Consider the following 72089-nt stretch of genomic DNA (forward strand, 5'->3'; position numbering starts at 1 on the left):
CATAAACATGGAAATAACTACACCACTATCTCTATGAACCAGGAAATCTATACACCGCCATCTCTATATCCATGGAAATATCTTCACCGCCATCTACATAAACAAAGAAATATATACACTGACATCTATTTAAACATGGAAATGTCAACACCGCTATCTCTATAAAAATGCAAATATCTACATCGCTATCTGTAAAAACATGGAAATATCAACAAAGTCATCTGTATAAACATGGAAATATCTACAGCACCATCTGTATAAACATGGATATATCTACTCCGCTGACTGTATAAACTTGGAAATATCTACACCGCTATCTCTATAAACATGGAAATATCTACACTGCCATATGTATAAACATGGAAATACCTCCACAGTCATCTGTATGAATATGGAAATATCTACACTGCCATCTGTATAAACATGGAAATATCTACACAGCCGTCTGTATAAACATAGAAATATCTACACCGCTATAGCTACAAACATGGAAATAATTACACCGCTATCCCTATAAAGATGCAAATATCAACACTACTATCTGCATAAACATGGAAATATCTACACCGCTATCTGTATAAACATTTAAATAGCTAAACCTCTATCACTATAAAGATGGAAATACCAACAACGCTATCTCTATAGACATGGAAATATCTATACTGCCATCTCTATAAACATGGAAATATAAACACCGCAATCTCTATAAACTTGGGAATATCTACACTGCCTTCTGCATATACAAGGAAATAACTACACCGACCTCTGCATAAACATGGAAATATCTACACCGCCACCTGTATAAACATTGAAATATCTACACCGCCATCTCTATAAGCCTGGAAATATCTACAAAGCCATCTGTATAAACATGGAAACATATTCACAGTCATCTGTATAAACATGGAAATATCTACACCTCCATCTGTATAAACATGGAAGTATCTTCACTGCCATCTACATACATTTGGAAATATCTAAAAGGTCATGTGTATAAACACGGAAATATCTACACCGCTATCACTATAAACATGGAAATAACTACACCGCCATCTGTAAAAACATGGAAATATCTACACAGACATCGATATAAACATGGAAATATCTACACCACCATCTGTATAAACATGGAAATATCTACACTGCCATCAGTATACACATGGAAACATCTACACAGCCATCTGTAAAACATGGAAATATTTACACAGCTATCTGTATAAATATGGAAATATCTACACCGCTATCGGTAAAAATATGGAAATATCTAAACCGCTATCTCTATAAACTTGGAAATGTGTACTCCGCTATCTGTATAAACATGGAAATATCTAAACCGCTATCTCTATAAACATGGAAACATCTACATCGCTATCTCTATAAACATGGAAACATCCCCACCACTATCTGTATAAACATGGAAATATCTACAACGCTATGTGTATAAACATGGAAATATCTACATTGCTATCTGTATAAACATGGAAATATCTACAACGCTATCTGTGTAAACATGGAAATATCTACACAGCTATCTGTGTAAACATGGAAATATCCACACTGCTATCTGTGTAAAGATGGAAATTCTACACCACAATCTGTGCAAAGACGAAATATCTTCACTGCTATTTGTGTAAACATGGAAATATCTACACGGCTCTCTCTATACACATGGAAATATCTACACCGTCATCTGAATAAACATGGAAATTTCTACATTGATATCTGCATAAACCGGGAAATATCTACTCAGCCATCTCTATAAACATGGAAATAGCCACAGCGCTATCTGCATAAACATGGAAGTATCTACACCGGTATATGTATAAATATGGAAATAACTACACTGCTATCTCTATAAACATGGAAATATCTACAGCGCTATCTGTATAAACATGGAAATAAATACACTGCTATCTCTACAAACATGGAAATATCTACAACGTCATCTGTATAAACGTGGAAATATCTACACAGTCATCTGTATAAACATGGAAATATCTACACAGCTTTCCGTATAAATATGGAAATATCAACACCGCTATCTGTCAATTCATGGAAATATCTAAAACGCTATCTCTATAAACATGGAAATATCTACACTGCTACCTGTATAAACATGGAAATATCTACACCACGATCTGTATAATCATGGAAATATCTACACCGCCATCTGTATAAACATAGAAATATCTACACTGCCATCTGTAGAAAGATGGAAATATCTTCACCACCATCTGTATAAACATAGAAATATCTACACCGCTATTTATATAAACATGGATATACCTACACCACTATCTGTATAAATATGTAAATATCTACACAGCTATCTGTAAACATGGAAATATCTACACCGCTATCTGTATAAGCTTGGAAATATGTTCACCGCTATCTGGATACATATGGAAATATCAACACCGCCAACTCTATAAACATGGAAATGTCTAAACCGCTATCTGTATAAACATGGAAATATCTACATGGCTATCTGTTTATACATGATAATATCTACACCACCATCTGTATAAACATGGAAATATCTACACAGTCATCTATATAAACATGGAAACATCTACAACATTATCTGTAGAAACATGGAAATATCTACACTGCCATCTGTATAAACATGGAAATATCTTCACAGCCATCTCTATAAATCTGGAAATATCTACAACGCTATCAGTATAAACATGGAAATAACCACAACTCTGTCTGTTAAAACATGGAAATATCTACACCGCCATCTGAGAAAACATGGAAATATCTACACAGTCATCTGTATAAACATGGAAATATCTACACCTTCATCTTTATAAACATGGAAATATCTACACCGCCATCAGTATGAACTTGGAAATCTCTACACCGCCATCTGTATAAACATGGAAATATCTCCACTGCTATCTGTTTAAACATGGAGATATCTCCACCGCTATATGTATACACATGTAAATATCTACACCGCTATCTGTGTAAACATGGAAATAGGCACAACGCTATCTGTATAAACATGGAAATATCTACACTGCCATCTGGAAAAACATGGAAATATCTACACCGCCTTCTGTATAAATATGGAAATACCTACACCGCTATGTCTATAAACATGGAAATATCTACATCGCTGTCTGTATAAACATAGAAATAACAACACCGCTATCTCTATAAACTTGGAAAAATCTACAACGCCATCTGCATGAACACGGAAACAACTACACAGTCATTTGAATAAACATGGAAATATCTACACCGCCTTCTGTATAACTATGGAAATATCTACACCGCTATCTCTATAAACGTGGAAATAACAACACCGCCATCTGCATAAACATCTTAATATCTAAACCGCCTTCTGTATAAACATGGAAATATCTACAAAGCCACCTGTATAAACATGGAAATATAAACACCGCCATCTGAATAATCAAGGAAATATCCACACTGCCATCTGTATAAACATGGAAATATCTACACCGCCAACTGAAAACACATGGAAATATGTACACAGTCATCTGCATAAACACGGAAATATCTACACCTCCAACAGTATAAACACGGAAATATCTACACCGTTATCTCTATAAACATGGAAATACCTACACCGCTATCTGTAAAAACATGGAAATATCTACACCGCTATCTCTATAAACATGGAAATAACTACACCGCTATCTCCACCAACATGGAAATATACACACCGCCATCTCTTTAAACATGGAGGTATCTACAATGCCATCTATATGAACAAGAAAATGTCTACACTGCCATCTATATAAACATGGAAATATCTACACCGCCAACTCTATAAACATGGAAATATCTACACTGACTTTTGTAGAAAGATGGAAATATCTACACCGCCATCTGTATAAACGTGGAAATATCTACACCGCTATCTGTATAAACATGGAAATATCTACACCACAATCTGTATAAACATGGAAATATCTACACTGCTATCTGTATAAATATGAAATATCTAAACCGCTATCTCTATAAAAGTGGAAATAACTACACTGCTATCTGTATAAACATGGAAATATCCTCACGGCTATCTGTATGAACATGGATATATCTACACCGGTATCTCTATAAACATGGAAATATCTACACCGCCATCTCTATAAACATGGAAATATCTACACCGCCATCTGTATAAACATGGAAATATCTACACCGCTATCTGTATAAACATGGAAATATCTACACCGTGATCTGTATAAACATGGAAATATCTAGATCGCTATCTGTATAAACATGGAAATATGTACACAGCTATCTCTATAAACATGGAAATATCTACACCGCCATCTGTATAAACATGGAAATACCTACAAAGTCATCTCTATAAACATGGAAATATCTACACAGCCATCTATATGAACATGGAAATATCTACACAGCCATCTGTATACACATGGAAATATCTACACTGCTATCTGTATAAACATGGAAATATCTACACCGCTATTTGTATAAACAAGGAAATATCTACACCGCCATCTGTTTAAACATGGAAATATATACACAGATATCTGTTTACACATGGAAATATCTACACCGCTATTAGTATAAACATGCTAATAACTACAACGCTATCTGTATAAATGTGGAAATATTTGCACCGCCATCCCTATAAACATGGTAATATCAACACCGCGATCTGTATAAACATGGAAATATCTATACCATGATCTGTATAAACATGGAAATATCTACACCGCGATCTGTATAAACATGGAAATATCTACACAGTTATCTGTATAAATATGGAAATATCTACACCGCTATCTTTATAAACTTGGAAATATCTACACCGCCATCTGTATAAACATGGAAATATCTACACCGCTACCTCTATAAACATGGAAATATCTACAATGCCATCAGTAAAAACATGGAAATACCTATAGAGTCATCTGTATCAACATGGAAATTTCTACACCACCATTTGTATAAACATGGAAATATCTACAATGCCATCTGTATACACATGGAAATACCTATACGGCTATCTGTGTATAGATGGAAACATCAACACCGCCATCTGTACAATCATGGAAATATCTACACCTCTATCTGTATAAACATGGAAATATCTATAATGCGGTCTGTATAAACATGTAAATATCTACACCGGAATCTGCATAAACTTGGAAATATCTACACCATGATCTGTATAAACATGGAAATATTTACACCGATATCTGTATAAACATGGAAATATCTGCACCGCTATCTCTATAAACATGGAAATATCTACAAAGCCATCTGTATAAACATGGAAATACCTACACATTCATGTGTATAAACATGGAAATATCTACACCGCAATCTGTATAAACATGGAAATATCTACACCGCTATCTGTATAAATATGAAATATCAAAACCACTATCTCTATAAAAATGGAAATATCTACACTGCTATCTGTATTAACTTGGAAATATCCTCACTGCTATCTCTATGAACATGGTTATATCTACACCTCTATCTCTATAAACATGGAAATATCTACAACGCCATCGGTATAAACATGGAAATATCTACAGCGCTATCTGTATAAACATGGAAATATCTACACCACTATCTGTATAAAGATGGAAATATCTACACTGCGATCTGCATAAACATGGAAATATCTACACCGCGATCTGTATAAACATGGAAATATCTACACCGCGATCTGTATAAACGTGGAAATATCTACACAGCCATCTGTATAAACATGGAAATATCTACACAGCCATTTGTATATACATGGAAATATCTACACCGCTATCTGTATAAACATGGAAATAACTACACCGCTATTTGTATAAACAAGGAAATATGTACACCGTCATCTGTTTAAACATGGAAATATATACACAGACATCTGTTTATACTTTGAAATATCAACACCGCTATCTGTATAAACATGATAATAACTACACCGCTATCTGTATAAATATGGAAATATTTGCACCGCTATCCCTATAAATATGGTAATATCAACACCGCGATCTGTATAAACATGGAAATATCTACACCATGATCTGTATAAACATGGAAATATCTATACCGTGATCTGTATAAACATGGAAATATCTACACTGACATCTCTATAAACATGGAAATATCTACACCCCTATCTGTATAAACATGGAAATATCTACAGCGCTATCTCTATAAACATGGAAAAATCAACACCGCTATCTCTATGAACATGGAAATATCTACACCGCCATCTCTATAAACATGGAAATATCTACACCGCGATCAGTATAAACATGGAAATATCAACACCGCTATCTGTACAAACATGGAAATATCTCCACTGCTATCTCTATAAACATCGAATTATCTACACCGCTATCTGTATAAACATGGAAATACTTAGAAAGTCATCTGTATAAACATGGAAATATCTACACAGCCATCTGTATAAACATGGAAATATCTACACAGCCATGTGTATATACATGGAAATATCTACACAGCCATCTGTATAAAAATGGAAATAACTTCACCGCTATCTGTATAAACATGGAAATCTCTACACCGCCATCTACAAATCCATGGAAATAACTACACCGCTATTTCTATAAACATGGAAATATATACACGGTCATCTGTGTATAGATGGAAATATCAACACCGCCATCTGTACAAACATGGAAATATCTGCACCGCTATCTGTAAAAACATGGAAATATCAACACCGCGGTCTGTATAAACATGTAAATATCTACACCGCTATCTGTATAAACATGGAAATATCTACACCGCTATCTCTATAAACATGGAAATATCTACACCGTGATCTGTATAAGCATGGAAATATTTACACCGCTATCTGTATAAAGATGGAAATTTCTACACCGTTATCTGCATAAATATGGAAATATCTACACCGCTATCTCTATAAACATGGAAATATCTACACCGCCATCTGTATAAACATGGAAATATCTACAATGCTATCTGCATACACATGGAAATACCTACACGGCAATCTGTGTATAGATGGAAACATCCACACCGCCATCTGTACAAACATGGAAATATCTACACTGCTATCTCGATAAACATGGAATTATCTACACTGCGGTCTGTAGAAACATGGAAATATCTACACCGGTATCTGTATAAACATGGAAATATCTACACCACGTTCTGTATAAACATGGAAATATATACAGCGCTATCTGTATAAACATGGAAATATCTGCACCGCTATCTCTATAAACATGGAAATACCTACAAAGCCATCTGTATAAACATGGAAATACCTACACAGTCATGTGTAGGAACATGGAAATATCTACACTGCCATCTGTAGAAACATAGAAATATGTGCACAGCCCTCTGTATAAATATGTAAATATCTGCATAAGCATCTCTGTAAACAAGGAAATATCTGCACCACTATCTGTATAAACATGGAAATACCTACACCGCTGTCTCAATAAACATGGAAATATGTACACCGCTATGTGTATAAACATGGAAATATCTCCACTGCTGTCTGTATAAACATGGAAATTTATCCACGGTTATCCGTTTAAACATGGAAATATCTACAGGGCCATCTCTATAAACATTGAAATATCTACACTGCCATCTGTAAAAACATGGAAATATCTACACAGTCATCTGAATAAACATGGAAATATCTACACCACCATCTGTATAAACATGGAAATACCTACAATACCATCTGTATACACATGGAAATATCTACACAGACATCTGTATAAATATGGAAATATCTACAACGCCATCTTTATTAACATGGAAATATCTACACTGCCATCTGTAGAAAGATGGAAATATGCACACAGCTATCTCTATAAATATGGAAATATCTACACCACCATCTCTATAAACATGAAAATATCTACACTGCCATCTGCATAAAGATGGAAGTATCTACTCCGCCATTTGTATAAACACGGAAATACCTACACCACCATCTGTGTAAACATGGAAATATCTACACCGCTATCTGTATAATCATGGAGATATCTACACCGCCATCTGAATGTCCATGGAAATATCTACGCCGCCATCTGTATAAACATGGAAATATCTACACGGCCATCTGTGTATAGATGGATATATCAACACCACCATCAGTACAAACATGGAAATATCTACATCGCTATCTCTATAAACATGGAAATATCTGCACTGCCATCTATAAAAACATGGAAATACCTATACAGTCATCTGTATAAACATGGAAATATCTACAATGCCATCCGTATACACATGGAAATATCTACACAGCCATCTGTATAAACGTGAATATCTACACTGCTATCTCTATAAACATTGAAATATCTACACCGCCATCTCTGTAAACATTAAAATATCTACACTGCCATCTCCATAAACATGGAACTAACTACTTTGCCATCTGTATAAACATGTAAACATCTACACCGCCATCTGTGTGAACAAGGAAATATCTACAATGCCATGTGTATAAAGATATAACTATCTGCACCGCGAGCTGTGTAAACATGGAAATATCTACATCGCTGTCTGTATAAACGTGGAAATACCAACACCGCTATCGGTATAAACATGGAAATATTTACAACGCCATCTATATAAACATGGAAATATCTACACAGCTATGTCTATAAACATGGAAATACCTACACCGCTATCTTTATAAACATGGAAATATCTACACCGGGATCTGTATAAACATGGAAATATCTACACCGCGATCTGCATAAACATGGAAATATCTTCACCACGATCTGTATAAACATGGAAATATCTACACCGCTATCTGTATAAACATGGTAATATCTACACCACCATCTATATAAACATGGAAATATCTACACATCCATCTGTATAAACATGGAAATATCTACAATGCCATCTGTAGAAAGATGGAAATATCTACAACGCAATCTGTGTAAACATGGAAATATCTACACCGACATCTGTAAAAACATGGAAATATCTACACCGCTATCTGTATAAACATGGAAATATCTACACCGCGATCTGTATAAACATGGAAATATCTACACCGTGATCTGTATAAACATGGAAATATCTACACCGCTATCTGTATGAACATGGAAATATCTACACGGCTATCTCTATAAACATGGAAATATCTACACCGCCATCTGTATCAACATGGAATGCCTACAAAGTCATCTGCATAAACATGGAAACATCTACACAGCCATCTGCATAAACATGGAAATATCTTCACAGCCATCTGTATATACATGGCAATATCTACACCGCTATCTGTATAAACCTGGAAATATCTACACCGCTATTTGTATAAACAAGGAAATATCTTCACCGTGATCTCTATAAACATGGAAATAACTACACCGCTATTTGCATAAACAAGGAAATATCTTCACTGCCATCTGTTTAAACACGGAAATATATACACAGACATCTGTTTATACATGGTAATATCTACACCGCTATCTGTATAAACATGCTAATAACTACACCGCTATCTGTGTAAATGTGGAAATATTTGCACCGCTATCCCTATAAACATGGTAATATCAACACCGCGATCTGTATAAACATGGAAATATCTACACCATGATCTGTATAAACATGGAAATATCTACACCGCTATCTGTATAAACATGGAAATATCTACACCGTGATCTGTATAAACATGGAAATATCTACACTGCCATCTCTATAAACATGGAAATATCTACACCCCTATCTGTATAAACATGGAAATATCCACACCGCTATCTCTATAAACATGGAAAAATCAACACCGCTATCTCTATGAACATGGAAATATCTACACTGCGATCTCTATAAACATGGAATTATCTACACCGCGATCAGTATAAACGTGGAAATATCTACACTGCTATCTGTATAAACATGGAAATACCTCCACTGCTATCTCTATAAACTTCGAAATATCTACACCGCCATCTGTATAAACATGGAAATACTTACAAAGTTATCGGTATAAACATGGAAATAACTACACCGCCATCTGTATAAACATGGAAATAACTACACCGCTTTCAGTGTAAACATGGAAATATCTACAACGCCATCTACATAACCATGGAAATATCTGCACCGCCATCTGTATAAACATGGAAATATCTACATGGTCATCTGTGTATAGATGGAAATATCAACAGCGCCATCTGTGCAAACTTGGAAATATCTGCACCGCTATCTGTATAAACTTGGAAATATCTACACCGTGGTCTCTATAAACATGGAAATATCTAAACCGCTATCTGTATAAACATGGAAATATCTACACCGCCATCTGTATCAACATGGAAATAACTACACCGCAATCTGTATAAACACGGAAATATCTACAATGCTATCTCTGTAAACATGGAAAATTCTACACAGCTGTCTGTGTAAACTTGGAAATATCTACAGCACTATCTGTGTAAATTTGGCAAAACCTACAACGCAATCTGTGCAAAGATGGAAATACCTACACCGCTATCTCTGTAAACATGGAAATATCTACACCGATATCTGTATAAACATGGAAATATCTACACTGCCATCTGTATAAACATGGAAATATCTATGGCGCCATCTGTATAAACATGGAAATATCTACACCGCCATCTGTACACACATGGAAATATCTACACAGCCATCTGTATAAACATGGAAATATCTACAATGCTATCTCTATAAACATGGAAATATCTACACCGCTATCTGTATAAACATGGAAATATCTACACCGCTATCTGTTCAAACATGGAAATATCTACACCGCTATCTGTATAAACATGGAAACATCTACAAAGCTATCTGTGTAAACATGTAAATATCTACACAGCTATCTGTGTAAAAATTGAAATATCTACACAGCAATCTGTGCAAAGATGGAAATATCTACAATGCTATCTCTGTAAACATGGAAATATCTACACAGCTGTCTGTGTAAACTTGGAAATATCTACACCGCTATCTGTGTAAATTTGGCAAAACCTACAACACAATCTGTGCAAAGATGGAAATACCTACACCGCTATCTCTGTAAACATGGAAATGTCTACACCGATAGCTGTATAAACATGGAAATATCAACACTGCCATCTGTATAAACATGGAAATATCTACAATGCTATCTCTATAAACATGGAAATATCTACACCGCTATCTGTATAAACATGGAAATATCTACACCGCTATCTGTTCAAACATGGAAATATCTACACCGCTATCTGTATAAACATGGAAACATCTACAAAGCTATCTGTGTAAACATGTAAATATCTACACAGCTATCTGTGTAAAAATTGAAATATCTACACAGCAATCTGTGCAAAGATGGAAATATCTACAATGCTATCTCTGTAAACATGGAAATATCTACACAGCTGTCTGTGTAAACTTGGAAATATCTACACCGCTATCTGTGTAAATTTGGCAAAACCTACAACACAATCTGTGCAAAGATGGAAATACCTACACCGCTATCTCTGTAAACATGGAAATGTCTACACCGATAGCTGTATAAACATGGAAATATCAACACTGCCATCTGTATAAACATGGAAATATCTACAGCGCCATCTGTACACACATGGAAATATCTACACCGCCATCTGTACACACATGGAAATATCTACACAGCCATCTGTATAAACATGGAAATATCTACAGTGCTATCTCTATAAACATGGAAATATCTACACCGCTATCTGTATAAACATGGAAATATCTACACCGCTATCTGTTCAAACATGGAAATATCTACACCGCTATCTGTATAAACATGGAAACATCTACAACGCCATCTGTGTAAACATGGAAATATCTACACATCTATCTGTGTAAAAATGGAAATATCTACACAGCAATCTGTGCAAAGATGGAAATATCTACACTGCTATCTCTGTAAACATGGAAATATCTACACCGCTATCTATATAAACATGGAAATATCTATACCGCAGTCTCTATATACATGGAAATATCTCCACCGCTATCTGTATAAACATGAAAATATCTAAACCGCTTTCTTTATAAACATGGACATATCTACACCGCAATCTGTATAAACATGGAAATATCTACAACACTATGTGTGTAAACATGGAAATATCTACACAGCTATCTGTGTAAACTTGGAAATATCTACACAGCTAGCTGTGTAAACTTGGAAATATCTACACAGATATCTGCGTAAACATGGAAATATCTACACGGCAATCTGTGCAAAGATGGAAATACCTACACCGCTATCTCTGTAAACATGGAAATATCTACCCCGCTCCCTGCATAAACATGGAAATATCTACACTGCTGTCTGTATAAACACGGAAATATCTACACCGCCATCTGTGAAAACATGGAAATATCTACACCGCCATCTGCATGTCCATGGAAATATCTACACCGCCATCTGCATGTCCATGGAAATATCTACGCTGCCATCTGTATAAACATGGAAATATCTACACGGCCATATGTGTATAGATGGAAATATCAACACCGCCATCTGTACAAACATGGAAATATCTACACCGGTATCTCTATAAACATGGAAATATCTGCACAGCCATCTGTAAAAACATGGAAATACCTATACAGTCATCTGTATAAACATGGAAATACCTACAATGCCATCTGTATACACATGGAAATATCTACACAGCCATCTGTATAAACATGTAAATATTTACACTGCTATCTCTATAAACATGGAAATATCTACACCGCCATCTCTATCAACATGAAAATATCTACACTGCCATCTCCATAAACATGAAAATATCTACACGGCCATCTCCATAAACATGGAACTAACTACTCCGCCAGCTGTATAAACATGGAAACATCTACACCGCCATCTGTGTGAATAAGGAAATATCTACAATGCCATCTGTATAAAGATGGAAATATCTGCACCGCGAGCTGTATAACCATGGAAATATCTACATCGCTATCTGTATAAACGTGGAAATACCAACACCGCTATCGGAATAAACATGGAAATATCTACAACGCCATCTATATAAACATGGAAATATCTACACCGCTATGTCTATAAACATGGAGATACCTACACCGCTATCTCTATAAACATGGAAATATCTACACCGTTATCTGTATAAACATGGAAATATCCACACCGCCATCTGTATCAACATGGAAATAACTACACCGCAATCTGTATAAACACGGAAATATCTACAATGCTATCTCTGTAAACATGAAAATATCTACACAGCTGTCTGTGTAAACTTGGAAATATCTACACCGCTATCTGTTGAAATTTGGCAAAACCTACAACGCAATCTGTGCAAAGATGGAAATACCTACACCGCTATCTCTGTAAACATGGAAATATCTACACCGATATCTGCATAAACATGGAAATATCTACACTGCCATCTGTATAAACATGGAAATATCTACGGCGCCCTCTGTATAAACATGGAAATATCTACACCACCATCTGTACACACATGGAAATATCTACACAGCCATCTGTATAAACATGGAAATATCTACAATGCTATCTCTATAACCTTGGAAATATCTACACCGCTATCTGTATAAACATGGAAATATCTACACCGCTATCTGTTCAAACATGGAAATATCTACACCGCTATCTGTATAAACATGGAAACATCTACAACGCTATCTGTGTAAACATGGAAATATCTACACAGGTATCTGTGTAAATATGGAAATATCTACACAGCAATCTATGCAAAGATGGAAATATCTACAATGCTATCTCTGTAAACATGGAAATATCTACACAGCTGTCTGTGTAAACTTGGAAATATCAACACCGCTATCTGTGTAATTTTGGCAAAACCTACAACGCAATCTGTGCAAAGATGGAAATACCTACACCGCTATCTCTGTAAACATGGAAATATCTACACCGATATCTGCATAAACATGGAAATATCTACACCACTATCTGTATAAACATGGAAATATCTACACCACTATCTCTACAAACATGGAAATACCTACACCGCCATCTCTGTAGACATGGAAATAACTACACCGCTATCTACATAAACATGGAAATGTTTACACAGCTATCTGTATAAACATGGAAATATCTACACCTCTATCTCTATAAACATGAAAATATCTACACCGACATCTGTATAAACAGAAATACCGACACCGTCATCTGTATAAACATGGAAATGACTACACCACCATCTGTATACACATGGAAATATCTATACTGCCATCTGTATAAACATTGAAATACCTAAATCGCTATCTCTATAAATATGGAAACATCTACACCACAATCCCTGTAAACATGGAAATATCTACAACGCTATCCACATAAACATGGAAATATCTACACCGCTATCTGTTTCAACATGGAAATATCTACACCAATATCACTATAAACTTCGAAATACCTACACCACTATCTCTATAAACATGGAAATATCTACACCGCCATCTCTATAAACATGGAAACATCTATAGCACCATGTCTATAAACTTGGAAATATCTACACCGCCATCTGCATAACCATGGAAATATCTACTCCGCCATCTGCATAAACATGGAAAAATCTAAACCGCTATCTGTATAAACATGGAAATAACTGCAACGCTATCTGTGTAAACATGGAAGTGTCTGCACCGTTATATGTGTAAATATGGAAATATCTACATCGCTATCTGTATAAACATCCAAATATCCACAAAGTCATCTGTATAAACATGGAAATATCTACACCACCATCTCTATAAACATGGAAATATCAAGAGTGCCATCTCTATACACATGGAAACATCTACACAGCCATCTGTATAAACATGGAAATATCGACACCGCTATCTCTATAAACATGGAAATATCTACACCGCTATCTGTATAAAAATGGAAATATATACATCGCTATCTGTATAAACATGGAAATATCTCCACCGCTATCTCTATAAATATGGAAATATCTACACCGCTATCTGTATAAACATGGAAATATCTACACCGCTATCTGTGTAAACATGGAAATACCTACACCGCTATCTGTATAAACATGGAAATACCTACAACGCTATCTGTGTAAACATGGAAATATCTGCAACGCTGTCTGTGTAAACATGGAAATATCTACACAGCTATCTGTGTAAACTGGGAAATATCTACACCAATATCTGTGTAAAGATGGAAATACCTACACTGCAATCTGTGCAAAGATGGAAATATCTACACCGCGATCTCTGTAAAGATGGAAATATCAAAACCACCATCTGCATAAACATGGAAATATCAACACTGCCATCTGTATAAACATGCAAATATCTGCACAGACATCTCTATAAACATGGAAATATCTACACCGTCATCTGCATAAACGTGGAAATATCTACACCGCCATCTGTATAAACATGGAAACATCTACACGGCTATCTGTATAAACATGGAAATATCTGCAACACTATCTGTGTAAACATGGGAATATCTACACCGCTATCTGTGTAAACATGGAAATAACTACTCCGCTATCTGTATAAAAATGGAAATATCTACACCACTATCTGTATAAACGTGGAAATATCTACACCGCTATCTGTATAAACGTGGAAATATCTACACCGCTATCTGTATAAACGTGGAAATATCTACACCGCTATCTGTATAAAAGTGGAAATATCTACGCTGTCTGTATAAACGTGGAAATATCTACACCGCTATCTGTATAAACCTGAGAATATCTACAAAGCTATCTGTATAAACTTGGAAATATCTTCAACGCTATCTGTGTAAACATGGAAATATCTACACACTATCAGTGTAAACTTGGAAATCTCTACACCGCTATCAGTGTACAGATGGAAATATCTACACCGCAATCTGTTCAAAGATGGAAATATCTACACTGCCATCTCTGTAAACAAGGAAATATCTACACCGCTATCTGTATAAACATGGAAATATCTACACCGCTATCTGTGTAAACATGGAAATATCTACACCGTTATCTGTACAAACATGGAAATACCTACAACGCCATCTGTAGAAACATGGAAATAACTACATCACCATCTGTATAAACATGGAAATATCTACAATGCCATCTGTATACACATGGAAATACCTACACGGCAATCTGTGTATAGATGGAAACATCAACACCGCCATCTGTACAGACATGGAAATATCTACACCGCTATCTGTATAAGCATGGAAATATCTACACTGCGGTATGTAAACATGGAAATATCTACACCGGTATCTTTATAAACATGGAAATATCTACACCACGATCTGTGTAAAACATGGAAATATTTACACCGCTATCTGTATAAACATGGAAATATCTACACCGCTATCTCTATAAACAAGGAAATAGCTGCAAAGCCATCTGTATAAACATGGAAATAACTACACAGTCACGTGTAGGAACATGGAAATATCTTCACTGCCATCTGTATAAACATGGAAATATGTACACATCCCTCTGTATAAATATGGAAATATCTGCATAGGCATCTGTATAAACATGTAAATATCCACACCGCTGTCTGTATAAACATGGAAATATCTACACAGCTATCTCTATAAACATGGAAATATCTACACCGCCATCTGTATAAACATTTAAATACCTACACAGTCTTCTATATAAACATGGAAATATCTACACCACTCTCTGTATAAACATGGAAATATCTACACTGCCATCGGTATAAACATGGAAATATCTACACAGCCATCTCTATAAACATGGAAATATCTACACTGCTATCTCTATAAACATGGAAATAACCACACCGCTATCTCTATAAACATGGAAATATCTACACCGCCATCTGTGAAAACTTGAAAATACCTTCATATTCATCTGTATAAACATGGAAATATCTACACCTCCATCAGTACAAACATGGAAATATCTACACCGCTATCCCTATAAACATGGAAATACCTACACCGCACTCTGTATAAACATGGAAATATCTACACGGCTATTTCTATAAATATGGAAATGTCTACACCGCTAGCTGTATAAACATGGAAATATCTACAAGGCTATATCTATAAACATGGAAATATCAACACCGCCATCTGTATATACATGGAAACACCTACAGAGTCATCTGCATAAACATGGAAATATCCACACCACTATCTGTATAAACATGGAAATACCAACACCGCTATCTGTATAAACATGGAAATACCTACACCACTATCTGTATAAACATGGAAATATCTACACCACTATCTCTACAAACATGGAAATACCTACACCGCCATCTCTGTAGACATGGAAATAACTACACCGCTATCTACATAAACATGTAAATGTCTACACCGCTATCTGTATAAACATGGAAATATCTACAACTCTATCTCTATAAACATGAAAATATCTACACCGACATCTGCATAAACAGAAATACCGACACCGTCATCTGTATAAACATGGAAATGACTACACCACCATCTGTATACACATGGAAATATCTATACTGCCATCTGTATAAACATTGAAATACCTAAATCGCTATCTCTATAAATATGGAAACATCTACACCACAATCCCTGTAAACATGGAAATATCTACAACGCTATCCACATAAACATGGAAATATCTACACCGCTATCTGTTTCAACATGGAAATATCTACACCAATATCACTATAAACTTCGAAATACCTACACCACTATCTCTATAAACATGGAAATATCTACACCGCCATCTCTATAAACATGGAAACATCTATACCACCATGTCTATAAACTTGGAAATATCTACACCGCTATCTGCATAACCATGGAAATATCTACTCCGCCGTCTGCATAAACATGGAAAAATCTAAACCGCTATCTGTATAAACATGGAAATAACTGCAACGCTATCTGTGTAAACATGGAAGTGTCTGCACCGTTATATGTGTAAACATGGAAATATCTACATCGCTATCTGTATAAACATCGAAATATCCACAAAGTCATCTGTATAAACATGGAAATATCTACACCACCATCTCTATAAACATGGAAATATCAAGAGTGCCATCTCTATACACATGGAAACATCTACACAGCCATCTGTATAAACATGGAAATATCGACACCGCTATCACTATAAACATGGAAATATCTACACCGCTATCTGTATAAAAATGGAAATATCTACATCGCTATATGTATAAACATGGAAATATCTCCACCGCTATCTCTATAAATATGGAAATATCTACACCGCTATCTGTGTAAACATGGAAATATCTACACCGCTATCTGTGTAAACATGGAAATACCTACACCGCTATCTGTATAAACATGGAAATACCTACAACGCTATCTGTGTAAACATGGAAATATCTACAACGATGTCTGTGTAAACATGGAAATATCTACACAGCTATCTGTGTAAACTGGGAAATATCTACACCAATATCTGTGTAAAGATGGAAATACCTACACCGCAATCTGTGCAAAGATGGAAATATCTACACCGCTATCTCTGTAAAGATGGAAATATCAAAACCACCATCTGCATAAACATGGAAATATCAACACTGCCATCTGTATAAACATGCAAATATCTGCACAGACATCTCTATAAACATGGAAATATCTACACCGTCATCTGCATAAACGTGGAAATATCTACACCGCCATCTGTATAAACATGGGAATATCTACACGGCTATCTGTATAAACATGGAAATATCTGCAACACTATCTGTGTAAACATGGAAATATCTACACCGCTAAATGTGTAAACATGGAAATAACTACTCTGCTATCTGTATAAAAATGGAAATATCTACACCACTATCTGTATAAACGTGGAAAGATCTACACCGCTATCTGTATAAACGTGGAAATATCTACACCGCTATCTGTATAAACGTGGAAATATCTACACCGCTATCTGTATAAAAGTGGAAATATCTACGCTGTCTGTATAAACGTGGAAATATCTGCACCGCTATCTGTATAAACCTGAGAATATCTACAAAGCTATCTGTATAAACTTGGAAATATCTTCAACGCTATCTGTGTAAACATGGAAATATCTACACAGCTATCAGTGTAAACTTGGAAATCTCTACACCGCTATCGGTGTAAAGATGGAAATATCTACACCGCAATCTGTTCAAAGATGGAAATATCTACACTGCCATCTCTGTAAACAAGGAAATATCTACACCGCTATCTGTATAAACATGGAAATATCCACACCGCTATCTGAGTAAACATGGAAATATCTACACCGTTATCTGTATAAACATGGAAATAACTACAACGCCATCTGTAGAAACATGGAAATAACTACATCACCATCTGTATAAACATGGAAATATCTACAATGCCATCTGTATACACATGGAAATACCTACACGGCAATCTGTGTATAGATGGAAACATCAACACCGCCATCTGTACAGACATGGAAATATCTACACCGCTATCTGTATAAACATGGAAATATCTACACTGCGGTATGTATAAACATGGAAATATCTACACCGGTATCTTTATAAACATGGAAATATCTACACCACGATCTGTGTAAAACATGGAAATATTTACACCGCTATCTGTATAAACATGGAAATATCTACACCGCTATCTCTATAAACAAGGAAATAGCTGCAAAGCCATCTGTATAAACATGGAAATAACTACACAGTCATGTGTAGGAACATGGAAATATCTACACTGCCATCTGTATAAACATGGAAATATGTACATAGCCCTCTGTATAAATATGGAAATATCTGCATAGGCATCTGTATAAACATGTAAATATCCACACCGCTGTCTGTATAAACATGGAAATATCTACACAGCTATCTCTATAAACATGGAAATATCTACACCGCCATCTGTATAAACATTTAAATACCTACACAGTCTTCTATATAAACATGGAAATATCTACACCACTCTCTGTATAAACATGGAAATATCTACACTGCCATCGGTATAAACATGGAAATATCTACACAGCCATCTCTATAAACATGGAAATATCTACACTGCTATCTGTATAAACATGGAAATAACCACACCGCTATCTCTATAAACATGGAAATATCTACACCGCCATCTGTGAAAACTTGAAAATATCTTCATATTCATCTGTATAAACATGGAAATATCTACACCTCCATCAGTATAAACATGGAAATATCTACAGCGCTATCTCTATAAACATGGAAATACCTACACCGCAGTCTGTATAAACATGGAAATATCTACACGGCTATTTCTATAAATATGGAAATGTGTACACCGCTAGCTGTATAAACATGGAAATATCTACAAGGCTATATCTATAAACATGGAAATATCAACACCGCCATCTGTATATACATGGAAACACCTACAGAGTCATCTGCATAAACATGGAAATATCCACACCACTATCTGTATAAACATGGAAATACCTACACTGCCATCTGTGTAAACATGGAAATATCTACAAAGCCATCCCTATGAACCTGGAAATATCTACATGGCTATCTGTATAAACATGGAAATATCTACACCGCCATGTGTATACCCATGGAAATACCTACACATCCATCTGTATAAACATGGAAATATATACAATGCTTTCTCTATAAACATGGAAATACCTACACCGCAATCTGTATAAACATGGAAATATCTACACCGCTATCTCTATAAACATGGAAATATCTCCACTGATATCTGTATAAATATGGAAATATCTCCACCGCTATCTGTATAAACATGGAAATATCTACAAAGCTATCTCTATAAACATGGAAATATCTACACGGCTATCTTTATAAACATGGAAATATCTACACCGCTATCTGTATAAACATGGAAATATCTACAAAAGTATCTTTGTAAACATGGAAATATCTACACAGCTGTGTAAACATGGAAATATGTACTCCGCTATCTGAGGTAAGATGGAAATATCCACACAGCAATCTGAGCAAATACGGAAATAACTACAGTGCTATCTCTGTAAACATGGCAATATCTACACCGCTATCTGTATAAACATTGAAATATCTCCACCACTATCTCTATAAAAATCGAAATGTCTACATCGCTATCTATATAAACATGGAAATATCCACATGGCTATGTCTGTAAACATGGAAATGCCTACAATGCCATCTGTATAACCATGGATATAAATATACAGTCATCTGTATAAACGTGGAAATATCTACACCAATATCTGTATAAACATGGAAATATCAACACTACCATCTGTATAAACATGGAAGTACCTACACAGCCATCTGTACAAACATGGAAATATCTACAAAGCCCTCTCTATAAACATGGAAATATCTACACCGCCATCTGTTAAAACATGGAAATATCTACAGAGTCATCTGTATAAACATGGAAATATCTACACCTCCATCTCTATAAACATGGAAATATCTACACAGCCATCAGTATAAACATGGAAATATCTACACCGCTTTCTACATAAACATGGAAATATCTACACCGCTATCTATATCAATATGGAAATATCTACACCGCTATCTGCATAAATATGGAAATGTCTACAATGCTATCTGTGTAAAGATGGAAATATCTACACAGCTCTCTGTGTAAAAATAGAAATATCTACACCGCAATCTGTGCAAAGATGGAAATATCTACACCGCTATCTGTATAAACATAGAAATAACTACAATGCCATCTGTATAAAGATGGAAATATCTACACTGCGAGCTGTATAAACACGGAAATATCTATACCGCTATCTGTATAAACATGGAAATACCAACACCGCTATATGTATAAACATGGAAATATTTACAACGCTATCTGTGTTAACATGAAATTATCTACACAGCTATCTTTGTAAACCTGGAAATATCTACACAGCTGTCAGTGTAAAGATGAAAATATCCACATCGCAATCTGTGCAAAGATGGAAATATCTAAACCGGTATCTCTGTAAACATGGAAATATCGACATCGCTATCAGTATAAAAAAGTATATATCCACATCGCTGTCTGTATAACGTGGAAATATCTACACCGCTATCTGTATAAGGATGGAAATATCTACAACGCTATCTGTATAAAGGTGGAAATATTTACATCGATATCTGTATAAACGTGGAAGTATCTCCACCGCTATCTGTATAAACATGGACATATCTACAACGCTATCAGTAAAAACATGGAATTATGTATACCGCTACCTGTATAAACATGGAAATATATACTATGCTATCTGTATAAACATGGAAATATCTACAACGCTATCTGTGTAAACATGGAAATATCTACACCACTATCTGTATAAACATGTAAATATCTACACTGCCATCTCTATAAAGATGGAAATATCTACACCGCGAGCTGTATAAACATGGAAATACCTACACCGCTATCTGTATAAACATGGAAATGCGAACACCGCTATATGTATAAACATGGAAATATCTACACCGGTATCTGTATAAACATGGAAATATCTACAACGCTATCTGTGTATACTTGGAAACACCTACACAGCTATCTGTGTAAACTTGGAGATATCTACAGAAATATCTGTGTAAAGATGGAAATACCTACACCGCAATCTGGGCAAAGATGGAAATATCTACACTGCTATCTCTGTAAACATGGAAATAACTACACCGCTATCTGTATAAACATGGAAATAACTACACCACTATCTGTATATAAAAGGAAATATCTACAACACCGTCTGTATAAACATCGAAATACCTATACGGCCATCTGCATAAACATGGAAATATCTTCACCGCTATCTGTATAAATATGAAATTATCTAAACCGCTATCTCTATAAACATGGAAATATCTACACCGCTATCTTTATAAACACGGAAATATCTACACCGTTATCTCTATAAACATGGAAATATCGACATCGCCATCTCTATAAACATGCAAATATCTACACAGTCATCTGTATAAACATGGAAATATTTACACCACCATCTTCATAAACTTGGAATATCTACACTGCCATCTGTATACACATGGAAATATCTAAACAGCCATCTCTATAAACATGGAAATATCTACACCCCTATCTCCATAAACATGGAAATGCCTACACTGCTATCTATGTAAACATAGAAATATCTACAACGCAATCTCTATAAACATGGCAATATCTACACCGCCATCACTATGAACATGAAAATATGTACACCGCCATCTCCAGTAACATGGAACTATCTACACCGCCGTCTGTATAAACATGGAAATATCTACACACTATGTGTATAAACATGGAAATATCTACACGGCCATCTGCATAAAGATGGAAATATCCACACCGCGAGCTGTATAAACATAGAAATACCTATAGCACTATCTGTATGAACATGAAAATACCAACACCGCTATGTGTATAAACATGGAAATATCTACACCACTATCTGTATAAACATCTAAATATCTACATCGCTATCTGTAAAATGTGGAAATATCTACACCACTATCTGTATAAACGTGGAAATATCCACACCGCTATCTGTATAAACGTGGAAATATGTACGCTATCTGTATAAACGTGGAAATATCTACATCGATATCTGTATAAACGTGGAAATATCTCCATTGCTATCTGTATATACATGGACATATCTGCACCGCTATCTGTATAAACATGGAAATCATCTACACCGCTATTTGTATAAACATGGAAATATATACAATGCTATCTGTATAAACATGGAAATATCCACAACGCTATCTGTGAAAACATGGAAATATCTACACAGCTATCTGCGTAAACATGGAAATATCTACACAGCTATCTGTGTAAAGATGGAAGTACCTACACCGCTATTTGTATAAACATGGAAATATATACAATGCTATCTGTATAAACATGGAAATATCCACAACACTATCTGTGAAAACATGGAATTACCTACACCGCTATCTCTTTAAACATGGAAATACCTACAACTCTATCTCTATAAACTTGGAATTATCTACACCGCTATCTCTATAAACATGGAAAAATCTACACCGACATCTCTATAAACAAGGAAATATCTACACCGCCATTTGCATAAACATGGAAATATCTACACCGCCATCTGCATGAACATGGAAATATCTACACCACCTTCTGTATAAACATAGAAATATCTGCAACACTTTCTGTGTAAACATGGAAATATCTACACCGCTATCTGTGTAAACATGGAAATATCTACTCCGCTATTTGTATAAAGATGAAAATATCTACACCGCTATCTGTATAAGCGTGGAAATATCTATGCTATCTGTATAAACGTGGAAATATCTACATCGATATCTGTATAAACGTGGAAATATCTCCACCGCTGTCTGTATAAACGTGGAAATATCTACACCGATATCTGTATAAACCTGGGAATATCTACACTGCTATCAGTATAAACATGGAAATACTGACATCGCTATCTGTATAAACATGGAAATATCTACAGCGCTGTCCCAATAAACATGGAAATATCAACACCGCTATCCGTATAAACATGGAAATATTTAAACCACCATCTGTATATACATGGAAATATCTACACCACTATCTGTATAAACATGGAAATATCTACACTGCCATCTGTATAAAGATGGAAATACCTTCAAAGCGAACTGTATAAACATGGAAATAGCTACACCGCTATGTGTATAAACATGGAAATATCTACACCGCTATGTGTATAAACATGGAAATAACAACACCGCTATCTGTATAAACTTGCAAATATCTACACCACTATCTATATAAACATGGAAATTCCTACATCGCCATCTCTATAAACATGGCAATATCTAAACCGCTATCTGTATAAACATGGAAATATCTACACCGCTATCTCTATAAATAAGGAAATATCTGCAACACTATCTCCATATACATGGAAATATCTACAACACTATCTGTGTAAACATGGAAATATCTACACAGGAATCTGTGTAATCTTGGAAATATCTACACCGCTATCTGTGTAAACATGGAAATATCTTCACAGCTATTTGTGTAAACTTTGAAATATCTACACCACTATCTGTGTAAAGATGTAAATATCAACACCGCAATCAGTGCAAAGATGGAAATATCTACACCACTATCTCTGTAAACATCTAAATATCTACACCGCTATCTGTATAAACATGGAAATATCTACACTGCCTTCTCTGTAAATATGGAAATATCTAAACCGCTATCTCCGTAAACATGGAAATATCTACACCGCTGTCTGTATAAACATGGAAATTCCTCACCGTTATCTCTATAAACATGGAAATATCTACACCGCCATCTCTATAAACATACAAATATCTACACAGTCATGTGTATAAACATGGAAATACCTACACCACCATCTCTATAAACATGGAAATATCTACACTGCCATGTGCATAAACATGGAATTATCTACACAGCCATCTGTATAAACATGGAAATATCTACACCGCTATCTCTATAAATATAGAAATACCTACACCGCTATCTCTACAATCCTGGGAATATCTACCTGGCCATCTCTATAAACATGGAAATATCTACACCGCCATCTCTATAAACATGAAAATATTTACACCGCCATCTCTATAAACATGGAACTATCTACACCGCCATCTGTATAAACATGGAAGTATCTACACCGCTATCTGTATAAACATGGAAATATCTACACTGCCGTCTGAAGAAAGATGGAAATATCTATACCGCGAGCTGCATAAAGATAGAAATATCTACACCGCGATCTGTATAAACATGGAAATACCAACACCGCTATCTGTATAAACATGGAAATATCTACACCACTATCTCTACAAACATGGAAATACCTACACCGCCATCTCTGTAGACATGGAAATAACTACACCCCTATCTACATAAACATGGAAATGTCTACACCGCTATCTGTGTAAACATGGAAATATCTACACAGCTATCAGTGTAAACTTGGAAATCTCTACACCGCTATCTGTGTAAAGATGGAAATATCTACACCGCAATCTGTTCAAAGATGGAAATATCTACACTGCCATCTCTGTAAACAAGGAATTATCTACACTGCTATCTGTATAAACATGGAAATATCTACACCGCTATCTGTGTAAACATGGAAATATCTACACCGTTATCTGTATAAACATGGAAATACCTACAACGCCATCTGTAGAAACATGGAAATAACTACATCACCATCTGTATAAACATGGAAATATCTACAATGCCATCTGTATACACATGGAAATACCAACACGGCAATCTGTGTATAGATGGAATCATCAACACCGCCATCTGTACAGACATGGAAATATCTACACCGCTATCTGTATAAACACGGAAATATCTACACTGCGGTATGTATAAACATGGAAATATCTACACCGGTATCTTTATAAACATGGAAATATCTACACCACGATCTGTGTAAAACATGGAAATATTTACACCGCTATCTGTATAAACATGGAAATATCTACACCGCTATCTCTATAAACAAGGAAATAGCTGCAAAGCCATCTGTATAAACATGGAAATAACTACACAGTCATGTGTAGGAACATGGAAATATCTACACTGCCATCTGTATAAACCTGGAAATATGTACACAGCCCTCTGTATAAATATGGAAATATCTGCATAGGCATCTGTATAAACATGTAAATATCCACACCGCTGTCTGTATAAACATGGAAATACCTACACCGCTGTCTCTATAAACATGGAAATATGTACACCGCTATGTGTATAAACATGGTAATATCTCCACAGCTGTCGGTATAAACTTGGAAATATCCCCAACTTTATCTGTATAAACATGGAAATATCTACAGCGCCATCTCTATAAACATGGAAATATCTACACTGCCATCTGTAAAAACATGGAAATGTCTACACAGTCATCCGAATAAACATGGAAATATCAACACCACCATCTGTATAAACATGGAAATACCTACAATACCATCTGAATACACATGGAAATATACACAGACATCTGTATAAATATGGAAATATCTACACAGCCATCTGCATGTTCATGGAAATATCTACGCCGCCATCTGTATAAACATGGAAATATCTACACGGCCATTTGTGTATAGATGGAAATAACACCGCCATCATTACAAACATGGAAATATCTACACCGCTATCTCTATAAACATGGAAATCTCTGCACTGCCATCTGTAAAAACATGGAAATACCTATACAGTCATCTGTATAAACATGGAAATATCTACAATGCCATCTGTATACACATGGAAATATCTACACAGCCATCTGTAGAAACATGTAAATATCTACACTGCTATCTCTATAAACATGGAAATATCTACACCGCCATCTCTGGAAACATGAAAATATCTAAACTGCCGTCTCCGTAAACATGGAACTAACTACTCCACCATCTGTATAATCATGGAATCATCTACACCGCCATCTGAGTGAATAAGGAAATATCTACAATGCCATCTGTATAAAGATATAAATATCTACACCGCGAGGTGTATAAACGTGGAAATATCTACATCGCTATCTGTATAAACGTGGAAATACCAACACCGCTATCGGTATAAACATGGAAATATCTACAACGCCATCTATATAAACATGGAAATATCTACACCGCTATGTCTATAAACATGGAAATAACTACTCCGTTATCTCTATAAACATGGAAATATCTACACCGCTATCTATATAAACATGGAAATATCTACACCGCTATCTGTATAAACATGGAAATATCTACACCGCGATCTGTATAAACTTGGAAATATCTTCACCACGATCTGTATAAACATGGAAATATCTACTCCGCTATCTGTATAAACATGGTAATATCTACACCGCCATCTATATAAACATGGAAATATCTACACCGCCATCTGTATAAATATGGAAATATCTACAATGCCATCTGTAGAAAGATGGAAATATCTACACCGCAATCTGTGTAAACATGGAAATATCTACACCGATATCTGTAAAAACATGGAAATAACTACACCGCTATCAGTATAAACATGAAAATATCTACACCGCGATCTGTATAAACATGGAAATATCTACAGCGTGATCTGTATAAACATGGAAATATCTACACCACTATCTGTATAAACATGGAAATATCTACACAGCTATCTCTATAAACATGGAAATAACTACACCGCCATTTGTATAAACATGGAAATACCTACAAAGTCATCTGTATAAACATGGAAATATCTACACAGCCATCTGTATAAACATGGAAATATCTACACTGCCATCTGTATATACACGGAAATTTCTACACCGCTATCTGTATAAACATGGAAATAACTACACCGCTATTTGTATAAACAAGGAAATATCTACACCGTGATCTCTATAAACATGGAAATATCTACACCGCCATCTCTACAAACAGGGAAATATCTACACCCCTAACTGTATAAACATGGAAATATCCACACCGCTATCTCTATAAACATGGAAAAATCAACAGCGCTATCTCTATGAACATGGAAATATCTACACCGCCATCTCTATAAACACTGAAATATCTACACCACGATCAGTATAAACATGGAAATATCTACACCGCTATCTGTATAAATATGGAAATATCTCCAATGCTATCTCTATAAACATCAAAATTTCTACCCCACCATCTGTATAAACAAGGAAATACTTACAATATTATCTGTATAAACATGGAAATATCCACACCGCTATCTCTATAAACATGGAAAAATCAACAGCGCTATCTCTATGAACATGGAAATATCTACACCGCCATCTCTATAAACACTGAAATATCTACACCACGATCAGTATAAACATGGAAATATCTACACCGCTATCTGTATAAATATGGAAATATCTCCAATGCTATCTCTATAAACATCAAAATTTCTACCCCACCATCTGTATAAACAAGGAAATACTTACAATATTATCTGTATAAACATGGAAATATCTACACCGCCATCTGTATAAACATGGAAATATCTACACAGCCATGTGTATATACATGGAAATATCTACACCGGTGTCTATATAAACATGGAAATAACTACACTGCTATCTCTATAAAAATGGAAATATCTATAGTGCCATCTACATATCCATGGAAATATCTGCGCCGCCAACTGTATAAACATGGAAATATCTACACGGTCATCTGTGTATTGATGGAAATATCAACAACGCCATCTGTAGAAACATGGAAATATCTGCACCGAAATCTGTATAAACATGGAAATATCTACACCGCGGTCTTTATAAACATGGAAATATCTAAACCGCTATCTGTATAAACATGGAAATATCTACACCGCTATCTCTATAAACATGGAAATGTCTACACCACGATCTGTATAAACATGGAAATATCTACACCGCGATATGTATAAACATGGAAATATCTTCAACGCTATCTGTATAAACATGGAAATATCTACACCACTATCTGTATAAACATGGAAATATCTACACTGCCATCTGCATAAAAATGGAATTACCTACACAGTCATCTCTATAATCATGGAAATATCTACACCGCTATCTGTATATACATGGAAGTAGCCACACCGCTATCAGTAAAAACATGGAAATATCGACACCCCTATCTGTATAAACATGGAAATATCTACACCACGACGTGTATAAACATGGAAATATCTACACCGCTATGTGAATAAACATGGAAATATCTACACCGCTATCAGTATAAACATGGAAATATTGACAACGCTATCTGTATAAATATGGAAATATCTACACCACTATCTCTATAAACATGGAAATATCTACACCGTTATCTGTATAAACAAAGAAATATCTCCACCGCTGTCTGTATGAACATGGAAACATCTACACCGCTAGCTGTATAAACATGGAATTATCTGCAGCGTTATCTGTATAAACATGGAAATATCTACACCGCAGTCTGTGCAAAGATGGAAATATCTACAATGCTATCTCAATAAACATGGAAATATCGACACCGCCATCTGTACACACATGGAAATACCTACACAGTCATCTGTATAAACATGGAAATATCTACACCACTATCTGTATAAACATGGAAATATCTACACTGCCATCTGTATAAACATGGAATTACCTACACAGTCATCTCTATAATCATTGAAATATCTACACCGCTATCTGTATAAACATGGAAGTAGCCACAACGCTATCTGTATAAACATGGAAATATCTCCACCGCTATCTGTAGAAACATGGAAATATCTACATCGCTATCTGTATAAACATGGAAATATCTCCACCGCTATCTCTATAAAGATGGAAATATCTACACCGCTATCTTTATAAACATGGAAATATCTACACCGCAATCTGTATAAACATGGAAATATCTATAACACTATCTGTGTAAACATGGAAATATCTACACAGATGTCTGTGTAAACATGAAAATATGTACACAGTTCTCTGTGTAAAGATGGAAATATCTACACCGCAATCTGTGCAAATATGGAAATATCTACACCGCTATCTCAGTAAATATGGAAATATCTACACCGCTATCTGTATAAACATGCAAATATCAACACCGCTATCTGTATAAACATGGAAATGTCTACACCACGATCTGTATAAACATGGAAATATCTACACCGCTATTTGTATAAACATGGAAATATCTACACCGCTATCAGTATAAACATGGAAATATCTACACCGCTATGTGTATAAACATGGAAATATCTACACCACGACATGAATAAACATGGAAATATCTTCACCGCTATCAGTAAAAACATGGAAATATCGACACCGCTATCTGTATAAATATGGAAATATCTACACCACTATCTCTATAAACATGGAAATATCTACACCGTTATCTGTATAAACAAAGAAATATCTCCACCGCTGTCTGTATGAACATGGAAACATCTACACCGCTAGCTGTATAAACATGGAATTATCTGCAGCGTTATCTGTATTAACATGGAAATATCTACACCAGAGTCTGTGCAAAGATGGAAATATCTACAATGCTATCTCAATAAACATGGAAATATCGACACCGCCACCTGTACACACATGGAAATACCTACACAGTCATCTGTATAAACACGGAAATATCTACACCACTATCTGTATAAACATGGAAATACCTACACTGCCATCTGTATAAACATGGAATTATCTACACAGACATCTCTATAATCATTGAAATATCTACACCGCTATCTGTATAAACATGGAAGTATCCACACCGCTATCAGTAAAAACATGGAAATATCTACACCGCTATCTGTATAAACATGGAAATATCTATAACACTATCTGTGTAAACATGGAAATATCTACACAGCTATCTGTGTAAACATGGAAATATGTACACAGGTCTCTGTGTAAAGATGGAAATATCTACACCGCAATCTGTGCAAATATGGAAATATCTACATCGCTATCTCTGTAAACATGGAAATATCTCCACCGCTATCTGTATAAACATGTAAATGGCTATACCACGATCTGTATAAACATGGAAATATCTACTCCGCTATATATATAAACATGGAAATATCTACACCGCTATCAGTATAAACGTGGAACTACCTACACCGCTATCTGTATAAACATGGAAATATCTACACCACGACATGTATAAACATGGAAATATCTACACCGCCATGTGAATAAACATGGAAATATCTACACCGCTAACAGTAAAAACATGGAAATATCGACACCGCTATCTGTATAAATATGGAAATATCTACACCACTATCTCTATAAACATGGAAATATCTACACCGTTATCTGTATAAACAAAGAAATATCTCCACCGCTGTCTGTATGAACATGGAAACATCTACACCGCTAGCTGTATAAACACGGAATTATCTGCAGCGTTATCTGTATAAACATGGAAATATCTATACCGCAGTCTGTGCAAAGATGGAAATATCTACAATGCTACCTCAATAAACATGGAAATATCGACACCGCCATCTGTACACACATGGAAATATCTACACAGTCATCTGTATAAACATGGAAATATCTACACCAATATTTGTATAAACATGGAAATACCTACACTGCCATCTGTATAAACATGGAATTACCTACACAGACACCTCTATAATCATTGAAATATCTACACCGCTATCTGTATAAGCATGGAAGTAGCCACACCGCTATCCGTATAAACATGGAAATATCTACACCGCTGTCTGTTTAAACATGGAAATATCTACACCACGACGTGTATAAACATGGAAATATCTACACTGCCATCTGTATATACCTGGAAATATCTACACTGCCATCTGTATAAACAAGGAAATATCTACACCGCTAGCTCTATAAACATGGAAATATCTACACGGCTATCTGTATAAACATGGAAATATCTACACCGCTATCTGTAGAAACATGGAAATATCTACATCGCTATCTGTATAAACATGGAAGTATCTCCACCGCTATCTCTATAAAGATGGAAATATCTACACCGCTATCTTTATAAACATGGAAATATCTACACCGCTATCTGTATAAACATGGAAATATCTATAACACTATCTGTGTAAACATGGAAATATCTACACAGCTATCTGTGTAAACATGGAAATATGTACACAGGTCTATGTGTAAAGATGGAAATATCTACACCGCAATCTGTGCAAATATGGAAATATCTACACCGCTATCTCAGGAAACATGGAAATATCTACACCGCTATCTGTATAAACATGGAAATATCAACACCACTATCTGTATAAACATGGAAATGTCTACACCACGATCTGTATAAACATGGAAACATATACACCGCTATATGTATAAACATGGAAATATCTACACCGCTATCAGTATAAACATGGAAATATCTACACCGCTATCTGTATAAACATGGAAATATCTACACCACGACATGAATAAACATGGAAATATCTTCACCGCTATCAGTAAAAACATGGAAATATCGAAACCGCTATCTGTATAAATATGGAAATATCTACACCACTATCTCTATAAACATGGAAATATCTACACCGTTATCAGTATAAACAAAGAAATATGTCCACCGCTGTCTGTATGAACATGGAAACATCTACACCGCTAGCTGTATAAACATGGAATTATCTGCAGCGTTATCTGTATTAACATGGAAATATCTACACCACAGTCTGTGCAAAGATGGAAATATCTACAATGCTATCTCAATAAACATGGAAATATCGACACCGCCACCTGTACACACATGGAAATACCTACACAGTCATCTGTATAAACATGGAAATATCTACACCACTATCTGTATAAACATGGAAATACCTACACTGCCATCTGTATAAACATGGAATTATCTACACAGACATCTCTATAATCATTGAAATATCTACACCGCTATCTGTATAAACATGGAAGTATCCACACCGCTATCAGTAAAAACATGGAAATATCTACACCGCTATCTATATAAACATGGAAATATCTATAACACTATCTGTGTAAACATGGAAATATCTACACAGCTATCTGTGTAAACATGGAAATATGTACACAGGTCTCTGTGTAAAGATGGAAATATCTACACCGCAATCTGTGCAAATATGGAAATATCTACATCGCTATCTCTGTAAACATGGAAATATCTCCACCGCTATCTGTATAAACATATAAATGGTTATACCACGATCTGTATAAACATGGAAATATCTACTCCGCTATATATATAAACATGGAAATATCTACACCGCTATCAGTATAAACATGGAACTACCTACACCGCTATCTGTATAAACATGGAAATATCTACACCACGACATGTATAAACATGGAAATATCTACACCGCCATGTGAATAAACATGGAAATATCTACACCGCTAACAGTAAAAACATGGAAATATCGACACCGCTATCTGTATAAATATGGAAATATCTACACCACTATCTCTATAAACATGGAAATATCTACACCGTTATCTGTATAAACAAAGAAATATCTCCACCGCTGTCTGTATGAACATGGAAACATCTACACCGCTAGCTGTATAAACATGGAATTATCTGCAGCGTTATCTGTATAAACATGGAAATATCTATACCGCAGTCTGTGCAAAGATGGAAATAACTACAATGCTACCTCAATAAACATGGAAATATCGACACCGCCATCTGTACACACATGGAAATATCTACACAGTCATCTGTATAAACATGGAAATATCTACACCAATATCTGTATAAACATGGAAATACCTACACTGCCATCTGTATAAACATGGAATTACCTGCACAGACACCTCTATAATCATTGAAATATCTACACCGCTATCTGTATAAGCATGGAAGTAGCCACACCGCTATCCGTATAAACATGGAAATATCTACACCGCTGTCTGTTTAAACATGGAAATATCTACACCACGACGTGTATAAACATGGAAATATCTACACTGCCATCTGTATATACCTGGAAATATCTACACTGCCATCTGTATAAACATGGAAATATCTACACGGCTAGCTCTATAAACATGGAAATGTCTACACGGCTATCTGTATAAACATGGAAATATCTACACCGCTATCTGTAGAAACATGGAAATATCTACATCGCTATCTGTATAAACATGGAAATACCTCCACCGCTATCTCTATAAAGATGGAAAGATCTACACCGCTATCTTTATAAAAATGGAAATATCTACACCGCTATCTCTATAAACATGGAAATATCTATAACACTATCTGTGTAAACATGGAAAAATCTACACAGCTATCTGTGTAAACATGGAAATATGTACACAGGTCTCTGTGTAAAGATGGAAATATCTACACCGCAATCTGTGCAAATATGGAAATATCTACACCGCTATCTCAGTAAACATGGAAATATCTACACCGCTATCCCTATAAACATGGAAATGTCAACACCGCTATCTGTATAAACATGGAAATGTCTACACCACGATCTGTATAAACATGGAAATATCTACACCGCTATATGTATAAACATGGAAATATCTACACCGCTATCAGTATAAACTTGGAAATATCTACACCGCTATCTGTATAAACATGGAAATATCTACAACACGACATGTATAAACATGGAAATATCAACACCGCCATGTGAATAAACATGGAAGTATCTACACCGCTATCAGTAAAAACATGGAAATATCGACACCGCTATCTGTGTAAATGTGGAAATATCTACACCACTATCTCTATAAACAGGGAATTATCTACACCGTTATCTGTATAAACAAAGAAATATCTCCACCGCTGTCTGTATGAACATGGAAACATCTACACCGCTAGCTGTATAAACATGGAATTATCTGCAGCGTTATCTGTATAAACATGGAAATATCTACACCGCGACGTGTATAAACATGGAAATATCTACAACGCTATGTGAATAAACATGGAAATATCTACACCGCTATCAGTATAAACAAGGAAATATTGACACCGCTATCTGTATAAATATGGAAATATCTACACCACTATCTCTATAAACATGGAAATATCTACACCGTTATCTGTATAAACAAAGAAATATCTCCACCGCTGTCTGTATGAACATGGAAACATCTACACCGCTAGCTGTATAAACATGGAATTATCTGCAGCGTTATCTGTATAAACATGGAAATATCTACACCGCAGTCTGTGCGAAGATGGAAATATCTACAATGCTATCTCAATAAACATGGAAATATCGACACCGCCATCTGTACACACATGGAAGTACCTACACAGTCATCTGTATAAACATGGAAATATCTACACCACTATATGTATAAACATGGAAATACCTACACTGCCATCTGTATAAACATGGAATTATCTACACAGACATCTCTACAATCATTGAAATAACTACACCGCTATCTGTATAAACATGGATGTATCCACACCGCTATCAGTATAAACATGGAAATATCTACACCGCTATCTGTATAAACATGGAAATATCTATAACACTATCTGTGTAAACATGGAAGTATCTGCACAGCTATCTGTGTAAACATGGAAATATGTACACAGGTCTCTGTGTAAAGATGGAAATATCTACACCGCAATCTGTGCAAATATGGAAATATCTACACCGCTATCTCAGTAAACATGGAAACATCTACACCGCTATCTGTAAAAACATGGAAATATCAACACCGCTATCTGTATAAACATGGAAATGTCTACACCACGATCTGTATAAACATGGAAATATCTACACCGCGATATGTATAAACATGGAAATATCTTCAACGCTATCTGTATAAACATGGAAATATCTACACCACTATCTGTATAAACATGGAAATATCTACACTGCCATCTGCATAAAAATGGAATTACCTACACAGTCATCTCTATAATCATGGAAATATCTACACCGCTATCTGTATATACATGGAAGTAGCCACACCGCTATCAGTAAAAACATGGAAATATCTACACCCCTATCTGTATAAACATGGAAATATCTACACCACGACGTGTATAAACATGGAAATATCTACACCGCTATGTGAATAAACATGGAAATATCTACACCGCTATCAGTATAAACATGGAAATATTGACAACGCTATCTGTATAAATATGGAAATATCTACACCACTATCTCTATAAACATGGAAATATCTACACCGTTATCTGTATAAACAAAGAAATATCTCCACCGCTGTCTGTATGAACATGGAAACATCTACACCGCTAGCTGTATAAACATGGAATTATCTGCAGCGTTATCTGTATAAACATGGAAATATCTACACCGCAGTCTGTGCAAAGATGGAAATATCTACAATGCTATCTCAATAAACATGGAAATATCGACACCGCCATCTGTACACACATGGAAATACCTACACAGTCATCTCTATAAACATGGAAATATCTACACCACTATCTGTATAAACATGGAAATACCTACACTGCCATCTGTATAAACATGGAATTATCTACACAGACATCTCTATAATCATTGAAATATCTACACCGCTATCTGTATAAACATGGAAGTAGCCACACCGCTATCTGTATAAACATGGAAATATCTACACCGCCATCTGTGAAAACATGGAAATATCTACACTGTCATCTTTATAAACATGGAAATATCTACACGTCCATCTGTATAGACATGGAAATATCTACACTGCCATCTGTATATACCTGGAAATATCTACACTGCCATCTGTATAAACATGGAAATATCTACACCGCTGTCTCTATAAACATGGAAATGTCTACACGGCTATCTGTATAAACATGGAAATATCTCCACCGCTATCTGTAGAAACATGGAAATATCTACATCGCTATCTGTATAAACATGGAAATATCTCCACCGCTATCTCTATAAAGATGGAAATATCTACACCGCTATCTTTATAAACATGGAAATATCTACACCGCTATCTGTATAAACATGGAAATATCTATAACACTAACTTTGTAAACATGGAAATATCCACACAGCTATCTGTGTAAACATGGAAACAGGTACACAGGTCTCTGTGTAAAGATGGAAATATCTACACCGCAATCTGTGCAAATATGGAAATATCTACACCGCTATCTCAGTAAATATGGAAATATCTACACCGCTATCTGTATAAACATGGAAATATCAACACCGCTATCTGTATAAACATGGAAATGTCTACACCACGATCTGTATAAACATGGAAATATCTACACCGCTATATGTATAAACGGAAATATCTACACCGCTATCAGTATATACATGGAAATATCTACTCCGCTATCTGTATAAACATGGAAATATCTACACCACGACATGTATAAACATGGAAATATCTACACCGCCATGTGAATAAACATGGAAATATCTACACCGCTATCAGTAAAAACATGGAAATATCGACACCGCTATCTGTATAAATATGGAAATATCTACACCACTATCTCTATAATCATGGAAATATCTACACCGTTATCTGTATAAACAAAGAAATATCTCCACCGCTGTCTGTATGAACATGGAAACATCTACACCGCTAGCTGTATAAACATGGAATTATCTGCAGCGTTATCTGTATAAACATGGAAATATCTACACCGCAGTCTGTGCAAAGATGGAAATATCTACAATGCTATCTCAATAAACATGGAAATATCGACACTGCCATCTGTACACACATGGAAATACCTACACAGTCATCTGTATAAACATGGAAATATCTACACCACTATCTGTATAAACATGGAAATATCTACACTGCCATCTGTATAAACATGGAATTACCTACACAGTCATCTCTATAATCATTGAAATATCTACACCGCTATCTGTATAAACATGGAAGTAGCCACACCGCTATCTGTATAAACATGGAAATATCTCCACCGCTATCTGTAGAAACATGGAAATATCTACATCGCTATCTGTATAAACATGGAAATATCTCCACCGCTATCTCTATAAAGATGGAAATATCTACACCGCTATCTTTATAAACATGGAAATATCTACACCGCTATCTGTATAAACATGGAAATATCTATAACACTATCTGTGTAAACATGGAAATATCTACACAGCTATCTGTGTAAACATGAAAATATGTACACAGTTCTCTGTGTAAAGATGGAAATATCTACACCGCAATCTGTGAAAATATGGAAATATCTACACCGCTATCTCAGTAAATATGGAAATATCTACACCGCTATCTGTATAAACATGGAAATATCAACACCGCTATCTGTATAAACATGGAAATGTCTACACCACGATCTGTATAAACATGGAAATATCTACACCGCTATATGTATAAACATGGAAATATCTACACCGCTATCAGTATATACATGGAAATATCTACACCGCTATCTGTATAAACATGGAAATATCTACACCACGACATGTATAAACATGGAAATATCTACACCGCCATGTGAATAAACATGGAAATATCTACACCGCTATCAGTAAAAACATGGAAATATCGACACCGCTATCTGTGTAAATGTGGAAATATCTACACCACTATCTCTATAAACAGGGAATTATCTACACCGTTATCTGTATAAACAAAGAAATATCTCCACCGCTGTCTGTATGAACATGGAAACATCTACACCGCTAGCTGTATAAACATGGAATTATCTGCAGCGTTATCTGTATAAACATGGAAATATCTACACCGCGACGTGTAAAAACATGGAAATATCTACAACGCTATGTGAATAAACATGGAAATATCTACACCGCTATCAGTATAAACAAGGAAATATTGACACCGCTATCTGTATAAATATGGAAATATCTACACCACTATCTCTATAAACATGGAAATATCTACACCGTTATCTGTATAAACAAAGAAATATCTCCACCGCTGTCTGTATGAACATGGAAACATCTACACCGCTAGCTGTATAAACATGGAATTATCTGCAGCGTTATCTGTATAAACATGGAAATATCTACACCGCAGTCTGTGCAAGGATGGAAATATCTACAATGCTATCTCAATAAACATGGAAATATCGACACCGCCATCTGTACACACATGGAAGTACCTACACAGTCATCTGTATAAACATGGAAATATCTACACCACTATATGTATAAACATGGAAATACCTACACTGCCATCTGTATAAACATGGAATTATCTACACAGACATCTCTACAATCATTGAAATAACTACACCGCTATCTGTATAAACATGGAAGTATCCACACCGCTATCAGTATAAACATGGAAATATCTACACCGCTATCTGTATAAACATGGAAATATCTATAACACTATCTGTGTATACATGGAAGTATCTGCACAGCTATCTGTGTAAACATGGAAATATGTACACAGGTCTCTGTGTAAAGATGGAAATATCTACACCGCAATCTGTGCAAATATGGAAATATCTACACCGCTATCTCAGTAAACATGGAAACATCTACACCGCTATCTGTAAAAACATGGAAATATCAACACCGCTATCTGTATAAACATGGAAATGTCTACACCACGATCTCTATAAACATGGAAATATCTACACCGCGATATGTATAAACATGGAAATATCTTCAACGCTATCTGTATAAACATGGAAATATCTACACCACTATCTGTATAAACATGGAAATATCTACACTGCCATCTGCATAAAAATGGAATTACCTACACAGTCATCTCTATAATCATGGAAATATCTACACCGCTATCTGTATATACATGGAAGTAGCCACACCGCTATCAGTAAAAACATGGAAATATCTACACCCCTATCTGTATAAACATGGAAATATCTACACCACGACGTGTATAAACATGGAAATATCTACACCGCTATGTGAATAAACATGGAAATATCTACACCGCTATCAGTATAAACATGGAAATATTGACAACGCTATCTGTATAAATATGGAAATATCTACACCACTATCTCTATAAACATGGAAATATCTACACCGTTATCTGTATAAACAAAGAAATATCTCCACCGCTGTCTGTATGAACATGGAAACATCTACACCGCTAGCTGTATAAACATGGAATTATCTGCAGCGTTATCTGTATAAACATGGAAATATCTACACCGCAGTCTGTGCAAGGATGGAAATATCTACAATGCTATCTCAATAAACATGGAAATATCGACACCGCCATCTGTACACACATGGAAGTACCTACACAGTCATCTGTATAAACATGGAAATATCTACACCACTATATGTATAAACATGGAAATACCTACACTGCCATCTGTATAAACATGGAATTATCTACACAGACATCTCTACAATCATTGAAATAACTACACCGCTATCTGTATAAACATGGAAGTATCCACACCGCTATCAGTATAAACATGGAAATATCTACACCGCTATCTGTATAAACATGGAAATATCTATAACACTATCTGTGTAAACATGGAAGTATCTGCACAGCTATCTGTGTAAACATGGAAATATGTACACAGGTCTCTGTGTAAAGATGGAAATATCTACACCGCAATCTGTGCAAATATGGAAATATCTACACCGCTATCTCAGTAAACATGGAAACATCTACACCGCTATCTGTAAAAACATGGAAATATCAACACCGCTATCTGTATAAACATGGAAATGTCTACACCACGATCTCTATAAACATGGAAATATCTACACCGCGATATGTATAAACATGGAAATATCTTCAACGCTATCTGTATAAACATGGAAATATCTACACCACTATCTGTATAAACATGGAAATATCTACACTGCCATCTGCATAAAAATGGAATTACCTACACAGTCATCTCTATAATCATGGAAATATCTACACCGCTATCTGTATATACATGGAAGTAGCCACACCGCTATCAGTAAAAACATGGAAATATCTACAACCCTATCTGTATAAACATGGAAATATCTACACCACGACGTGTATAAACATGGAAATATCTACACCGCTATGTGAATAAACATGGAAATATCTACACCGCTATCAGTATAAACATGGAAATATTGACAACGCTATCTGTATAAATATGGAAATATCTACACCACTATCTCTATAAACATGGAAATATCTACACCGTTATCTGTATAAACAAAGAAATATCTCCACCGCTGTCTGTATGAACATGGAAACATCTCCACCGCTAGCTGTATAAACATGGAATTATCTGCAGCGTTATCTGTATAAACATGGAAATATCTACACCGCAGTCTGTGCAAAGATGGAAATATCTACAATGCTATCTCAATAAACATGGAAATATCGACACCGCCATCTGTACACACATGGAAATACCTACACAGTCATCTCTATAAACATGGAAATATCTACACCACTATCTGTATAAACATGGAAATACCTACACTGCCATCTGTATAAACATGGAATTATCTACACAGACATCTCTATAATCATTGAAATATCTACACCGCTATCTGTATAAACATGGAAGTAGCCACACCGCTATCTGTATAAACATGGAAATATCTACACCGCCATCTGTGAAAACATGGAAATATCTACACTGTCATCTTTATAAACATGGAAATATCTACACGTCCATCTGTATAAACATGGAAATATCTACACTGCCATCTGTATATACCTGGAAATATCTACACTGCCATCTGTATAAACATGGAAATATCTACACCGCTGTCTCTATAAACATGGAAATGTCTACACGGCTATCTGTATAAACATGGAAATACCTCCACCGCTATCTGTAGAAACATGGAAATATCTACATCGCTATCTGTATAAACATGGAAATATCTCCACCGCTATCTCTATAAAGATGGAAATATCTACACCGCTATCTTTATAAACATGGAAATATCTACACCGCTATCTGTATAAACATGGAAATATCTATAACACTAACTTTGTAAACATGGAAATATCCACACAGCTATCTGTGTAAACATGGAAACATGTACACAGGTCTCTGTGTAAAGATGGAAATATCTACACCGCAATCTGTGCAAATATGGAAATATCTACACCGCTATCTCAGTAAATATGGAAATATCTACACCGCTATCTGTATAAACATGGAAATATCTATAACACTATCTGTGTAAACATGGAAGTATCTGCACAGCTATCTGTGTAAACATGGAAATATGTACACAGGTCTCTGTGTAAAGATGGAGATATCTACACCGCAATCTGTGCAAATATGGAAATATCTACACCGCTATCTCAGTAAACATGGAAACATCTACACCGCTATCTGTAAAAACATGGAAATATCAACACCGCTATCTGTATAAACATGGAAATGTCTACACCACGATCTGTATAAACATGGAAATATCTACACCGCGATATGTATAAACATGGAAATATCTTCAACGCTATCTGTATAAACATGGAAATATCTACACCACTATCTGTATAAACATGGAAATATCTACACTGCCATCTGCATAAAAATGGAATTACCTACACAGTCATCTCTATAATCATGGAAATATCTACACCGCTATCTGTATATACATGGAAGTAGCCACACCGCTATCAGTAAAAACATGGAAATATCTACACCCCTATCTGTATAAACATGGAAATATCTACACCACGACGTGTATAAACATGGAAATATCTACACCTCTATGTGAATAAACATGGAAATATCTACACCGCTATCAGTATAAACATGGAAATATTGACAACGCTATCAGTATAAATATGGAAATATCTACACCACTATCTCTATAAACATGGAAATATCTACACCGTTATCTGTATAAACAAAGAAATATCTCCACCGCTGTCTGTATGAACATGGAAACATCTACACCGCTAGCTGTATAAACATGGAATTATCTGCAGCGTTATCTGTATAAACATGGAAATATCTACACCGCAGTCTGTGCAAAGATGGAAATATCTACAATGCTATCTCAATAAACATGGAAATATCGACACCGCCATCTGTACACACATGGAAATACCTACACAGTCATCTCTATAAACATGGAAATATCTACACCACTATCTGTATAAACATGGAAATACCTACACTGCCATCTGTATAAACATGGAATTATCTACACAGACATCTCTATAATCATTGAAATATCTACACCGCTATCTGTATAAACATGGAAGTAGCCACACCGCTATCTGTATAAACATGGAAATATCTACACCGCCATCTGTGAAAACATGGAAATATCTACACTGTCATCTTTATAAACATGGAAATATCTACACGTCCATCTGTATAAACATGGAAATATCTACACTGCCATCTGTATATACCTGGAAATATCTACACTGCCATCTGTATAAACATGGAAATATCTACACCGCTGTCTCTATAAACATGGAAATGTCTACACGGCTATCTGTATAAACATGGAAATATCTCCACCGCTATCTGTAGAAACATGGAAATATCTACATCGCTATCTGTATAAACATGGAAATATCTCCACCGCTATCTCTATAAAGATGGAAATATCTACACCGCTATCTTTATAAACATGGAAATATCTACACCGCTATCTGTATAAACATGGAAATATCTATAACACTAACTTTGTAAACATGGAAATATCCACACAGCTATCTGTGTAAACATGGAAACAGGTACACAGGTCTCTGTGTAAAGATGGAAATATCTACACCGCAATCTGTGCAAATATGGAAATATCTACACCGCTATCTCAGTAAATATGGAAATATCTACACCGCTATCTGTATAAACATGGAAATATCAACACCGCTATCTGTATAAACATGGAAATGTCTACACCACGATCTGTATAAACATGGAAATATCTACACCGCTATATGTATAAACGGAAATATCTACACCGCTATCAGTATATACATGGAAATATCTACTCCGCTATCTGTATAAACATGGAAATATCTACACCACGACATGTATAAACATGGAAATATCTACACCGCCATGTGAATAAACATGGAAATATCTACACCGCTATCAGTAAAAACATGGAAATATCGACACCGCTATCTGTATAAATATGGAAATATCTACACCACTATCTCTATAATCATGGAAATATCTACACCGTTATCTGTATAAACAAAGAAATATCTCCACCGCTGTCTGTATGAACATGGAAACATCTACACCGCTAGCTGTATAAACATGGAATTATCTGCAGCGTTATCTGTATAAACATGGAAATATCTACACCGCAGTCTGTGCAAAGATGGAAATATCTACAATGCTATCTCAATAAACATGGAAATATCGACACTGCCATCTGTACACACATGGAAATACCTACACAGTCATCTGTATAAACATGGAAATATCTACACCACTATCTGTATAAACATGGAAATATCTACACTGCCATCTGTATAAACATGGAATTACCTACACAGTCATCTCTATAATCATTGAAATATCTACACCGCTATCTGTATAAACATGGAAGTAGCCACACCGCTATCTGTATAAACATGGAAATATCTCCACCGCTATCTGTAGAAACATGGAAATATCTACATCGCTATCTGTATAAACATGGAAATATCTCCACCGCTATCTCTATAAAGATGGAAATATCTACACCGCTATCTTTATAAACATGGAAATATCTACACCGCTATCTGTATAAACATGGAAATATCTATAACACTATCTGTGTAAACATGGAAATATCTACACAGCTATCTGTGTAAACATGAAAATATGTACACAGTTCTCTGTGTAAAGATGGAAATATCTACACCGCAATCTGTGAAAATATGGAAATATCTACACCGCTATCTCAGTAAATATGGAAATATCTACACCGCTATCTGTATAAACATGGAAATATCAACACCGCTATCTGTATAAACATGGAAATGTCTACACCACGATCTGTATAAACATGGAAATATCTACACCGCTATATGTATAAACATGGAAATATCTACACCGCTATCAGTATATACATGGAAATATCTACACCGCTATCTGTATAAACATGGAAATATCTACACCACGACATGTATAAACATGGAAATATCTACACCGCCATGTGAATAAACATGGAAATATCTACACCGCTATCAGTAAAAACATGGAAATATCGACACCGCTATCTGTGTAAATGTGGAAATATCTACACCACTATCTCTATAAACAGGGAATTATCTACACCGTTATCTGTATAAACAAAGAAATATCTCCACCGCTGTCTGTATGAACATGGAAACATCTACACCGCTAGCTGTATAAACATGGAATTATCTGCAGCGTTATCTGTATAAACATGGAAATATCTACACCGCGACGTGTAAAAACATGGAAATATCTACAACGCTATGTGAATAAACATGGAAATATCTACACCGCTATCAGTATAAACAAGGAAATATTGACACCGCTATCTGTATAAATATGGAAATATCTACACCACTATCTCTATAAACATGGAAATATCTACACCGTTATCTGTATAAACAAAGAAATATCTCCACCGCTGTCTGTATGAACATGGAAACATCTACACCGCTAGCTGTATAAACATGGAATTATCTGCAGCGTTATCTGTATAAACATGGAAATATCTACACCGCAGTCTGTGCAAGGATGGAAATATCTACAATGCTATCTCAATAAACATGGAAATATCGACACCGCCATCTGTACACACATGGAAGTACCTACACAGTCATCTGTATAAACATGGAAATATCTACACCACTATATGTATAAACATGGAAATACCTACACTGCCATCTGTATAAACATGGAATTATTTACACAGACATCTCTACAATCATTGAAATAACTACACCGCTATCTGTATAAACATGGAAGTATCCACACCGCTATCAGTATAAACATGGAAATATCTACACCGCTATCTGTATAAACATGGAAATATCTATAACACTATCTGTGTAAACATGGAAGTATCTGCACAGCTATCTGTGTAAACATGGAAATATGTACACAGGTCTCTGTGTAAAGATGGAAATATCTACACCGCAATCTGTGCAAATATGGAAATATCTACACCGCTATCTCAGTAAACATGGAAACATCTACACCGCTATCTGTAAAAACATGGAAATATCAACACCGCTATCTGTATAAACATGGAAATGTCTACACCACGATCTCTATAAACATGGAAATATCTACACCGCGATATGTATAAACATGGAAATATCTTCAACGCTATCTGTATAAACATGGAAATATCTACACCACTATCTGTATAAACATGGAAATATCTACACTGCCATCTGCATAAAAATGGAATTACCTACACAGTCATCTCTATAATCATGGAAATATCTACACCGCTATCTGTATATACATGGAAGTAGCCACACCGCTATCAGTAAAAACATGGAAATATCTACACCCCTATCTGTATAAACATGGAAATATCTACACCACGACGTGTATAAACATGGAAATATCTACACCGCTATGTGAATAAACATGGAAATATCTACACCGCTATCAGTATAAACATGGAAATATTGACAACGCTATCTGTATAAATATGGAAATATCTACACCACTATCTCTATAAACATGGAAATATCTACACCGTTATCTGTATAAACAAAGAAATATCTCCACCGCTGTCTGTATGAACATGGAAACATCTACACCGCTAGCTGTATAAACATGGAATTATCTGCAGCGTTATCTGTATAAACATGGAAATATCTACACCGCAGTCTGTGCAAGGATGGAAATATCTACAATGCTATCTCAATAAACATGGAAATATCGACACCGCCATCTGTACACACATGGAAGTACCTACACAGTCATCTGTATAAACATGGAAATATCTACACCACTATATGTATAAACATGGAAATACCTACACTGCCATCTGTATAAACATGGAATTATCTACACAGACATCTCTACAATCATTGAAATAACTACACCGCTATCTGTATAAACATGGAAGTATCCACACCGCTATCAGTATAAACATGGAAATATCTACACCGCTATCTGTATAAACATGGAAATATCTATAACACTATCTGTGTAAACATGGAAGTATCTGCACAGCTATCTGTGTAAACATGGAAATATGTACACAGGTCTCTGTGTAAAGATGGAAATATCTACACCGCAATCTGTGCAAATATGGAAATATCTACACCGCTATCTCAGTAAACATGGAAACATCTACACCGCTATCTGTAAAAACATGGAAATATCAACACCGCTATCTGTATAAACATGGAAATGTCTACACCACGATCTCTATAAACATGGAAATATCTACACCGCGATATGTATAAACATGGAAATATCTTCAACGCTATCTGTATAAACATGGAAATATCTACACCACTATCTGTATAAACATGGAAATATCTACACTGCCATCTGCATAAAAATGGAATTACCTACACAGTCATCTCTATAATCATGGAAATATCTACACCGCTATCTGTATATACATGGAAGTAGCCACACCGCTATCAGTAAAAACATGGAAATATCTACACCCTTATCTGTATAAACATGGAAATATCTACACCACGACGTGTATAAACATGGAAATATCTACACTGCTATGTGAATAAACATGGAAATATCTACACCGCTATCAGTATAAACATGGAAATATTGACAACGCTATCTGTATAAATATGGAAATATCTACACCACTATCTCTATAAACATGGAAATATCTACACCGTTATCTGTATAAACAAAGAAATATCTCCACCGCTGTCTGTATGAACATGGAAACATCTACACCGCTAGCTGTATAAACATGGAATTATCTGCAGCGTTATCTGTATAAACATGGAAATATCTACACCGCAGTCTGTGCAAAGATGGAAATATCTACAATGCTATCTCAATAAACATGGAAATATCGACACCGCCATCTGTACACACATGGAAATACCTACACAGTCATCTCTATAAACATGGAAATATCTACACCACTATCTGTATAAACATGGAAATACCTACACTGCCATCTGTATAAACATGGAATTATCTACACAGACATCTCTATAATCATTGAAATATCTACACCGCTATCTGTATAAACATGGAAGTAGCCACACCGCTATCTGTATAAACATGGAAATATCTACACCGCCATCTGTGAAAACATGGAAATATCTACACTGTCATCTTTATAAACATGCAAATATCTACACGTCCATCTGTATAAACATGGAAATATCTACACTGTCATCTGTATATACCTGGAAATATCTACACTGCCATCTGTATAAACATGGAAATATCTACACCGCTGTCTCTATAAACATGGAAATGTCTACACGGCTATCTGTATAAACATGGAAATATCTCCACCGCTATCTGTAGAAACATGGAAATATCTACATCGCTATCTGTATAAACATGGAAATATCTCCACCGCTATCTCTATAAAGATGGAAATATCTACACCGCTATCTTTATAAACATGGAAATATCTACACCGCTATCTGTATAAACATGGAAATATCTATAACACTAACTTTGTAAACATGGAAATATCCACACAGCTATCTGTGTAAACATGGAAACATGTACACAGGTCTCTGTGTAAAGATGGAAATATCTACACCGCAATCTGTGCAAATATGGAAATATCTACACCGCTATCTCAGTAAATATGGAAATATCTACACCGCTATCTGTATAAACATGGAAATATCAACACCGCTATCTGTATAAACATGGAAATGTCTACACCACGATCTGTATAAACATGGAAATATCTACACCGCTATATGTATAAACGGAAATATCTACACCGCTATCAGTATATACATGGAAATATCTACTCCGCTATCTGTATAAACATGGAAATATCTACACCACGACATGTATAAACATGGAAATATCTACACCGCCATGTGAATAAACATGGAAATATCTACACCGCTATCAGTAAAAACATGGAAATATCGACACCGCTATCTGTATAAATATGGAAATATCTACACCACTATCTCTATAATCATGGAAATATCTACACCGTTATCTGTATAAACAAAGAAATATCTCCACCGCTGTCTGTATGAACATGGAAACATCTACACCGCTAGCTGTATAAACATGGAATTATCTGCAGCGTTATCTGTATAAACATGGAAATATCTACACCGCAGTCTGTGCAAAGATGGAAATATCTACAATGCTATCTCAATAAACATGGAAATATCGACACTGCCATCTGTACACACATGGAAATACCTACACAGTCATCTGTATAAACATGGAAATATCTACACCACTATCTGTATAAACATGGAAATATCTACACTGCCATCTGTATAAACATGGAATTACCTACACAGTCATCTCTATAATCATTGAAATATCTACACCGCTATCTGTATAAACATGGAAGTAGCCACACCGCTATCTGTATAAACATGGAAATATCTCCACCGCTATCTGTAGAAACATGGAAATATCTACATCGCTATCTGTATAAACATGGAAATATCTCCACCGCTATCTCTATAAAGATGGAAATATCTACACCGCTATCTTTATAAACATGGAAATATCTACACCGCTATCTGTATAAACATGGAAATATCTATAACACTATCTGTGTAAACATGGAAATATCTACACAGCTATCTGTGTAAACATGAAAATATGTACACAGATCTCTGTGTAAAGATGGAAATATCTACACCGCAATCTGTGCAAATATGGAAATATCTACACCGCTATCTCAGTAAATATGGAAATATCTACACCGCTATCTGTATAAACATGGAAATATCAACACCGCTATCTGTATAAACATGGAAATGTCTACACCACGATCTGTATAAACATGGAAATATCTACACCGCTATATGTATAAACATGGAAATATCTACACCGCTATCAGTATATACATGGAAATATCTACACCGCTATCTGTATAAACATGGAAATATCTACACCACGACATGTATAAACATGGAAATATCTACACCGCCATGTGAATAAACATGGAAATATCTACACCGCTATCAGTAAAAACATGGAAATATCGACACCGCTATCTGTATAAATATGGAAATATCTACACCACTATCTCTATAAACATGGAAATATCTACACCGTTATCTGTATAAACAAAGAAATATCTCCACCGCTGTCTGTATGAACATGGAAACATCTACACCGCTAGCTGTATAAACATGGAATTATCTGCAGCGATATCTGTATAAACATGGAAATATCTACACCGCAGTCTGTGCAAAGATGGAAATATCTACAATGCTATCTCAATAAACATGGAAATATCGACACTGCCATCTGTACACACATGGAAATACCTACACAGTCATCTGTATAAACATGGAAATATCTACACCACTATCTGTATAAACATGGAAATATCTACACTGCCATCTGTATAAACATGGAATTACCTACACAGTCATCTCTATAATCATTGAAATATCTACACCGCTATCTGTATAAACATGGAAGTAGCCACACCGCTATCAGTATAAACATGGAAATATCTACACCGCTATCTGTATAAACATGGAAATATCCACACCACGACGTGTATAAACATGGAAATATCTACACCGCTATGTGAATAAACATGGAAATATCTACACCGCTATCAGTATAAACATGGAAATATTGACACATCTATCTGTATAAATATGGAAATATCTACACCACTATCTCTATAAACATGGAAATATCTACACCGTTATCTGTATAAACAAAGAAATATCTCCACCGCTGTCTGTATGAACATGGAAGTAGCCACACCGCTATCTGTATAAACATGGAAATATCTGCACCGCCATCTGTGAAAACATGGAAATATCTACACTGTCATCATTATAAACATGGAAATATCTACACGTCCATCTGTATAAACAAGGAAATATCTACACTGCCATCTGTATATACCTGGAAATATCTACACTGCCATCTGTATAAACATGGAAATATCTACACCGCTATCTCTATAAACATGGAAATGTCTACACGGCTATCTGTATAAACATGGAAATATCTCCACCGCTATCTGTAGAAACATGGAAATATCTACATCGCTATCTGTATAAACATGGAAGTATCTCCACCGCTATCTCTATAAAGATGGAAATATCTACACCGCTATCTTTATAAACATGGAAATATCTACACCGCTATCTGTATAAACATGGAAATATCTATAAAACTATCTGTGTAAACATGGAAATATCTACACAGCTATCTGTGTAAACATGGAAATATGTACACAGGTCTATGTGTAAAGATGGAAATATCTACACCGCAATCTGTGCAAATATGGAAATATCTACTCCGCTATCTCAGGAAACATGGAAATATCTACACCGCTATCTGTATAAACATGGAAATATCAACACCGCTATCTGTATAAACATGGAAATGTCTAAACCACGATCTGTATAAACATGGAAATATCTACACCGCTATATGTATAAACATGGAAATATCTACACCGCTATCAGTATAAACATGGAAATATCTACACCGCTATCTGTATAAACATGGAAATACCTACACCACGACATGAATAAACCTGGAAATATCTTCACCGCTATCAGTAAAAACATGGAAATATCGACACCGCTATCTGTATAAATATGGAAATATCTACACCACTATCTCTATAAACATGGAAATATCTACACCGTTATCTGTATAAACAAAGAAATATCTCCACCGCTGTCTGTATGAACATGGAAACATCTACACCGCTAGCTGTATAAACATGGAATTATCTGCAGCGTTATCTGTATTAACATGGAAATATCTACACCGCAGTCTGTGCAAAGATGGAAATATCTACAATGCTATCTCAATAAACATGGAAATATCGACACCGCCATCTGTACACACATGGAAATACCTATACAGTCATCTGTATAAACATGGAAATATCTACACCACTATCTGTATAAACATGGAAATACCTACACTGCCATCTGTATAAACATGGAATTATCTACACAGACATCTCTATAATCATTGAAATATCTACACCGCTATCTGTATAAACATGGAAGTATCCACACCGCTATCAGTATAAACATGGAAATATCTACACCGCTATCTGTATAAACATGGAAATATCTATAACACTATCTGTGTAAACATGGAAATATCTACACAGCTATCTGTGTAAACATGGAAATATGTACACAGGTCTCTGTGTAAAGATGGAAATATCTACACCGCAATCTGTGCTAATATGGAAATATCTACATCGCTATCTCAGTAAACATGGAAATATCTACACCGCTATCTGTATAAACATGGAAAGGGCTACACCACGATCTGTGTAAACATGGAAATATCTTCACCGCTATATATATAAACATGGAAATATCTGCACCGCTATCAGTATAAACATGGAAATATCTACACCGCTATCTGTATAAACATGGAAATATCTACACCACGACAAGTATAAACATGGAAATATCTACACCGCCATGCGAATAAACATGGAAATATCTACACCGCTATCAGTAAAAACATGGAAACAACGACACCGTTATCTGTATAAATATGGAAATATCTACACCACTATCTCTATAAAAATGGAAATATCTACACCGTTTTCTGTATAAACAAAGAAATATCTCCACCGCTGTCTGTATGAACATGGAAACATCTACACCGCTAGCTGTATAAACATGGAATTATCTGCAGCGTTATCTGTATAAACATGGAAGTATCTACACCGCAGTCTGTGCAAAGATGGAAATATCTACAATGCTATCTCAATAAACATGGAAATATCGACACCGCCATCTGTACACACATGGAAATACCTACACAGTCATCTGTATAAACATGGAAATATCTACACCACTATCTGAATAAACATGGAAATGTCTACACTGCCATCTGTATAAACGTGGAATTACCTACACAGACATCTCTATAATCATTGAAATATCTACACCGCTATCTGTTTAAACATGGAAGTAGCCACACCGCTATCAGTATAAACATGGAAATATCTACACCGCTATCTGTATAAACATGGAAATATCTACACCACGACCTGTATAAACATGGAAATATCTACACCGCTATGTGAATAAACATGGAAATATCTACACCGCTATCAGTATAAACATGGAAATATTGACACCGCTATCTGTATAAATATGGAAATATCTACACCACCATCTCTATAAACATGGAAATATCTACGTCGTTATCTGTATAAACAAAGAAATATCTCCACCGCTGTCTCTATGAACATGGAAGTAGCCACACCGCTACCTGTATAAACATGGAAATATCTACACCGCCATCTGTGAATACATGGAAATATCTACACTGTCATCATTATAAACATGGAAATATCTACACCTCCATCTGTATAAACATGGAAATATCTGCACTGCCATCTGTATATACTTGGAAACATCTACACTGCCATCTGTATAAACATGGAAATATCTACACCGCTATCTCTATAAACATGGAAATGTCTACACGGCTATCTGTATAAACATGGAGATATCTCCACCGCTATCTGTAGAAACATGGAAATATCTACATCGCTATCTGTATAAACATGGAAGTATCTCCACCGCTATCTCTATAAAGATGGAAATATCTACACCGCTATCTTTATAAACATGGAAATATCTACACCGCTATCTGTATAAACATGGAAATATCTATAACACTATCTGTGTAAACATGGAAATATCTACACAGCTATCTGTGTAAACATGGAAATATGTACACAGGTCTCTGTGTAAAGATGGAAATATCTACACCGCAATCTGTGCAAATATGGAAATATCTACACCGCTATCTCAGGAAACATGGAAATATCTACACCGCTATCTGTATAAACATGGAAATATCAACACCGCTATCTGTATAAACATGGAAATGTCTACACCACGATCTGTATAAACATGGAAACATATACACCGCTATATGTATAAACATGGAAATATCTACACCGCTATCAGTATAAACATGGAAATATCTACACCGCTATCTGTATAAACATGGAAATATCTACACCACGACATGAATAAACATGGAAATATCTTCCCCGCTATCAGTAAAAACATGGAAATATCGACACCGCTATCTGTATAAATATGGAAATATCTACACCACTATCTCTATAAACATGGAAATATCTACACCGTTATCTGTATAAACAAAGAAATATCTCCACCGCTGTCTGTATGAACATGGAAACATCTACACCGCTAGCTGTATAAACATGGAATTATCTGCAGCGTTATCTGTATTAACATGGAAATATCTACACCACAGTCTGTGCAAAGATGGAAATATCTACAATGCTATCTCAATAAACATGGAAATATCGACACCGCCACCTGTACACACATGGAAATACCTACACAGTCATCTGTATAAACATGGAAATATGTACACCACTATCTGTATAAACATGGAAATACCTACACTGCCATCTGTATAAACATGGAATTATCTACACAGACATCTCTATAATCATTGAAATATCTACACCGCTATCTGTATAAACATGGAAGTATCCACACCGCTATCAGTAAAAACATGGAAATATCTACACCGCTATCTGTATAAACATGGAAATATCTATAACACTATCTGTGTAAACATGGAAATATCTACACAGCTATCTGTGTAAACATGGAAATATGTACACAGGTCTCTGTGTAAAGATGGAAATATCTACACCGCAATCTGTGCAAATATGGAAATATCTACACCGCTATCTCAGTAAACATGGAAACATCTACACCGCTATCTGTAAAAACATGGAAATATCAACAACGCTATGTGTATAAACATGGAAATGTCTACACCACGATCTGTATAAACATGGAAATATCTACACCGCGATATGTATAAACATGGAAATATCTTCAACGCTATCTGTATAAACATGGAAATATCTACACCACTATCTGTATAAACATGGAAATATCTACACTGCCATCTGCATAAAAATGGAATTACCTACACAGTCACCTCTATAATCATGGAAATATCTACACCGCTATCTGTATATACATGGAAGTAGCCACACTGCTATCAGTAAAAACATGGAAATATCTACACCCCTATCTGTATAAACATGGAAATATCTACACCACGACGTGTATAAACATGGAAATATCTACACCGCTATGTGAATAAACATGGAAATATCTACACCGCTATCAGTATAAACATGGAAATATTGACACTGCTATCTGTATAAATATGGAAATATCTACACCACTATCTCTATAAACATGGAAATATCTACACCGTTATCTGTATAAACAAAGAAATATCTCCACCGCTGTCTGTATGAACATGGAAACATCTACACCGCTAGCTGTATAAACATGGAATTATCTGCAGCGTTATCTGTATAAACATGGAAAGATCTACACAGCAGTCTGTGCAAAGATGGAAATATCTACAATGCTATCTCAATAAACATGGAAATATCGACACCGCCATCTGTACACACATGGAAATACCTACACAGTCATCTCTAAAAACATGGAAATATCTACACCACTATCTGTATAAACATGGAAATACCTACACTGCCATCTGTATAAACATGGAATTATCTACACAGACATCTCTATAATCATTGAAATATCTACACCGCTATCTGTATAAACATGGAAGTAGCCACACCGCTATCTGTATAAACATGGAAATATCTACACCGCCATCTGTGAAAACATGGAAATATCTACACTGTCATCTTTATAAACATGGAAATATCTACACGTCCATCAGTATAAACATGGAAATATCTACACTGCCATCTGTATATACCTGGAAATATCTACACTGCCATCTGTATAAACATGGAAATATCTACACCGCTGTCTCTATAAACATGGAAATGTCTACACGGCTATCTGTATAAACATGGAAATATCTCCACCGCTATCTGTAGAAACATGGAAATATCTACATCGCTATCTGTATAAACATGGAAATATCTCCACCGCTATCTCTATAAAGATGGAAATATCTACACCGCTATCTTTATAAACATGGAAATATCTACACCGCTATCTGTATAAACATGGAAATATCTATAACACTAACTTTGTAAACATGGAAATATCCACACAGCTATCTGTGTAAACATGGAAACATGTACACAGGTCTCTGTGTAAAGATGGAAATATCTACACCGCAATCTGTGCAAATATGGAAATATCTACACCGCTATCTCAGTAAATATGGAAATATCTACACCGCTATCTGTATAAACATGGAAATATCAACACCGCTATCTGTATAAACATGGAAATGTCTACACCACGATCTGTATAAACATGGAAATATCTATACCGCTATATGTATAAACGGAAATATCTACACCGCTATCAGTATATACATGGAAATATCTACTCCGCTATCTGTATAAACATGGAAATATCTACACCACGACATGTATAAACATGGAAATATCTACACCGCCATGTGAATAAACACGGAAATATCTACACCGCTATCAGTAAAAACATGGAAATATCGACACCGCTATCTGTATAAATATGGAAATATCTACACCACTATCTCTATAATCATGGAAATATCTACACCGTTATCTGTATAAACAAAGAAATATCTCCACCGCTGTCTGTATGAACATGGAAACATCTACACCGCTAGCTGTATAAACATGGAATTATCTGCAGCGTTATCTGTATAAACATGGAAATATCTACACCGCAGTCTGTGCAAAGATGGAAATATCTACAATGCTATCTCAATAAACATGGAAATATCGACACTGCCATCTGTACACACATGGAAATACCTACACAGTCATCTGCATAAACATGGAAATATCTACACCACTATCTGTATAAACATGGAAATATCTACACTGCCATCTGTATAAACATGGAATTACCTACACAGTCATCTCTATAATCATTGAAATATCTACACCGCTATCTGTATAAACATGGAAGTAGCCACACCGCTATCTGTATAAACCTGGAAATATCTCCACCGCTATCTGTAGAAACATGGAAATATCTACATCGCTATCTGTATAAACATGGAAATATCTCCACCGCTATCTCTATAAAGATGGAAATATCTACACCGCTATCTTTATAAACATGGAAATATCTACACCGCTATCTGTATAAACATGGAAATATCTATAACACTATCTGTGTAAACATGGAAATATCTACACAGCTATCTGTGTAAACATGAAAATATGTACACAGTTCTCTGTGTAAAGATGGAAATATCTACACCGCAATCTGTGCAAATATGGAAATATCCACACCGCTATCTCAGTAAATATGGAAATATCTACACCGCTATCTGTATAAACATGGAAATATCAACACCGCTCTCTGTATAAACATGGAAATGTCTACACCACGATCTGTATAAACATGGAAATATCTACACCGCTATATGTATAAACATGGAAATATCTACACCGCTATCAGTATATACATGGAAATATCTACACCGCTATCTGTATAAACATGGAAATATCTACACCACGACATGTATAAACATGGAAATATCTACACCGCCATGTGAATAAACATGGAAATATCTACACCGCTATCAGTAAAAACATGGAAATATCGACACCGCTATCTGTATAAATATGGAAATATCTACACCACTATCTCTATAAACATGGAAATATCTACACCGTTATCTGTATAAACAAAGAAATATCTCCACCGCTGTCTGTATGAACATGGAAACATCTACACCGCTAGCTGTATAAACATGGAATTATCTGCAGCGTTATCTGTATAAACATGGAAATATCTACACCGCAGTCTGTGCAAAGATGGAAATATCTACAATGCTATCTCAATAAACATGGAAATATCGACACTGCCATCTGTACACACATGGAAATACCTACACAGTCATCTGTATAAACATGGAAATATCTACACCACTATCTGTATAAACATGGAAATATCTACACTGCCATCTGTATAAACATGGAATTACCTACACAGTCATCTCTATAATCATTGAAATATCTACACCGCTATCTGTATAAACATGGAAGTAGCCACACCCCTATCAGTATAAACATGGAAATATCTACACCGCTATCTGTATAAACATGGAAATATCTACACCACGACGTGTATAAACATGGAAATATCTACAACGCTATGTGAATAAACATGGAAATATCTACACCGCTATCAGTATAAACATGGAAATATTGACACCGCTATCTGTATAAATATGGAAATATCTACACCACTATCTCTATAAACATGGAAATATCTACACCCTTATCTGTATAAACAAAGAAATATCTCCACCGCTGTCTGTATGAACATGGAAACATCTACACCGCTAGCTGTATAAACATGGAATTATCTACACCGCAGTCTGTGCAAAGATGGAAATATCTACAATGTTATCTCAATAAACATGGAAATATGGACACCGCCATCTGTACACACATGGAAGTACCTACACAGTCATCTGTATAAACATGGAAATATCTGCACCACTATCTGTATAAACGTGGAAATAACTACACTGCCATCTGTATAAACATGGAATTATCTACACAGACATCTCTATAATCATTGAAATATCTACACCGCTATCTGTATAAACATGGAAGTAGCCACACCGCTATCAGTATAAACATGGAAATATCTACACCGCTATCTGTGTAAACATGGAAATATCTATAACACTATCTGTGTAAACATGGAAATATCTGCACAGCTATCTGTGTAAACATGGAAATATGTACACAGGTCTCTGTGTAAAGATGGAAATATCTACACCGCAATCTGTGCAAATATGGAAATATCTACACCGCTATCTCAGTAAACATGGAAACATCTACACCGCTATCTGTAAAAACATGGAAATATCAACACCGCTATCTGTATAAACATGGAAATGTCTACACCGCGATCTGTATAAATATGGAAATATCTACACCGCTATATGTATAAACATGGAAATATCTTCAACGCTATCTGTATAAACATGGAAATATCTACACCACTATCTGTATAAACATGGAAATATCTACACTGCCATCTGTATAAACATGGAATTACCTACACAGTCATCTCTATAATCATGGAAATATCTACACCGCTATCTGTATATACATGGAAGTAGCCACACCGCTATCAGTAAAAACATGGAAATATCTACACCCCTATCTGTATAAACATGGAAATATCTACACCACGACGTGTATAAACATGGAAATATCTACACCGCTATGTGAATAAACATGGAAATATCTACACCGCTATCAGTATAAACCTGGAAATATTGACACCGCTATCTCTATAAATATGGTAATATCTACACCACTATCTCTATAAACATGGAAATATCTACACCGTTATCTGTATAAACAAAGAAATATCTCCACCGCTGTCTGTATGAACATGGAAACATCTACACCGCTAGCTGTATAAACATGGAATTATCTGCAGCGTTATCTGTATAAACATGGAAATATCTACACCGCAGTCTGTGCAAAGATGGAAATATCTACAATGCTATCTCAATAAACATGGAAATATCGACACCGCCATCTGTACACACATGGAAATACCTACACAGTCATCTGTATAAACATGGAAATATCTACACCACTATCTGTATAAACATGGAAATACCTACACTGCCATCTGTATAAACATGGAATTATCTACACAGACATCTCTATAATCATTGAAATATCTACACCGCTATCTGTATAAACATGGAAGTAGCCACACCGCTATCTGTATAAACATGGAAATATGTACACCGCCATCTGTGAAAACATGGAAATATCTACACTGTCATCTTTATAAACATGGAAGTATCTACACGTCCATCTGTATAAACATGGAAATATCTACACTGCCATCTGTATATACCTGGAAATATCTACACTGCCATCTGTATAAACATGGAAATATCTACACCGCTATCTCTATAAACATGGAAATGTCTACACGGCTATCTGTATAAACATGGAAATATCTCCACCGCTATCTCTATAAAGATGGAAATATCTACACCGCTATCTTTATCAACATGGAAATATCTACACCACTATCTGTATAAACATGGAAATATCTATTACAGTGTCTGTGTAAACATGAAAATATCTACACAGCTATCTGTGTAAACATGGAAATATGTACACAGGTCTCTGTGTAAAGATGGAAATATCTACACCGCAATCTGTGCAAATATGGAAATATCTACACCGCTATCTCAGTAAATATGGAAATATCTACACCGCTATCTGTATAAACATGGAAATATCAACACCGCTATCTGTATAAACATGGAAATGTCTACACCACGATCTGTATAAACATGGAAATATCTACACCGCTATATGTATAAACATGGAAATATCTACACCGCTATCAGTATATACATGGAAATATCTACACCGCTATCTGTATAAACATGGAAATATCTACACCACGACATGTATAAACATGGAAATATCTACACCGCCATGTGAATAAACATGGAAATATCTACACCGCTATCAGTAAAAACATGGAAATATCGACACCACTATCTGTATAAATATGGAAATATCTACACCACTATCTCTATAAACATGGAAATATCTACACCGTTATCTGTATAAACAAAGAAATATCTCCACCGCTGTCTGTATGAACATGGAAACATCTACACCGCTAGCTGTATAAACATGGAATTATCTGCAGCGTTATCTGTATAAACATGGAAATATCTACACCGCAGTCTGTGCAAAGATGGCAATATCTACAATGCTATCTCAATAAACATGGAAATATCGACACCGCCATCTGTACACACATGGAAATACCTACACAGTCATCTGTATAAACATGGAAATATCTACACCACTATCTGTATAAACATGGAAATATCTACACTGCCATCTGTATAAACATGGAATTACCTACACAGTCATCTCTATAATCATTGAAATATCTACACCGCTATCTGTATAAACATGGAAGTAGCCACACCGCTATCAGTATAAACATGGAAATATCTACACCGCTATCTGTATAAACATGGAAATATCTACACCACGACGTGTATAAACATGGAAATATCTACAACGCTATGTGAATAAACATGGAAATATCTACACCGCTATCAGTATAAACAAGGAAATATTGACCCCGCTACCTGTATAAATATGGAAATATCTACACCACTATCTCTATAAACATGGAAACATCTACACCGTTATCTGTATAAACAAAGAAATATCTCCACCGCTGTCTGTATGAACATGGAAACATCTACACCGCTAGCTGTATAAACATGGAATTATCTGCAGCGTTATCTGTATAAACATGGAAATATCTACACCGCAGTCTGTGCAAAGATGGAAATATCTACAATGCTATCTCAATAAACATGGAAATATCGACACCGCCATCTGTACACACATGGAAGTACCTACACAGTCATCTGTATAAACATGGAAATATCTAGACCACTATCTGTATAAACGTGGAAATAACTACACTGCCATCTGTATAAACATGGAATTATCTACACAGACATCTCTATAATCATTGAAATATCTACGCCGCTATCTGTATAAACATGGAAGTAGCCACACCGCTATCAGTATAAACATGGAATTATCTACACCGCTATCTGTATAAACATGGAAATATCTATAACACTATCTGTGTAAACATGGAAATATCTACACAGCTATCTGTGTAAACATGGAAATATGTACACAGGTCTCTGTGTAAAGATGGAAATATCTACACCGCAATCTGTGCAAATATGGAAATATCTAAACCGCTATCTGTATAAACATGGAAATATCAACACCGCTATCTGTATAAACATGGAAATGTCTACACCAGGATCTGTATTAACATGGAAATATCTAGACCGCTATATGTATAAACATGGAAATATCTTCACCGCTATCTGTATAAACATGGAAATATCTACACCACGACATGTATAAACATGGAAATATCTACACCGCTATCAGTAAAAACATGGAAATTTCGACACCGCTATCTGTATAAATATGGAAATATCTACACCACTATCTCTATAAACATGGAAATATCTACACCGTTATCTGTATAAACAAAGAAATATCTCCACCGCTGTCTGTATGAACATGGAAACATCTACACCGCTAGCTGTATAAACATGGAATTATCTGCAGCGTTATCTGTATAAACATGGAAATATCTACACCGCAGTCTGTGCAAAGATGGAAATATCTACAATGCTATCTCAATAAACATGGAAATATCGACACCGCCATCTGTACACACATGGAAATACCTACACAGTCATCTGTATAAACATGGAAATATCTACACCACTATCTGTATAAACATGGAAATACCTACACTGCCATCTGTATAAACATGGAATTATCTACACAGACATCTCTATAATCATTGAAATATCTACACCGCTATCTGTATAAACATGGAAGTAGCCACACCGCTATCTGTATAAACATGGAAATATGTACACCGCCATCTGTGAAAACATGGAAATATCTACACTGTCATCTTTATAAACATGGAAGTATCTACACGTCCATCTGTATAAACATGGAAATATCTACACTGCCATCTGTATATACCTGGAAATATCTACACTGCCATCTGTATAAACATGGAAATATCTACACCGCTATCTCTATAAACATGGAAATGTCTACACGGCTATCTGTATAAACATGGAAATATCTCCACCGCTATCTCTATAAAGATGGAAATATCTACACCGCTATCTTTATCAACATGGAAATATCTACACCACTATCTGTATAAACATGGAAATATCTATTACAGTGTCTGTGTAAACATGGAAATATCTACACAGCTATCTGTGTAAACATGGAAATATGTACACAGGTCTCTGTGTAAAGATGGAAATATCTACACCGCAATCTGTGCAAATATGGAAATATCTACACCGCTATCTCAGTAAATATGGAAATATCTACACCGCTATCTGTATAAACATGGAAATATCAACACCGCTATCTGTATAAACATGGAAATGTCTACACCACGATCTGTATAAACATGGAAATATCTACACCGCTATATGTATAAACATGGAAATATCTACACCGCTATCAGTATATACATGGAAATATCTACACCGCTATCTGTATAAACATGGAAATATCTACACCACGACATGTATAAACATGGAAATATCTACACCGCCATGTGAATAAACATGGAAATATCTACACCGCTATCAGTAAAAACATGGAAATATCGACACCACTATCTGTATAAATATGGAAATATCTACACCACTATCTCTATAAACATGGAAATATCTACACCGTTATCTGTATAAACAAAGAAATATCTCCACCGCTGTCTGTATGAACATGGAAACATCTACACCGCTAGCTGTATAAACATGGAATTATCTGCAGCGTTATCTGTATAAACATGGAAATATCTACACCGCAGTCTGTGCAAAGATGGCAATATCTACAATGCTATCTCAATAAACATGGAAATATCGACACCGCCATCTGTACACACATGGAAATACCTACACAGTCATCTGTATAAACATGGAAATATCTACACCACTATCTGTATAAACATGGAAATATCTACACTGCCATCTGTATAAACATGGAATTACCTACACAGTCATCTCTATAATCATTGAAATATCTACACCGCTATCTGTATAAACATGGAAGTAGCCACACCGCTATCAGTATAAACATGGAAATATCTACACCGCTATCTGTATAAACATGGAAATATCTACACCACGACGTGTATAAACATGGAAATATCTACAACGCTATGTGAATAAACATGGAAATATCTACACTGCTATCAGTATAAACAAGGAAATATTGACCCCGCTATCTGTATAAATATGGAAATATCTACACCACTATCTCTATAAACATGGAAACATCTACACCGTTATCTGTATAAACAAAGAAATATCTCCACCGCTGTCTGTATGAACATGGAAACATCTACACCGCTAGCTGTATAAACATGGAATTATCTGCAGCGTTATCTGTATAAACATGGAAATATCTACACCGCAGTCTGTGCAAAGATGGAAATATCTACAATGCTATCTCAATAAACATGGAAATATCGACACCGCCATCTGTACACACATGGAAGTACCTACACAGTCATCTGTATAAACATGGAAATATCTAGACCACTATCTGTATAAACGTGGAAATAACAACACTGCCATCTGTATAAACATGGAATTATCTACACAGACATCTCTATAATCATTGAAATATCTACGCCGCTATCTGTATAAACATGGAAGTAGCCACACCGCTATCAGTATAAACATGGAATTATCTACACCGCTATCTGTATAAACATGGAAATATCTATAACACTATCTGTGTAAACATGGAAATATCTACACAGCTATCTGTGTAAACATGGAAATATGTACACAGGTCTCTGTGTAAAGATGGAAATATCTACACCGCAATCTGTGCAAATATGGAAATATCTAAACCGCTATCTGTATAAACATGGAAATATCAACACCGCTATCTGTATAAACATGGAAATGTCTACACCAGGATCTGTATTAACATGGAAATATCTAGACCGCTATATGTATAAACATGGAAATATCTTCACCGCTATCTGTATAAACATGGAAATATCTACACCACGACATGTATAAACATGGAAATATCTACACCGCTATCAGTAAAAACATGGAAATTTCGACACCGCTATCTGTATAAATATGGAAATATCTACACCACTATCTCTATAAACATGGAAATATCTACACCGTTATCTGTATAAACAAAGAAATATCTCCACCGCTGTCTGTATGAACATGGAAACATCTACACCGCTAGCTGTATAAACATGGAATTATCTGCAGCGTTATCTGTATAAACATGGAAATATCTACACCGCAGTCTGTGCAAAGATGGAAATATCTACAATGCTATCTCAATAAACATGGAAATATCGACACCGCCATCTGTACACACATGGAAATACCTACACAGTCATCTCTATAAACATGGAAATATCTACACCACTATCTGTATAAACATGGAAATACCTACACTGCCATCTGTATAAACATGGAATTATCTACACAGACATCTCTATAATCATTGAAATATCTACACCGCTATCTGTATAAACATGGAAGTAGCCACACCGCTATCTGTATAAACATGGAAATATGTACACCGCCATCTGTGAAAACATGGAAATATCTACACTGTCATCTTTATAAACATGGAAGTATCTACACGTCCATCTGTATAAACATGGAAATATCTACACTGCCATCTGTATATACCTGGAAATATCTACACTGCCATCTGTATAAACATGGAAATATCTACACCGCTATCTCTATAAACATGGAAATGTCTACACGGCTATCTGTATAAACATGGAAATATCTCCACCGCTATCTCTATAAAGATGGAAATATCTACACCGCTATCTTTATCAACATGGAAATATCTACACCACTATCTGTATAAACATGGAAATATCTATTACAGTGTCTGTGTAAACATGGAAATATCTACACAGCTATCTGTGTAAACATGGAAATATGTACACAGGTCTCTGTGTAAAGATGGAAATATCTACACCGCAATCTGTGCAAATATGGAAATATCTACACCGCTATCTCAGTAAATATGGAAATATCTACACCGCTATCTGTATAAACATGGAAATATCAACACCGCTATCTGTATAAACATGGAAATGTCTACACCACGATCTGTATAAACATGGAAATATCTACACCGCTATATGTATAAACATGGAAATATCTACACCGCTATCAGTATATACATGGAAATATCTACACCGCTATCTGTATAAACATGGAAATATCTACACCACGACATGTATAAACATGGAAATATCTACACCGCCATGTGAATAAACATGGAAATATCTACACCGCTATCAGTAAAAACATGGAAATATCGACACCACTATCTGTATAAATATGGAAATATCTACACCACTATCTCTATAAACATGGAAATATCTACACCGTTATCTGTATAAACAAAGAAATATCTCCACCGCTGTCTGTATGAACATGGAAACATCTACACCGCTAGCTGTATAAACATGGAATTATCTGCAGCGTTATCTGTATAAACATGGAAATATCTACACCGCAGTCTGTGCAAAGATGGCAATATCTACAATGCTATCTCAATAAACATGGAAATATCGACACCGCCATCTGTACACACATGGAAATACCTACACAGTCATCTGTATAAACATGGAAATATCTACACCACTATCTGTATAAACATGGAAATATCTACACTGCCATCTGTATAAACATGGAATTACCTACACAGTCATCTCTATAATCATTGAAATATCTACACGGCTATCTGTATAAACATGGAAGTAGCCACACCGCTATCAGTATAAACATGGAAATATCTACACCGCTATCTGTATAAACATGGAAATATCTACACCACGACGTGTATAAACATGGAAATATCTACAACGCTATGTGAATAAACATGGAAATATCTACACCGCTATCAGTATAAACAAGGAAATATTGACCCCGCTATCTGTATAAATATGGAAATATCTACACCACTATCTCTATAAACATGGAAACATCTACACCGTTATCTGTATAAACAAAGAAATATCTCCACCGCTGTCTGTATGAACATGGAAACATCTACACCGCTAGCTGTATAAACATGGAATTATCTGCAGCGTTATCTGTATAAACATGGAAATATCTACACCGCAGTCTGTGCAAAGATGGAAATATCTACAATGCTATCTCAATAAACATGGAAATATCGACACCGCCATCTGTACACACATGGAAGTACCTACACAGTCATCTGTATAAACATGGAAATATCTAGACCACTATCTGTATAAACGTGGAAATAACTACACTGCCATCTGTATAAACATGGAATTATCTACACAGACATCTCTATAATCATTGAAATATCTACGCCGCTATCTGTATAAACATGGAAGTAGCCACACCGCTATCAGTATAAACATGGAATTATCTACACCGCTATCTGTATAAACATGGAAATATCTATAACACTATCTGTGTAAACATGGAAATATCTACACAGCTATCTGTGTAAACATGGAAATATGTACACAGGTCTCTGTGTAAAGATGGAAATATCTACACCGCAATCTGTGCAAATATGGAAATATCTAAACCGCTATCTGTATAAACATGGAAATATCAACACCGCTATCTGTATAAACATGGAAATGTCTACACCAGGATCTGTATTAACATGGAAATATCTAGACCGCTATATGTATAAACATGGAAATATCTTCACCGCTATCTGTATAAACATGGAAATATCTACACCACGACATGTATAAACATGGAAATATCTACACCGCTATCAGTAAAAACATGGAAATTTCGACACCGCCATCTGTATAAATATGGAAATATCTACACCACTATCTCTATAAACATGGAAATATCTACACCGTTATCTGTATAAACAAAGAAATATCTCCACCGCTGTCTGTATGAACATGGAAACATCTACACCGCTAGCTGTATAAACATGGAATTATCTGCAGCGTTATCTGTATAAACATGGAAGTATCTACACCGCAGTCTGTGCAAAGATGGAAATATCTACAATGCTATCACAATAAACATGGAAATATAGACACCGCCATCTGTACACACATGGAAATACCTACACAGTCATCTGTATAAACATGGAAATATCTACACCACTATCTGTATAAACATGGAAATATCTACACTGCCATCTGTATAAAGATGGAATTACCTACACAGTCATCTCTATAATCATGGAAATATCTACACCGCTATCTGTATATACATGGAAGTAGCCACACCGCTATCAGTAAAAACATGGAAATATCTTCACCCCTATCTGTATAAACATGGAAATATCTACACCACGACGTGTATAAACATGGAAATATGTACACCACTATGTGAATAAACATGGAAATATCTACACCGCTATCAGTATAAACATGGAAATATTGACACCGCTTTCTGTATAAATATGGAAATATCTACACCACTATCTCTATAAACAAGGAAACATCTACACCGTTATCTGTATAAACAAAGAAATAACTCCACCGCTGTCTGTATGAACATGGAAACATCTACACCGCTAGCTGTATAATCATGGAATTATCTGCAGCATTATCTGTATAAACATGGAAATATCTACACCGCAGTCTGTGCAAAGATGGAAATATCTACAATGCTATCTCAATAAACATGGAAATATCGACACCGCCATCTGTACACACATGGAAATACCTACACAGTCATCTGTATAAACATGGAAATATCTACACCACTATCTGTATAAACATGGAAATACCTACACTGCCATCTGTATAAACATGGAATTATCTACACAGACATCTCTATAATCATTGAAATATCTACACCGCTATCTGTATAAACATGGAAGTAGCCACACCACTATCTGTATAAACATGGAAATATCTACACCGCCATCTGTGAAAACATGGAAATATCTACATTGTCATCTTTATAAACATGGAAATATCTACATGTCCATCTGTATAAACATGGAAATATCTACACCGCTATCTCTATAAACGTGGAAATGTCTACACGGCTATCTGTATAAACATGGAAATAGCTCCACCGCTATCTCTATAAAGATGGAAATATCTACACCGCTATCTTTATAAACATGGAAATATCTACACCGCTATCTGTATAAACATGGAAATATCTATAACACTATCTGTGTAAACATGGAAATATCTACACAGCTATCTGTGTAAACATGGAAATATGTACACTGGTCTCTGTGTAAAGATGGAAATATCTAAACCGCAATCTGTGCAAATATGGAAATATCTACACCGCTATCTCAGTAAATATGGAAATATCTACACCGCTATCTGTATAAACATGGAAATGTCAACACCGCTGTCTGTATACACATGGAAATGTCTACACCACGATCTGTATAAACATGGAAATATCTACACCGCTATATGTATAAACATGGAAATATCTACACCGCTATCAGTATATACATGGAAATATCTACACCGCTATCTGTATAAACATGGAAATATCTACACCACTATCTGTATAAACATGGAAATATCTACACTGCCATCTGTATAAACATGGAATTACCTACACAGTCATCTCTATAATCATTGAAATATCTGCACCGCTATCTGTATAAACATGGAAGTAGCCACACCGCTATCAGTATAAACATGGAAATATCTACACCGCTATCTGTATAAACATGGAAATATCTACACCACGACGTGTATAAACATGGAAATATCTACAACGCTATGTGAATAAACATGGAAATATCTACACCGCCATCAGTATATCAAGGAAATATTGACACCGCTATCTGTATAAATATGGAAATATCTACACCACTATCTCTATAAACATGGAAATATCTACACCGTTATCTGTATAAACAAAGAATTATCTCCACCGCTGTCTGTATGAACATGGAAACATCTACACCGCTAGCTGTATAAACATGGAATTATCTGCAGCGTTATCTGTATAAACATGGAGATATCTACACCGCAGTCTGTGCAAAGATGGAAATATGTACAATGCTATCTCAATAAACATGGAAATATCGACACCGCCATCTGTACACACATGGAAGTACCTACACAGTCATCTGTATAAACATGGAAATATCTACACCACTATCTGTATAAACATGGAAATACCTACACTGCCATCTGTATAAACATGGAATTATCTACACAGACATCTCTATAACCATTGAAATATCTACACCGCTATCTGTATAAACATGGAAGTAGCCACACCGCTATCAGTATAAACATGGAAATATCTACACCGCTATCTGTATAAACATGGAAATATCTATCACACTATCTGTGTAAACATGGAAATATCTACACAGCTATCTGTGTAAACATGGAAATATGTACACAGGTCTCTGTGTAAAGATGGAAATATCTACACCGCAATCTGTGCAAATATGGAAATATCTACACCGCTATCTCAGTAAACATGGAAATATCTACACCGCTATCTGTATAAACATGGAAATATCAACACCGCTATCTGTATAAACATGGAAATGTCTACACCACGATCTGTTTAAACATGGAAATATCTAAACCGCTATATGTATAAACATGGAAATATCTACACCGCTATCAGTATAAACATGGAAATGTCTACACCACGACATGTATAAACATGGAAATATCTACACCGCCATGTGAATAAACATGGAAATATCTACACCGCTATCAGTAAAAACATGGAAATATCGACACCGCTATCTATATAAATATGGAAATATCTACACCACTATCTCTATAAACATGGAAATATCTACACCGTTATCTGTATAAACAAAGAAATATCTCCACCGCTGTCTGTATGAACATGGAAACATCTACACCGCTAGCTGTATAAACATGGAATTATCTGCAGCGTTATCTGTATAAACATGGAAATATCTACACCGCAGTCTGGGCAAAGATGGAAATATCTACAATGCTATCTCATTAAACATGGAAATATCGACACCGCCATCTGTACACACATGGAAATACCTGCACAGTCATCTGTATAAACATGGAAATATCTACACCACTATCTGTATAAACATGGAAATATCTACACTGCCATCTGTATAAACATTGAATTACCTACACAGACATCTCTATAATCATTGAAATGTCTACACCGCTATCTGTATAAACCTGGAAGTAGCCACACCGCTATCTGTATAAACATGGAAGTATCTACACCGCCATTTGTGAAAACATGGAAATATCTACACTGTCATCTTTATAAACATGGAAATATCTGCACGTCCATCTGTATAAACATGGAAATATCTACACTGCCATCTGTATACACCTGGAAATTTCTACACTGCCATCTGTATAAACATGGAAATATCTAAACCGCTATCTCTATAAACATGGAAATGTCTACACGGCTATCTGTATAAACATGGAAATATCTCCACCGCTATCTGTAGAAACATGGAAATATCTACATCGCTATCTGTATAAACATGGAAATAACTCCACCGCTATCTCTATAAAGATGGAAATATCTACACCGTTATCTTTATAAACATGGAAATATCTACACCACTATCTGTATAAACATGGAAATACCTATAACACTATCTGTGTAAACATGGAAATATCTACACAGCTATCTGTGTAAACATGGAAATATGTACACAGGTCTCTGTGTAAAGATGGAAATATCTACACCGCAATCTGTGCAAATATGGAAATATCTACACCGCTATCTCAGTAAACATGAAAATATCTACACCGCTATCTGTATAAACATGGAAAATCAACACCGCTATCTGTATAAACATGGAAATGTCTACACCACGATCTGTATAAACATGGAAATATCTACAATGCTATATGTATAAACATGGAAATATCTACACCGCCTTATGTGAAAACATGGAAATACCTACACTGTCATCTTTATAAACATGGAAATATCCTCACGTCCATCTGTATAAACATGGAAATATCTACACTGCCATCTGTATATACCTA

This window comes from Pan paniscus, chromosome 16, assembly GCF_029289425.2.
Source record: "Pan paniscus chromosome 16, NHGRI_mPanPan1-v2.0_pri, whole genome shotgun sequence".
Lineage (NCBI taxonomy): Eukaryota > Metazoa > Chordata > Mammalia > Primates > Hominidae > Pan > Pan paniscus.